Raw genomic sequence first — 72,089 nt, forward strand, 5'->3', positions numbered from 1 at the left:
TGTTCAATCTGGACTAGGTCCCGGGGTTTTTCTGCATTTGCGGTTTCCTCGTTAACAAAATTTCTGGTGTCTGTGTTTTTTGTATACCGCATTATATTTTGTTATATAATTGAAATATCACAGGTTGTGCGTTATATCGATCAATAGCGAAATCCAACCTTTGGTTGTTGATTGGATATTGATTGGTCCTTGGATATTGGTCTTTGGTACCATCCAAGTTTATCTCTCTTGTATTTAATCGAGACTCGCAGATTGCTTGAGTAGGGTTTAAATCAAGAGATAGAGATATTAACTCCTTGATATACTTTTTATTAAGATTGAGTCTGACTATCTAGTTCATTCTCTTAAAAGTATATTAGAGTTAGTCCATACAAATTGCTAATCGAAATATTGGGTGAGGTTGTTAGACCCCCGCATTTTCAATTGGTATCAGAGCAGGCAAACACCTTAAAACCTTATAAGTTTGTGTTTGTTCGATCCTCAAAAGTATATCCCTATGGAAAATCTTATTGGGAGACTTTCTCATGGCATCTGTAACGCACACCAGATCTCCTTCAAGATTGTTCAAAGATTATTCATTAGACCTGCGGTCCCTCATAATAATCACATTCCATCTAGTATGTCGGAAAATCTAGATGTGAGAAAACAATCTAAGGAAAAACTTAAAAAGAATTATCAAAGAAAACATAGTCAAAGTTCAAAGGTATGGACTCTCACAAGAATTACTCTTAATCTCTTTGAGGAATACTACCATAAAGGATCAATTGACAAGGATCTGTTTAGGGCGTTTGAAAATGTTTTGAAATTCTTAGAAAAGCTAAATTCCCTGGAAAATTTGAATTGCTCTGATAAAAGTCATGTGCCTATCAAATCTTTTGATTATGCACGAACTGTTCCCAGCACCAATTCATGTGAAGTCAATAAGAGTTCATATGTAATTCGCAAAGGAACCATTTATCAGAAAAGGTCAATTCCTGGTCATAAGAAAAGGAGCCCAAATTATTCTAAGTATTATCAGTATACTTCTGATTCTGGCTACAAATGTTAACCGAAAAACTCGCATGAGAAATTCTCTGCAGTTTCCAAACACCTGATTTGTGGTTTGGCTGCACCCCATTTGTACATAACTTGAGATAGGGCCAGTAACGGGTTGATTTTGATTTATTTCCTTTTTTTTATAAGAAGCTTTTCAGTAGGTAGTTTCCTTAATAATGTATATACCTTCAAAAACCTACTTACCTTTAGTGGGTCGCGGTTCGTGTACGGGTCCAAGCCCATGAATGGGTATAAAAGAAGTTTGAAGTACGCGTACTCTTCTTCCTCCCTAAACAGTCCGCGTACGTGAACTATTCTAGGGTTCATGTTTTCCTCCATTAAAGCTTGTTGATGAACAATTGTTAAGGGATTCTTCAATATAAAAAGTCAAGTAAGTAATTTCTTACCCACTTCCTTGTTTTCTTCTAGAATCATGAAGAGTGTTAAGGGTTCAAAAGGTTTTTCAAATAACCAAAAATTTTCATCCTCTTCCATGGATCTTCCTATTGAACAAAATTCTATTAGGATTAGATATGTGGATGAATCCTGTAGCAAAGTATTTGAAAAGATTTCTTTTACTGGGTTTATTTTAGAAAAGAAATTGGACGATGCAAGTGGGTATAAGGAGGATTTATCTTGTTTTGAAAAATTCAAGCTTGGAAACATTTTTGATGGCCTTGGTGAAGGTTTTGATACTGCTACTAGAATTTTCTATGCCAACATTTATGATGTTGTTCGTGAAGACATGGAATTTAAGACCGTGGTCAATAGAAGAAGGATTTTAGTTAATAGTGAATTGATTTCAAAAATTACCGAAATTTCTTTGGGTGATTTTCGCCTCCCTAGACCAAGCGATGAACGACATTCACAAGAAGCTATTTCAAAGGAGCTTTACGGAAAAAGTGTTGTTTGGAATAAAGGAAAATTTCCCACTAGTCAACTAAATTTCCCCTTGAAAGCTTTTGGAAAACTGGGGATTTCTAACCTTTGTCCTTCAACAATTGAAAATTCTCGTTGGAGCCGTGAGTGAGCGGAATTGGTCTGTTACCTTGAGAAGGAAATCATTGATCTCGACATTTGTGGATTCATTATTTGTCAAATGTTGGATATGACTTCTGTCGACAAGAAGTTAGGCTACCCTTGCTTGATTGAGCGTATTCTATTGGGAATTCCATCGGAACTCCCAAGATTGTCCGTCCATGTACTTTTGGTCGAATGAGGGAATATGATTGCAAAAGGCAAAGGTGTGACACAATTGATGACTCGAGTGATTCTTATTCGAAGCTTCTTCGCCAAATTTACAAAGGTGTTTGTAAGTTGAATACCCAAGTAAATTGTGTCCAAGAACAACTACTTGTGATTGCCACCAAGTATCCCGAGATTAAAGAAGACATGGACAAGGTTCGTTCCACCGTCATGGACTCCAAAGATGAAAATGATGAGTAATTTTTCTCTTGTGCTTCTTGGTGTTAAAGTTCTCTTGTCTTTCTAGAAAACTTCTTATTTTTTTTGTTTTATTTAAGAAGGATTACTAGAGTTTGGAATAGCCATTATTGTGAGTACACATAGCTATATCCATCATTTTTTCATCTTTAATTTTTAGGTTTATTTATTTAAATTATAAAAATTATTTGGAAGATGATTTTTGCAGTATTAATCTTTATGGTTTTATATATTGCAATATGTTATGGGATATGTGTGTTTGCGTCCGTGAACTATTAGTGTCCCATATGATGTCAAAAGTTATCTCTTTTATATGTCGATATGCGAGTATTGATACAAGATCGATGAACTTTTGACAAACAAAAGTTAAGCCTATTATGTCAATTATTGATGGAAGATAGGTTATAATCTTTTGTTTATAAGGATTATGTCTATTGTATGTCATTGTGCAAATAATTATGGAAATAGAATGAATCCTTGTATATGACGCAGTATTGATCATTCCCTGATCCATATTTTATGTGTATACAACAATGCTCCATAAGTTTTTCTTGTGTTGAGCATAAGACGATTGAGTTAATCATTCTTTTATGGTGAACTTAGTCGTAGCTCCGTAAGATCTCTTATGTCGAGCATTTCCAACTAGATTAATCATAGATTCGTTTGTGGTTATTTTGGTTGTGTATTCCTATTAAATTGATCATGGGTTGTTTAGTTGAGAATTGTGGATATAGAAAATCCTTTCTTTATGGTTTTTGGTGTCCAATAAAATCCTTATTTTCTTGTAAAAGTAAGGTCGCTCTTGTTGTTCTCTTGGGAATGACATCAAATGGGGGAGAGTGCTTTTGAACTTGCGCTTAATTTTCATATCTTTGTGGGGAGTGAGGCTGTGGAATTATTTAGGGGTTATCTTGTATCTTTATAAACTCCTTGATGAATGCATTTAGCCTCGGCTTTATGATTGCATCTAAACAAGTTGATATGTACTTTTCTTTGGTCTTGAAGCGTCTTCGTGGAAATTTCATTAGGATCCCGTTTTCTTACCTTTGCCAATTTTATTGACAAAAAGGGGGAGAATTAATGTGTAGTTCACACTACAAATACATATGATTTACGTGTTTTACGGGTCATTATGTAAGGGGGAGTGGTTTTCATGTTGAGACGAAAGTACTGATTAAGGGGGAGTGATACATATCACCATAGTATTGTTGTCGAAGTTGTGATATGAGAACTTTGATGTTGTGTAATAATACTATGACACTGTATAACAATGATCGAGAGCTTTTATTTTCTCATTGTTATGGCTACGGAACTTCAACAACTATGATGCTGAATTGAACATCTATGGAATCATGGGAGTACTTGGAAAAGACGAAGTTTTCAAGTAACGTTGAAGCACCAAGGAGATCAAGCATGTGGACGAGAAGCTACAAAGTTTTATTTATTTTGTAATCAATATGTATTGATAGTTTTTTCACTAAAATTGACAATGGGGGAGATTGTTAGATGGTTTGCTTGGTTTAACTCGCATGCGTTGCTATCTCAAGCATGTTTGTCAATATTAGTGATCAAAACTATATGTCTTGATTTCTAGTATACTTATGACTAAGTCTCGGTCTAGGATAGTTAGGAATAGTTGAGCTCCAGAATCCATGGCGATTATCTTGCAAAGACGAAGAACTACTCAAGCAACCAGTGGAACTTCATCCAACCAAAAGGTATGTAGAGACTTGAACTCATCTTGTCACTCAAAAGTCTATCTACTCTATCTCCTACTCTTGAGACAAAAGTCGTATAAGTATGATAGTTTTCATACATACACATTTGCTATTTCGAGCCGAGTTTACCCGCCTATCTTTTTCTCGAAATACGGTTGGTAAGATTTTGTTTTAACCATCTTCATCTTTACCCGTGACGAAAGTCATGATGACGTTTCAATCTTGAAAATAGCTTTGATGACGACAATCGATTCTTTATGTCTAACGACTGTTATAACATTATAGAAGAATGTTTCAATGATTGAAATGTAGAGTTGAGAATATGTAACCACCTATGGATGTAAGCATATAGTGTGTTCGAACATTAGTGTATAAATCCATATGCCAGAAACCAAGTGGGTGCATATGTGTGCATGCGGTATTGGTGAAGGAGACAGGTTGGGTACGCGTACCCGTATGCGTACTGGCGAAAATTCACGTCCGTGAAATTCTACTGAGTTTGAAGTTTACGAACTCAAAAACCAGTCACCTTAGGTAGACGTTTGGGTACGGTTACTCAAACCTAAATGAATACATTTCATTTGTGTGTGACAAGCTAAGTTTCGATCTAACGGTTGAAAGATATTAGCTTGGATAAATCAGGTTTTTCATCTAACACTGATTATTAAATGCTTTGTTACCAAGGTAACTTAGATTGCAAACCCTGATTTGAAAAATATATAAGGAGACATCTAGCAACTGTGCAAAACTAATCCCCACACCTCCCGTGTGATACTAGTTGGTTTGCTAGAGTCAATTCTCCTTTAATCGTAGGTTTCTTCTCGAGACCCTGTCGATTAACGAATAAAAGACTTCATTGGGATTGTGAAGCCAGACGAAACTACTTTTATTATAGTTGAGCGATCTGACCTTGCCATTTTCTATCGTACGATTTCAATTGAACAATTGATAAAAAGAAATCACAAGCATCTTAGTCTCATTGTTTGTGATTCCACAATATCTAGTTTCGCTACCATACGATTTATATTATTGTGAGGTGATTGATAATACTAAGCTGTTCTTCGGGAATATAAGTCCGGTTTATCAATTGGTTCTTGTTCACCTTGATTTTTATCAAAAGACAGAACAAAACTTTTATGTTTATCTGTGGGAGACAGATTTATCTAACCTTGTAGACTTTTCTGTGTGATACATATTTGTTTATTAAAGTCTTCGACTTTGGGTCGTATAAACTCTTGGTTGTGGGTGGGATCAGCTTAGGGAATCAAGTGCGTAGTATCCTGGTGGGATCAAAGACGTAAGGTGCGCAACTGTACCTTGAATCAGTGTGAGATTGATTAGGGTTCAACTACAGTACATACCGAAGTTAGTTTGTAGCATGTTAGTGTCTGTAGCGACTTAATACAGTGTGGTGTTCAATCTGGACTAGGTCCCGGGATTTTTATGCATTTTTGGTTTCCTCGTTAACAAAAATTCTGGAGTCTATGCTATTTCTATTCCGCATTATATTTTGTTATATAATTGAAATATCACAGGTTGTGTGTTGTATCGAGCAATAGTGAAATCCAACCTTTGGTTGTTGATTGATCCTTGGATATTGGTCTTTGGTACCATCCAAGTTTATCTCTCTTATATTTAATCGAGACTCGCAGATTGCTTGAGTAAGATTTAAATCAAGAGATAGAGATATTAACTCCTTGATATATTTTTTATTAAGATTAAGTCTGACTGTCTAGTTGATTCTCTTAAAAGTATGTTAGAGTTATTCCATACAGATTTCTAATCGAAATATTGGGTGAGGTTGTTAGACCCCCGCATTTTCAGATGTCTCTTTTGATTTGCCTATGCATGAGACTAAAGTTTTGAATGATGCTGATGATACTGAATTGGGGTTTGCTAATTTGTTCAATGACTGTGAGCATGATAGAGCACTATTTGTTTCTGACTTAGGAAAAACTAGACTGCATAGCGATATTTTTGAACCTAAAAATGAATGTAACTTAAATGCATCTGATTCCCTGCCTAGAACACAATATGTTGATTCCTCTGATTTCTCATGGATAACACAAAGGTTTTGGATGATGATGATTATGAACCGGGGATTGATGATTTGTTCTATGAAAATGAACATGATATACCTGTTTCTGGCTTTAGGAGTGTGTGTAATGGTACTAATGATTATATACATGAAAACAACTTAGACGTGTCTACTTCCCTGCCCATGTCACAAACTGGTAATTCTCTACCCAACATATATTTGGTTCGTAACAAAACTGTGAAACCAGCTTTCCTAAGAGTACCTAATCTGGGATTGGAACTGTGTGCCTCCCAAGTCCTCTTAGACTATTTTGCATCCAGGTATAATACCTTTAAGGAGCCAGAACTGAAATGTGTAACTCTGCCCGTCCCTAAAATAGTTCAATTTGAATCAGATCTTTTGCATGATGCACCCCTGAAATTGTTAGATTTTATGCCCAAAAGTATATGTGTTGAAAAATCTAGGTGTGGGGGTAGTTCATTTTGTCTGGCAGCCTCGCTTGCATTTATGTCCTATCATAATTGTGAGAGGCTACTAAGATCTTTACATTATGTCTTTTGGGTTGATCCTCAAATCTTTAGATTGTTGGTGTATGGTGAATTTTTCGTGTATATAATCCAGTAGGTTATATTATATTTTCTATCTCGAGTCAGTTGAGTCTTCTTTTATCTTGTATATATTGTGCTAATCCAATATGATCTCAGCTGAAAATGTTGGATTCTAGCCTTGAGTAATAAAGATCCAATCTTGCTTTCATACCGTAGTCTCTTCCCTTTTCTCTACTCGGCATGGTTCTCATGGTATGTTGTTGTAATTATGCTCTTATGTTGAAACATTGAGGACAATGTTAGATTTAGGTTGAGTTTCAGGGGAGTATTTTACATATAAAGTTTTTAGTCTTTTGCACTTAAATAAAAAAAAAATTGTAAATATTTGCATAAAACCTCCAACTTGTAGAGAATTTAGAGTCACTAGCATGCTTCTAACTATGTTTACATAGAGAGTATGACCAAAATAACTGACTTGGAAGTACTAGAGAACACAATCGGGTTTCTTGTTTGTCTGAGCGTTAAAGTTGGATTTAACCATGCTGGTGGGCAAATTAGGTGCATCAAAGATATTTGGTACTTGAATTGTGATCACCTTTAGTGGAGACTACCTATTTTTACATCAAGCGAGGCACCGACCTTCATTTTTTTGTGACTATCTAAAAAGTCCTTTTAGAGTGTGTGTCATTTGTACGTAAATTCCGGGTAGGAATGGTGAGCTACCCAACTTCGCACCACTCTCAGCACTATTTTTGATCTCTTGAGTGTTAATTCCGTCATCATGAGGATGACGTCTAAAGATGAAAACTCCTTCTTGTAGTTTGATTTGGAGTTGGAACCACTCTCTCCCTCTCTCTCGACAACATCAACAGGTCCATAGAAACACATCATGATCAACGAGCAGAGCAACACCAAATTCTATGAAGAAAGATTGAAATAGTCCGAGGTTTACATGCAACAATACAAGGAAGAGTAACAATTCATACCCAAAGTGAAGATACAATACATAGAGCAGAATTCGTTATACAAGATTGAAGACTTATCTTACAAGAGCAAAGAAAACAAGAAGATGAGAATTAGTGAAGTTCACGAAATCAAGGCAATACAAGTCGTGAAAAATCAAGTGATAAAGTCCTTCATCCATGGATTTAGTAGGTTCATTATTTATTTTGTTGTTTTATTTTTCAGTAATAAAAAAAATCAATTATTATAGTTTTATTTTCTTATTTTTGTTTAATAACACCATGGTAAAGAAGAAAATTTTAAGACGAAATTTCAAGCAACAAGGAAATTAAAGAGAAGAATCAGAAATTGTCAAGGTTCTAAGAAGTTCAAGAGTTCATCATCAACAGTTGAAGACCGGAGATTAAAGACGAAGACGTTTCTATGGATGTTGTGAGAGTGGTGTTGATTGCCGATCGGATGTGAAGGTAAGTGAGTACTCCCATCCTTGCTAATGATTGATTTCTTTTCTTAGAGATCATAAAAAAAAGATTCTTATTCCCACAATTTTGTGGAGTCTCCAGAAATTATTTCGGAAGGTTTTCCTTCCCACCATTCGTGTGCAGGATTTCTCTCTTCATTCCTGCCTGCGCACATGAGAGACTAAAAAAACGGTCTTTTTGAGTGCAATTATCATAAAACCCTATTGGTGAGGCAGAAGTCGAGGCTTGTGATCACTCTCAAACCCGTATTCTTTCATATGGTATGGTTATTTCTCTCTCAACTCTTAAGGATGCGAATGCGTTCTTTGGTATTTCTAACTTCTTATTACTAGCATGCAACAACTTTATGTCCTCATAGCTCCTTGGATGATTGGGACTCTGATACACTATGAAGTTGGAGAAGGTTTTGTGGGTACACCTCTGGTAAACCCTCACGGGACTACAACTCGTCCACTAGGGACACCTAGGGGTTTAAAGGCTTAGTGCATTCGCTAAATGCATTCGAGAGACCAACGACAGTGGTATAATTAGGATTTCTTAATTTTTGTTTCACTTGAGGACAAGCAAAATTCAGGTTTGGGGGTATTTAATGAGTGCCAAATATTGCATATTTCTACACCTTTTTATTGGCAATTAACTCATCTTTTGCGCTTTAAATAATATATTATCCTAAATTCTGTATTTTCATTGTTTTCAAGAATAAATACTTTTACTAATTAACTTTATGTTTAGGTACTAAATAAATCTTGGATGAATGAAGAAGCCAAAAGAGCAGAGAATTGGTGACAACGAAAGAGAGACAACAAAGCTCCCGTTAGGAGGCAGTGAAGAATATTGTTTGCACCTCATCCGCAAGTGAAGAATGTTGTTTGCAAGACCTGAAACTAGAAGTGGGTTTGAGATATTAGATTTGAAGAAGACATGGGCTTAGAAGAAGTAAAAACCAAGACCCAAATTTGTTTCCAACCCGAGCCGTCAGATTCAATTCAGCTGCAGAGCATCTAACGACATCTCTAATCGATGCATCAAAACTTGATATACCTGCATAACACCCTAGATTACTATCTCCTATCCTTGTACGAGAAGAAACCAAACACACCTTCACTTCGTTTTCTTCTTCCCTACAAGCCTTGCAAGACTCCCAGTTCACCTCCATCAATCAACTCCATCCCCGACCATTTCTGATTTCAGCCACTCTCTCAGCCTCCTTCAATCAATCTCCTAGTTTCTATATCTCTCCATCTTATCTTCTCCCTTATCAAAAACAGTAACCCTATGATTGAGAGAGATAAGACTAGGGTTTCTTCACAGCTGTAGAACATCAAGACAAGGAGCTGTAAAGTTGAATTGCAGAAGGGATTCGTCAGAAAACGCGTTTTGGATGAGTGGGTATTCTCCAATCATCAAATTAAAGAGGAATGAGTGAAATTGTGTATAAATAGGGAGGAGATTGTAGAGAGAAAATCATGCCCGGATTAGCCGGTGCACCAAGCTGTAGTTTATATTTGTTTTCGGTATTATTATCATGTTCTAATTCAATAACTGGGGTTTAGATGAAACCCTTAATCATATGTTGAGATAATTCATGTTTCTGTTATTATTCTTGCTGTGCTTAATTGATATAGGAAGGATTAGTCAGTTGGTTGATAAAATTAGCCTATGATTAGTTGTACTGTAAGAAGATAACTAATACTAGGGGTGAGTTAGTGATATTGGTTGATACATCCATTTGAGACCTCTCTGGAAGAAGATCTGTGCTTAATTGATATAGGAAGGATTAGTTAGCTGGTAGATCGAATTAGCCTGTGATTACTTGTACTGTAAGAAGACAGCTAATACTAGCGGTGAGTTAGTGACATTAGTTGATAAGTCATCCACTGGAGACCTCCCTGAAAAGCAACAAGAGTATAACTTGAATGAGTTTTGCCTTTACATAGGATTAGGAGGTGGATTCAACCACCCTAGTACCTCTCATATAATTGTTTACAATCTGTTCTTGCATCTTGATTTACATTTTGTTTCATTGCTTTAGTCCCTACCAACATCTTTGTCGTATCGACACCCAGCAAACAAACCCTTTTGTTACTATACATTTGAATTAGTTGAAGTAAGACCATAGTTTCGACTTACACCCTCCAAGTCCCTGAGGATCGACTCGTACTTACCCAGTTCGTAGTCTCGACACTGTATACTTGCAGTAGTACAATTGTAGGTACTGTTCCAGACCTATCACCAACCTAGAATTCTTAGATTCTTCCATGATTGCACAATACAACTAATTTGGTGTGAGTTTTATTCCATCCTCTTTATTCTCTTCCTAGTTATCAATTTGTACATATAATGCACAGTTAAGTTAAAGTATAAACAATTACAACTTTCAAAGACAAAACAAAATTTTAGCTTCAATAAAAATATATCTGTCTTTTACGCTTCTCTTTATAATCGGGCCATAACATAACTTGAAAGAAATACACGATAACATATCCCTCCAATCAATCTTTTGAACACCAAGTTTCTAGAATATATAGCACACAAGACTTTGGAGTTACATGGATATTTAACAATCTTAAAAACTCTTAGGTATTCAGTTAGGATACGTAAAAAATCATTAAATATCCATGGTATTCAAATTGGGTTTATTTAGATTCCTTAAATATCCTAGGTATTCAATTCATTTAAGATTTATTAAGATATTTGAGGTGAAAGATATATAAGGATTCTCATGGATAAATGTAGTCAAAATATGTGCTTTATTATCTCATATAACCCAGACCAAAAGAGTTTTATGGATTCCTATGGACAACATTTTTTTTATAGGTTTTTTCTTTTTAATCACAGAATGCTATATGTTTATCCACCACTACCAACCAACACCACCACCACCAACAATAACAACCACCACTGGCCACCAATACCGACCACCACCAACCACCATCGCCACCACATACACCACCCCCACCACCACCTCGACTTATGGATAGTTTTTTTTTATAAAGGAAAACATAATGACCATGATTTTTTCAACTATATTACAATTTGGTAATCCACTCTATTTTTTTATAAATCTAAATTAATCCTAATTTAATCCATCATGATCTTTATAGATCCTGGTCCAATATACCCGTATTAGTATACGCTTTGATAAAAATTAATTTTTAAATCCTCCCAAAATTTTATTACATATTAAGATGATATTCGTTAATGAATCATTATACACTGTATAAAAAGGCTTTCTCTGTTTGGAGACAATTCATCCTTCTTGCCGGTATACATGCTCATCGATAGTAGTTATTGACTCCTTAGTAATGGCAAGAAGTAAAAAAACGTTGCAGAAATAATTGCAAAAATTCTTCACAAATCGTGGAAAAACCACATAGAAACTGTGAACTCATAGTAGTTATTGACTCCTTAGTAATGGCAAGAAGTAAAAAAACGTTGCGGAAAACCCAAGATTTGAACCGAAATAATTACAAAAATTCTTCACAAACCACGAGAAAAACCACATAAAAACTGTGCACTGACATCTCTTCTTATTTTGGACCCCAAAAACGACCCCTGTTAATCCCAAGGGGCGGGGTCCAATAGTATAGTTCAGTGCTATCCCATCAACTCTAGTAAGGAGGAAGTCAGGGATTCGATCCCCATCGTAGAGGTTTGTATCTAATTAATGTGTAGAGGGGCTTGGCGGGATTGGGTCTGGCAGTGGGTCTAGTTCAACCGTCTGGATTTGGTAGGGACCTGAGTCCAGCTTTAGCCTATTCAAAAAATAAAAAGCCCAAGAGACAGGGCCCACCCCTCATGTGAGAGAGAAACGGATTCTATGTGGTTTTTGATGCGATCCGGAAGAATTAAATACCTTGGTTGCAGAACTTTATTACCACTCTGTGTAATTAGGTTCACCAGTAATCCCCGCAAGAACAAACACCATCTACAAAATGATGGAATCTGTTAGCATCTCTAACTACAATCATTCTATTTGTAATTTTTGATATGAATTTTGTCGCACTTTGACAATCTAAACAGACCCTGAGATTCTTAATAATCCTAATTTCTGTCCCCGGTTCAGAACTAATAAGTCCAAATGCAATAGCTAACTTCTCACTATGAACCTTCACTATATTTCCTTTCTCTTCCTCTTCAACATCATGTAATGCCATATCTGTCTCTATCTGAAATCCAAGTTCCCTCATTTTTAGGGCTGAACATGGTTTCGGTTTTCCGCTGGAACCGGACCGAACCAGACCAATTAGGAAGAAACCAAACCGAACCATTTACTAATGGATTAGTTATGGTGTAGAAAGTGGAAAACCGATAGTGTTGGTTTTGATTTGGTTTGACCTCTAAAACCGAACCAAAAACCATTGGAAAACCGATTAATTTTTAAACTTAGTTTCTACCTTGATTAACAAGTATTAGATTCTACCCATTGATTTAGAGGATAAATAGAAACCCTAAATATAATATTTCAGTATGATATTCTCCCTTTTTCTCTTTCTCCTTCTCTCAGTCTCCTCCCTTCTCCACCCCTAACTACAGCAGTCACTGCTGCTACTCGACTTTCTTCTTCCCTTCTTCATTCTTTTTTGTTTATCACTAACTAAATTAAGATATATTATATATCTTCTTTTGATCTCTAGATTTAAAGTAAGCTTTAACTATTCTTGATATTTTTTTACTTATTTTTTTTGTCTGTAAATTTGTCTAAACCAATACTATCGGCAGCTACGATTTTTTTATCTGTAAATTTGTGTATCTTTTTTTTGTTTGAGTCGTTTGACATAATTATTGGTTAACCAAAAACCACTGGGACAAACCGAAACCGGCTGGAACCATTTAGAAACCGAACCAATGGTTAATGGATTGGTTTGGTTTAGATTTTTAGAAACCGAACCAAAACCGACCATGAACAGCCCTACTCATTTTGGAGGTTAACTCCTATAATTTTGCATATATATGTTGCAAATGCGTATGAGATCTGTGTTGGAAAAAACGGGTTTTTATTTTGTAAAACCAAATGTGCATGTATTATGATTTGATCCCTAGACCTATTTCCCACTAATTGTTTTTCATGTGAATAGATAAAACAATAGTCCCACATAGACTAAAATCTAAAGAGTTTTAGACTTACATACCATAGAATTGGCCAAAGGGAATGGACCTTTGGGTCAACACACTTTTGTGTGAGGGAGAATACCTAGACTAGGGAAAGGTTTCCTTTCCCGTACGCGCGGTGCTTCGCATCGAAGCACGCACGCCGCCGTCCGTGTGGGTGTGGTAAGATCCTATCTTTTTGATGAAAATTTTCGTACGTTTTTTCCACACATGAAGAAGAATTTTTTACGTTTTGTCTGTACATGTTTGTCGCACGCGCGCAGAATCTTTCTCCTTGTTTTATATATCTGGCACGCATGCTTCTCTGGGACAGACTTTACTTTACACAGTTTTCTTAGTAACTGTTTTTCTGTCCTTTGCCATATGCATGGAAATCCTATCTTTTTCCATTATTTCTAACGTCCAAAATATTCTTGAACACTATATAAGAGAGGAGTCTTCAGCTCATTTGATACAACAGAGAAACATCTCTTCTTCTACTCTCCCTCTGCTTTCTGTAAACAATTTTACTTTTCTTTGTTTTAAGTTTTGCTAAACACTGCCAAGTTCTTAGAGTATTCTCTTTGTATACTACATAGAGGAATACTATCAGTAGTTGTATCCTGGAGGTGACTCGCCAACTGCTATAGCATCTCAGAGGAGTAGCAGACGATATTGCCTTTAGGTCAGCGTATCTCATACGTGCCTCTACTAGTTCCTGCTACAAATATTTGTGCATCTCCATGAACATTAGTCAACCGTTGGTTTTGAGCTAAGTATTTTCTTCTCAATTATTACGATTGTTGTTACATTTTCTCCAACAATCTAAAGGCAATATCGTTCATTACTATATTTTTTGCTGTAACAATATGGGAAAGAGTACTGTAGACGAACCCTCAAATTTTAGTGGAAAATACTTTCAACGATGGCAGTCCAAAATGTTATTCTTCTTAAAATACCAAAGGTTAGATGAAGTTTCCTTAGAAAGACCCTCAAGAAGGCTTCATGACCGTGGTTATGAAGATAGACTGGATAGGTGGACTAGGAAGAAATACATGTGCAAAAACCATATACTTAACTGTCTGGATGACTCCTTGTACGACTTTTATAATGCAAAAGAAAATTTTACTGCTTTTGATTTATGGGAAGCCCTGGAAGAAAAATATCTTGCTGAGGCTGCTGGAAGCAAGAAGTTCTTGGTGGCTAGGTTCCTTGAATTTAAGATGACTGATGAAAAGCCTGTAGTAGAACAATTCATCGAACTCCAGCTAATCATCAACGAAATTCTTGCTGAAGGCATGCATATTGATGAAGCTCTACAAGTATCTGCAGTGATTGAAAATCTTCCACCCTCATGGAACGAGTACAAGAGGAGGCTGCGACACAAGAATCGTGAAATCACCATGGTAGAACTGGGGAAAAAGATCCAGGTTGAGGAACTTCTGTGCTGCAAGGACAAGAGCCTGATGCTGAGCAAAGACATGTCAAACACAGCTCATGTCCTAGACGATAATGCTACGTCAAAGAAAGGGCATGGAGGAAAATCTGAATCCAGCAAAAATGGTAACAAACTTAACAAACGTCGTAACTCCAAAGGTAACCATCTTAAACCAAAGGGTGGTGTCTCCAAAAACACCATCAAAGGTGACTGCTATAACTGTGGAAAAACTGGTCATATGGCCAAAGACTGTAGGGCGCCTAAAAAGACCAAAAATGATCCTAAACAGAAAAATAAGGCAAACATAGTAGATGATTCTGGATTCTTTACTGGCATGGTGTCTGAAGTCCACCTTGCCTAAAATGTGACCAACGTGAGAGACTGGTGGTTAGATTCTGGAGCCACCAGGCTAGAGCTGGCAAACAAGCCCAAAACCCGCGGGTTCACCCGGCCCGGCCCGTAAAAACCCTAACCCGGCTCGGCTGGTTTCTAAACAAGCCGGGTTAGGGTTGGTAAATTGCAGGCCCGTGCACAAACGGGTTAACCCGGCCCGTCCCGCCAAAACCGCGGGTTCAGACCGTCAACCCGCCCTGGGTAACTTGTGAAGACACGTGGCGTCGCCCCTCCCATGAGTCCTATATACGTGTCTGTCTCCCCAACTTCTATACTATATACGTGTTCTAACTTCTCTACGCGTGGTATAAGAAAAAGAAAAACCTAGATAATTCCCTTTCGTTCGTTTCTCTAATTCTCTGAGAAGTGAACTCTGAAGAACTGTGAATCTCTAATTCTCAGAGTCTGAAGAACTCTGTCACTTCTCAATGTTCTCATCTTCTTCTTCTTAGCAACCTAAATCAATCGTGAAAGGCCAGGAGCAACGATTTCCAGTTCTTTCAAGAATGGCTGGGGACATCTTGTCAATTCCTATTTCAACCGTCGCTTCAGAATCTGCATTTAGTATTGGAGGAAGGGTAATTGATCGATTTCGGAGTTCCTTATTACCTGAAAATGCTGAGGCGGTGATAACAACTCGTGATTGGGACCTTGGAGTTGGTAAGTGCCTATATTGCATTTAGTTGAATATCTAAATTTCATATTTAACTTCGATGGTTTTTATCCATGTAGGAAAAGAAGATTTGGATGAGGAAAATGGGCTTATTGGAGAAGATGTATTAAAATTTGAACTTGGTGTATTGGAGGATGAGGCATTGGAGGATGGCGAAGTAAGTTCTTATGCGTCTAATTAGTATGCGTAGTTGCATACTTCTTCAATATAAAGCGGGGTAAATATGCAAATTCTGACTTGTTTCTTTTATTTTTTTTGATTTATTTTTGCTTGGAATTACAGATTCATAATAATGATTAGTTGGAGCAACTCAAAGATAGACATGGAAAATGAGAATGTTTTTTGGACAAATTGTTTTTTGGACAGACAGTTATCACAGTGTCTCCAAATTTTGTATAGAAAAGAGATTGGAGATGGTTTTTTGGACAGTTATCAGTTTTTGGTTTAACCACTATATATATTTTGTGCAGGATCTATGGTATGGTAAAATGGTATTACTAGTTACTACGGTATCGATTCTCAAAAGGTATTTTTCTTTGTTGAACTGTGTAATTGTAACTGTGACTGACTGACTGTGTAACTGGTATAATGGTATTAGTATTACTATTAAACAGTTGTTACTTGTTAAGATTTTCAATTTTATCATTTTGTTTCACTAGATTTTTAAATTTTGATAGTGTCACTAGTGAATCTGTTGTTGATTGAAAATTTGAAATGAATCTAAATATGAAATGAGTTATGTGAATGTTATGTTAGGTTGCAGCAGTCTTGCCCAGAAAACAGTGAATACTCTGTCGGACAATTCAGATCTGACGTACGGGCGGGCTAAACCGTGAGCCCGCAAGTTCAGCCCGTTACGGGTACGGGTTGAAGAAATGCTAACCCGCGAAGAATTTCCACCCGCGGGTTTCGACCCGTATTAACCCGAACCCGTAGAACCCGTAACGGGCCAGCCCCGGCCCGCCCGGTTGCCAGCTCTACACCAGGCATGTCTGCAAGTTCAGAAATGCTTTCTCCTCCTATGACAAAGTAGGAGACGATGAGAAATTGTTTATGGGTAACTCTTCCACCGCGAAAGTGGTGGGAAAAGGCAAGGTTGAATTGAAGCTCACTTCAGGAAAAACTCTCGCATTGAATGACGTGTATCACGTCCCGGACATATGCAAGATTCTTATCTCAGAAACCATCTTACTTGGTAAAGGTTTTAAATTTGTAGTTGAGTCTAACAAAGTTGTAATCTCTAAGGGTGGTGACTTCGTTGGAAAAGGTTATGTCACTGAAAACATGATTAAGCTTAGTGTACTTTCTTTGAACTTGAATGTTAATGCATCTTCTTCTGCTTATGTTTGTGACTCCTCACATGTATGGCATGATAGACTAGGACATGTTAATTTCAAATCCATTGAAAGACTTGCTAATTTAGGCTGCATTCCTAAAATAAACATTGACAGAGGTCATAAATGTGAAATTTGTGTTGAATCTAAATATGCAAGAAAACCCTTTAACAAAAAGGTTGAACGTAGTACAACTCCCATAGAACTAATCCACTCGAATTTAGGAGATTTGAAATCAACACCAACTAGAGGTTGTAAAAAATGGTACATCACTTTTATCAATGATTACTCACGATACTGTCAGGTTTATCTTCTTAGAAGTAAATATGAAGCCTTAGACGCTTTCAAATTATATAAACTTGAAGTAGAAAACCAAAGAGGTGTTACAATTAAAACTCTTAGGTCAGACCAAGGCGGTGAGTATGTGATACCTATAGGAGAATTTTGCAAACTTAATGGCATCATTCATGAAACTACTGCACCTTCTTCACCTGAGTCGAATGGAGTAGCTGAAAGGAAAAACCGAACACTCATAGATATGGTGAACGTTATGTTAGCTAGTTCAGGGCTACCTACGAACTTGTGGGGGGAAGCAATTCTGTAGCTCCCCAGTTTCCTAATCTGAGATTAAAACATTAATTTCAAGCTTAAGGTGCTAAGAACAGTATTAAGGGTCCGAAACACTGAAGTTGTAAACAAAAGGGAATGACAAGGACAACACAAGAGAAAACAGTTCTGGATCCAAGATAGCTATATTCAGTACATTACTAGCTATTTTCTTACAAAGAGTTGGAGATAGATAATTATACACTATTCACTAGTTAGTACTTTACATACAAACAAAAGTACATCCATCTAGGAGACTATATACACAGAACTGCTTCCAAAAGAGTTATCGGCAGCTACCACCCTATACACAAACCAAACACTTTACTCGACCCAAACGTCAATCTCTCCTTCGCCCAAGTCCACACCACTTACATCACAGTCACCTGCCACTAAAAGGATATGGAAAGAGTGAGACCGACAAGCTCAGTGGATACTTACACTTCTCAAATGAAATCATTAAATTTGAATTCCAAACAATGCAAACTTACCAAACGTTGAAGTTACATAAAAACAACTGAGAATAGACAATATGTACTTCAAAACAATTTCAGAAGACAAGCGTACACAAAACAATCATGTATATGGACACACTCCTCCTTACAAACAATTTATAGTATGGATGCCAATTCCACACCTACATAGCTATATTGATGCCGGGTAGTTCCACACCTAATAAGCATAAAAGCTGAAAGTAAATAGTTATAAATACGAAGGAGTGTATCCTATATACTGCAAATGGAAATATTAATTTCCCACACATTCACAAAGACAAACAAGTACATATCATACCATTTCCAAGTGATGGAAATGGCTAAAGAAATCCACAGAATTTTCAGAAAAACGTAATCTAACAAATGCATGAGTTTTTTTAAATGCATAGACATGGTTTTGTAAGAGTCATCAATGGTTACAAAAGAGAAATGTAGATTCCCACCTCTAATCGCAACTCAAACCTTAACTTATGTAGTTCGCCTATCGAATCCAAAGACACTGTTAACCTTCAAATAGAAGTTAAGTTAGAAACAAAGAGATTTAACTGAAACTGATCATACAGAACGTTGGACTGACCTAATCCTTACTTACAGCCTATATATAACGAATAGAAGCACTTAACATGAATCTGGAAACCTTGAAGTAATCCTTGAATCATCAGTAAAAGCGTAAAGCTAATTCAAGATGCATATATATCAAATTCGTTGAAAACAGAACTGTCGTGAGTGTAGAACAGCATTTACTGAAAGTGACTTATCTCCCAACATACAAATCAGAGTGGAACACTTAATATCATGCTTTCCTCATTGATCAGAGACCTAAATTTCTTAATAAGAAACCTTTAACCCATACCCATCTATAATGTCCTAAAACCAGGCCAAAATTTCACCCAACGACACATGATAAATCTGAAATGAAGTTGATTGATTCAATACAACAAATTTATTTATGAGACCTAAAATTAACTGTGATTGCAAGCTCACAACATGCTTAACTCCATGTAGAAAACGTCACCCAGATATGTATGTTGATCAAGGAATTAACTCTAATCCAGTTCAGAAATCAAAGTCACCTAATAACAAACTAAAATAGTTTTAAACAACCTAGGAACTATCTGATCAACATGCTTAACTAGAATTTCATAGACCCAAGCTTTCAAGATGACTTATAGATTCAGGGGAAAACATAAATCCAATCTCAAACAAGTTCTAATCCCTATCACAGCTCAGTAATTACATGAATATGAATTCACTTGAAAACGAAACCCTAAGTAGATTATTCACAAAATAGCAAGGATAGATAGCAGTAGAGGTACTTGAATTAGGGAATACAAACTCAATTGATCGAAGAATCGTTGAATAAGAGTTCAATTTCATTAGAAACCCTAGTTCCTACAAATTCAATCAGCCGAAACAAAAATACCTAAGGTAAAATTCATACCTTCAATCTCAAAACATGAAGAGCAAAAATCCCCCTTTTGATTTCTCTTAATTCACTACTGGGATTGACTAACCCAAGGGTTCACGAACTTCACCATCTTTTTCTCGAATCAAAAACCAGAATCTCAAAGTAGGATCTCACTATATTCCTCTGAGGTTGATTTCGAAAAGTTTAGATTATGGTTCACGATTTTCACCTGAATTCTTCTCGGGTTTTTCAGTAGCACAGGCGTTGAAGAAAAACAGATTGCTTGGACGTAGATATGTACGAGAGTTTCACTCTTATCCTATTATTTATTTGTTTCCAAAAAAAAAAACCAACGAGAAGTGACCCGCCGTGTCAAAGTAGGAGTTCACCACGTCTAAACCATTTTCTTCCTAAACTAACCTGATCAGAGAAGAAGCCCACTAAGAAAACAACAATACTCAACACTAGGCCCTACTTGGAAAAATCCAATTACTAGATCCTGACATGTTAGTCATAACAAAAGCATACAATTCCAACTTCTAAGCATTTCACAGAAAAGAAATTCACATTTCTATAGCAATACATATACTATTTATTTTTATGGTTGACTATCAATAAAAGCAAGGTAATTAATAACTAATGTTTAAAATTATACCATGATTAGTCGATAATCAAGATACAAACTATTGGGTTTCTACATTCACCCCACCTAACAAAACTTTTCGTCCTCGAAAAGGATACTAGCTTACCTAATAAGACATCAAAACCACACTTTTCTAGCACTATCAAATCTGCAGTTAATTCTTGGTCATTAACCATCATCACACAATTCTTGCAAATTCGAAAAGAAAAGTTTTTTCTCCCTAATGGTTTAGCTAACGCTAACGTGTTGTTGTTACATGCCATGTCTAATTCCAGTTCAGTTGCTATGTTTAGATTAATAAAGGATTGCGTAGAACCAGTGTCAATCAACACATGAACTAGATGATTGAATAATAATATTTTACCTTCCACCACTTGATCAGTCGCCGAGCTATCCCCTTTTACTACTGTATAAAGCACTGGACTCTCTTTTGATGTCTCCTGATGAGAAGTTACTATTGGTTCCATAGCATATACCGCTCCTTGTTGAGCTAATCCTGCTGATGGTTTCTTTGTGAAATCCTTCCTAAAATGACCCCATTCACCACAGTTATGACATTTGAACGAACTCGAACCAGCACTTGTTGGTGCAACCGGACGTACTTGCTGGAAACGCACCAATCTCCCTTGAGGTCTAACTGCAGGTGGACGTGTTGTACGTGGTACTGATGTTGACCCCATTGACCATGGTCTTACTGATGGTCTGAAATACGGCTGATTAGGAGCTGATAACATTGGCCGTTTTGCTGGATCATGTCTTGCTGAAAATAGTTGCGGCCTTTCTCTAATTCGCGTTGCAAGTTGATCTTCCATTTTCTTTTCATAGTCAAGAGACCGATTTAAAGCATCCTCGTAAGTCCTGATTCGTAAACATGAAAGTTGTGTTCGCATCTCGGGATCCAATCCCCTGATAAATTTCTTCTCTTTAGCCTCACCAGTGGCTATCAACTCTGCTCCATAACGCGACAATCTTGTGAATTTATCATTATAAGCACTAACGGACATACCACCCTTCGTTAAGGACATGAACTCATAAAATTTCTTATCTCTTGCCGCATCAGGTACATACTTGTCTATGAACAAATCTTTAAACCTATTCCAGTTCATTGTTCCACCTTCCACTTTCATTACTGCATTCCACCAATCCCGTGATGGTCCTCAAAATTTGAAAGTAATCATATTAACCCAAGTACCTCTATCATTGGATACATGTTCCAAAACATGTTCTGCATTTTGCAACCATTCTTCCGCCTCCTTGGGATCTGGATGACTGCCACTGAATACCTCTGGAGAGAGTTTCAAATACTGTTAAAGTAATTGTCCAAATTGATTCTGGTTTCGTGCCGGCATGATCAAATCTCCTTGGTTTGAAGTCTGGCTTGTACTCCCTGAGTTATGTCTTGAAGGCAAAATTCCAAGCCTTTCTTCCAGTAATATTTGGTGTTGCCTCAGATCTGCCATTGACTTCATTAACAGCTCCACATTACTACTCTCAATCGGCTGACCTGATCCACCTTCCAAACTGTGATTTCAGAATTTTCTCCCATACTCTGCCACCGCACAAGAATATAAGTCTTACTATCTAATTTTACAAGACATATATAAGCACACTACTCACATACAACACACATACCACAGTAAAGAACACTACTATACTTGGTATGATTTTTATTCTAGAAGTCTTTTAGATTATAACTTTTACTAAGTGCCCATATAAGATCTACTAATGGGCTCTGATACCAACTTTGTAGCGCCCCAATTTCCTAATATGAGTTTAAAACACTAATTTCAAGCTTAAGGTGCTAAGAACAGTAATAAGGGTCCGAAACACTGAAGTTGTAAACAAAAGGGAAGGACAAGGACAGCACAAAAGAAAACAGTTTTGGATCCAAGATAGCTATATTCAGTACATTACTATCTATTTTCTTACAAAGAGTTGGAGATAGATAATTATACACTATTCACTACTTAGTACTTTACATAAAAAACAAAAGTACATCCATCTAGGAGACTATCTACACAGAATTGCTTCCAAAAATGTTATCGGCATCTACCACCCTATACACAAACCAAACACTTTACTCGACCCAAACGTCAATCACTCCTTCGCCCAAGTCCACACCACTTACATCACAGTCACCTGCCACTAAAAGGAGATGGAAAGAGTGAGCCCAACAAGCTCAGTGGATACTTACACTTCTCAAATGAAATCATTAAAGTTGAATTTCAAACAATGCAAACTTACCAAACGTTGAAGTTACATAAAAACCACTGAGAATAGACAATATGTACTTCAAAACAATTTCAGAAAACAAGCGCACACAAAACAATCATGTATATGGACACACTCCTCCTTACAAATAATTTATAGTATTGATGCAAATTCCACACCTACATAGCTATATTGATGCCGGGTAGTTCCACACCTAATAAGCATAAAAGCTGAAAGTAAATAGTTATAAATACGAAGGAGTGTATCCTATATACCGCAAATGAAAATATTAATTTCCCACACATTCACAAAGACAAACAAGTACATATCAGACCATTTCCAAGTGATGTAAATGGCTAAAGAAATCCACAGAATTTTCAGAAAAACGTAATCCAACAAATGCATGAGTTTGTTTAAATGCATATACATGGTTTTGTAAGAGTCATCAATGGTTACAAAAGAGAAATGCAGATTCCCACCTCTAATCGCAACTCAAACCTTAACTTATGTAGTTCGCCTATCGAATCCAAAGACACCGTTAACCTTCAAATAGAAGTTAAGTTAGAAACAGAAAGATTTAATCGAAACTGATCATACACAACGTTGGACTGACCTAATCCTTACTTACAACCTATTTATAACGAATAGAAGCACTTAACATCAATCTGGAAACCTTGAAGTAATCCTTGAATCATCAGTAAAAGCGTAAAGCTAATTCAAGATGCATATATATCAAATTCGTTGAAAACAGAATTGTCGTGAGTGTAGAGCAGCATTTACTGAAAGTGACTTATCTCCCAACATACAAATCGGAATGGAACACTTAATATCATGCTTTCCTCATTGATCAGAGACCTAAATTTTTTAAGAAAAAACCTTTAACCCATACCCATCTATAATGTCCTAAAACCAGGCCAAAATGTCACCCAACGACACATGATAAATCTGAAATGAAGTTGATTGATTCAATACAACAAATTTATTTATGAGACCTAAAATTAACTGTGATTGCAAGATCACAACAGGCTTAACTCCACGTAGAAAACGTCACCCAGAGATGTATGTTGATCAAGGAATTAACTCTAATCCAGTTCAGAAATCAAATTCACCCAATAACAAACTAAATAATTTTAAACAACCTAGGAACTATTCGATCAACATGCTTAACTAGAATTTCATAGACCCAAGCTTTCAGGATGACTTATAGGTTCAAGGGAAAACATAATTCCAATCTCAAACAAGTTCTAATCCCTATCACAGCTCAGTAATTACATGAATATGAATTCACTTGAAAACGAAACCCTAAGTAGATTATTCACAAAATAGCAAGGATAGATAGCAGTAGAGGTACTTGAATTACCGAATACAAACTCAATTCATCGAAGAATCATTGAATAAGAGTTCAATTTCATTAGCAACCCTAGGTCCTACAAATTCAATCAGCCGAAACAAAAATACCTAAGGTAGAATTCATACCTTCAATCTCAAAACATGAACAACAAAAATCCCCTTTTTGATTTCTCTTGATTCACTACTGGGATTGACTAACCCAAGGGTTCACGAACTTCGCCATATTTTTCTCGAATCAAAAACCAGAATCTTAAAGTAGGATCTCACTATATTCCTCTGAGGTTGATTTCGAAAAGTTTAGATTATGGTTCACGATTTTCACCTGAATTCTTCTCAGGTTTTTCAGTAGCCCAGGCGTTGAAGAAAAACAGAATGCTTGGTCGTAGATATGTACGAGAGTTTTGACTCTTATCCTATTATTTCTTTGTTTCCAAAAAAAACAACCCCCAACGAGAAATGGCCCGCCGTGTCAAAGTAGGAGTTCACGTCTAAACCATTTTCTTTCTAAACTAACCTGATCATAGAAGAATCCCACTAAGAAAACAACAATACTCAACACTAGGCCCTACTTGGAAAAATCCAATTACTAGATCCTGACATGTTAGTCATAATAAAAGCATACAATTCCAACTTCTAAGCATTTCACAGAAAAGAAATTCACATTTCTATAGCAATACAGATTCTATTTATTCTTATGGTTGACTATCAATAAAAGCAAGGTAATTAATAACTAATGTTTAAAATTATACTATGATTAGTCGATAATCAAGATACAAACTATTGGGCTTCTACAAATTATCTCTGCTTGCTATATCTTGAACCGAGTTCCATTCAAGAAATCTGACAAAACTTCATATGAGTTATGGAGAGGTAGAAAACCTTTCTATGCATTCTTTAAAGTGTGGGGGTGTTTGGCCAAGGCGGCAATTCCTCGCTCCAAGAAAACCAAAATAGGACCTAAAACTGTGGATTGTGTTTTCCTAGGGTATCCTGAGCACACTAGTGCTTATAGGTTCATGGTCATTGGTCAGAACACCATAATGGAATCTAGAGATGCAGTGTTTTCTGAACACATTTTTCCTTTAGGGTTCGGACCTCGCAAAAGGGTCCACGATGACCTCTCAGATGTTCCTTCAACTAGTCAGCCCCCGTCTCTAGATGATGAGACCAAACCTAGAAGAAGTAAGAGGGTTAGAACCGAGAAAAGTTTCGGTCCAGATTTTGTGACTCTTACTGTAGAGTATGAAACCCAAACCTATAAGGAAGCTATGACTTCTCCGGAAGCTCCCTTCTGGGAAGAAGCTTCGATTAATGAGTGGGATCCCATTCAACAAAACGAAACTTGGGAGCTTGTAGACTTACCTCCTGGTAGTAAAACCATAGGTTGCAAGTGGGTCTTCAAAAAGAAGCTTAGAACAGATGGAACTATAGAAAAACACAAAGCTAGGTTGGTAGCTAAGGGTTATAGACAACAAGAAGGATTAGATTTCTTTGATACCTATTCACCGGTCACAAGAATCACTTCTATTAGGATGCTGATTGCTATTGCTATTGCTTCTATTTATGATTTGCATATACATCAGATGGATGTTAAAACTGCATTTTTATATGGTGAATTGAATGAAGAAATTTATATGGACCAACCTGAAGGTTTTGTTGTGAAAGGGTTTGAAGACAAAGTATGCAAATTGAACAAATCTCTATATGCTTTAAAACAAGCACCTAAACAGTGGCATGAAAAATTTGATCATGTAATGATATCTAATGGCTTCAAGGTTAATGAATCTGATAAATGTGTTTACATTAAATCTGTGGATGATTCTCATGTTATTGTGTGCCTGTATGTTGATGATATGCTCATATTAGGCAGTAACCTTGATATTATTAATACCACTAAAAGCATGCTTAACGAAAATTTTGACATGAAAGACTTAGGCCCCGTAGATGTAATCTTAGGAATGAAAATCAGAAAGACGTCTGATGGATATAGTCTTAGTCAATCTCATTATGCTGAAACTGTACTTAAGAGATTTAATCATGAAAATGCTAAACATGTATCTACTCCTTATGATCCCAATTGTAACTTGAAAAATAATAAGGGTGAGGGAATTTCTCAACTTGAGTATTCTCGAATTATTGGCAGTCTTATATATTTGATGAACTGCACAAGACCTGACATTGCCTACACTGTGAGTAGATTGAGCAGGTACACTTGCAACCCTGGGCAGGATCACTGGAATGCTCTCTACATAGTTCTACGGTACCTGAGAGGAACTTCAAACTATTGCTTAAGTTTTGGGAAGTATCCTGCTGTGCTAGAAGGGTATTGTGATGCTAACTGGATATCAGACTCAGATGAGTGCAAATCCACTAGTGGGTACATCTTCCCACTTGGAGGTGCGTTTGTGTCATGGAAGTCTTCCAAACATACATGCATAACTCGATCCACCATGGAGTCTGAGTTTATATCCTTGGAGAAAGCTGGAGAGGAAGCTGAATGGATACGAGGTTTCCTGGGAGGAATTCCACTCTGGCCCAAGCCTGTGTCTTCGATCACAATCCACCGTGACAGTCAAGCTGCTATTGGTTGCGCAAAGAATAGCGTATATAACGGAAAGTATATACATCTATAAAGAAGACAAAAGACAGTGAAACAACTACTCTCTACTGGTATCATCTCTATAGACTTTGTGAGGTCTAAAGAGAATATTGCAGATCCTTTGACGAAAGGATTATCTAGAGAGGTAGTTAGATCTACATCGAGGGGGATGGGACTTAAGCTCATAGAATAAATTTCCATGAAGGATACTCAACCTTGTGAATGGAGCTCCAAGATCAAGGTTCAATGAGACAACTAATTTTTGGTGATGTCGGGACAACACTATCTTAGTCCCTCCCTATGGTGTAACTGTGTGATAGTGCTACCTGCATGATTTAGGATGATCCGTTGAGATCTTAATGAGTACCATGGATTTGCTTAAAGCGGGGTGTAGCAGGACACTCTTAATGGACTCACCTATGTGGATGTTGGAAGTGGGGCCGCTTCCTATGAGAATTTGAGTTGATTCTCTAGAGATATTCATTAAGTCCGAGATTTAGCCCACGGCCAAAACGGGCACAACGGCAAGAGCTTGGCAGCTTTTCTTTGAGACATCAGGCGTGGTTGTTATTTCTGAATTGCATTTACTGTTGGCGGTTTAAGACATTGTGTTCACCGTTTCAACAAGCAGTTCCGGTAACCTCTCACTAAGTTAAGGTTCAATCTCTGGGACACCTTAGCCTATTTTTGATGTATTCTGTTTTCTCGTATTTTTGTCGACATGTTTTATCATTCATGTGGGGGATTGTTGGAAAAAACGGGTTTTTGTTTTGTAAAACCAAATGTGCATGGACTATGATTTGATCCCTAGACCTATTGCCCACTAATTGTTTTTCATGTGAATAGATAAAACAATAGTCCCACATAGACTAAAATCTAAAGAGTTTTAGACAAATACCATAGAATTGGCTAAAGGGTATGGCCCTTTGGGTCAACACACTTTTGTGTGAGGGAGAATACCTAGACTAGGGAAAGGTTGCCTTTCCCGTACGCGCGGTGCTTCGCACCGAAGCATGCACGTCGCCGTCCGTACGGTCGGTCGGGTTCGGGTTCGGGTGTGGGTTCAATAAGATCCTATCTTTTTGCTGAAAATTTTCGTACGTGTATTCCACACATGAAGAAGAATTTTTTACGTTTTGTCTGTACATGTTTGTCGCACGCGCGCAGAATCTTTCTCCTTGTTTTATATATCTGGCACGCGTGGTTCTTTGTTGACTGACACACAGTTTTCGCATGCTTCTCTGGGACAGACTTTACTTTACACAGTCTTCTCTGGGACAGATAAAAGCTTTTACTTTACACAGTCTCCTAGCTTGTCAGCTTTGCAGCCTTTTCTTTACACAGTTTTCTTAGTGACTGTTTTTCTGTCCTTTGTCATATGCATGAGAATCTTTTTCCATTATTTCTAACGTCCAAAATATTCTTGAACACTATATAAGAGATGAGTCTTCAGCTCATTTGATACAACAGAGAAACATCTCTTCTTCTACTCTCCCTCTGCTTTCTGTAAACAATTTTACTGTTCTCTGTTTTAAGTTTTGCTAAACACTGCCAAGTTCTTAGAATATTCTCTTTGTATGCTACATAGAGGAATACTATCAATAGTTGTATCCTGGAGGTGACTCGCCAACTGCTATAGCATCTCAGAGGAGTAGCAGGCGATATTGCCTTTAGGTCAGCGTATCTCATACGTGCCTCTACTAGTTCCTGCTACAATTATCCGTGCATCTCCATAAACATCAGTCAAGCGCAGGTTTTGAGCTAAGTATTTTCTTCTCAATTATTACGATTGTTGTTACATTTTCTCCAACAATCTGTCCCCTGACGTAAAAACATGTACCGTCCCACCAACCTCAATTAATGTGCAACCTGGTATCTTTTTTAATTTTTTTCTTCTTGCAATCTCTCGTACTTTTGCAGCTTCTTGGTACCTTTGATCAGTGGAGTATATATTGGAGAGAAGAACAAGATGCCCTATATTTGCCGGATCCAATTTAAACAGTCTATCAGAAGCAACTTTAGCCAGTTTTTATTATTATTATGACTCATACAAGCACCTAATAATGCACCCCAAACACCCGGACCTGGTTCAACAGGCATTTGCTTTATCAATTCTAGGGCCTGTTCTAGCTTCCCAGCTCTTCCATGGAGATCTACCAGACAAGCATAATGCTCTTGTCCTGGCTCAATACTGTGATCTGTTTTCATGATTATGAATATTCTATCTCCTTCACTTATCAAACCAGAATGGCAGCACGAATACAGAAGTGAATGGAATGTCACTCCAGTAGGAGAAATACCAGTATTTAGCATCTCTGCAAAAAGGTTCAATGCTTTATCCCCTTTTCCATGGAGGCCATAACCAGAAATCATGGTATTCCAAGAAACCACATTCTTTTCCTTCATGTTTTCAAATAAGCTACTCCCTTCGTCCCACTAATAAGTGACCTAGTTATTTTTAGATTTTGTCCCACCATTAAGTGACCTATATCACTAGACAAGGAAAAATTCCTAAAATTATCCTTTTAATTGATTATAAGAAATATAAGAAATATGCATAATTTGATAGTCATGTTTATATTCGTTATGTAGGTGTTTTAAAATACTTTTTAATGGTACGAAGTTTGCGAACATCCATGGTGTAGTCTGAGAGATAAATCATTACAAAATTTCACTATTTATTATCCATAAAGGTATAATTATAAAAAATGATTAAAAATACTTTTCCCCTTGATTGTTTTAAAAATTGTGCAAACTTGAACTAAGTCACTTAATAGTGGGATGGAGGGAGTATTAGCCTCACCGATACTTCCACATTTAACATACATATCAATTAGAGCGGTCGAAACATATGCATTGGACTGAAACTCCTCTTTGATTACTAACTCATGGATCCATTTTCTAAGAGTAATAGCTCCAAGTTGAGCACAATCAGAGAGAATACTGGTCAGTGTTACTGGATTTGGCCGAATTTCCAATATCTTCATATGTTTGAAAAGGTTGATGGCAGAATCTGTGAAACCATTTTGAGTGTACCCAGATATCATTGAGTTCCAAATTGCCAAGCTTTTATTTGGAGCTTCGTCGAAAAGTTTCCTCGCAGATCCAATCTCATTTAGTCTACTATATACAGTGATTAAAGCAGTAGAAACTAAAGAATTTAAATCGACTCCAAACTTGATAGACAAACCATGAACGGATTTACATAAACAAAGATGCCCGAATGGAGAGAATACTGGACGCACGCCCACAATGGTACTAGAATCAGCTTTAAATCCAGAACCAATGAAATCCTTGAATAACTTCACTGAAAACCCAGCCTCACCATTACAAGAGTACCCAGAAATGATAGCATTTCAAGAAACCAAATCTGGTTCGTTAATCTGTTCAAACACGAACTTACAAGTTAAAATGTCCCCACATCTAGAATACAACGAAACTGAACCAGTTAGAACGTAAACATGGGTGAAAAATCCCATCTTTATCGCAAGACAATGTACATACTTCCCTGTTCTCATGTCTTGCAATTTAGCTGCCGCGGGAAGTACAACAGCTAAAGTAGTAGACTCGAAACGGGTACCACTCAAAAGCATACCCTCAAAAACCTTAATTGATTCACTAAAACAACAATTCCTAACTAACCCAGATATCAAAGTGTTCCAAGAAACCGTATCTGGGTTAGTAATTTTATCGAATGCTTTTCGTGCTTTCTGAACTTCATTAAATTTGAGATAAAAGTCAGTAACAGAAGAACCCACAAAAGGATCTGATTGAAACCCATCAATTATAGAGTGGCAGTGAATCCAGTAACCAATTTCAGGAGATTCCAAATAAGTCGAAGACGATATTAGAAGCGCGTAAGTAAAATTATCTGGTTTCAGAGAGGTTTTCTTGCGAAGGTGAGAGTAGAGAGAGAAAGAAGAAGAGTGATGATTGTTGTGAGAGAAACTGCGAATAATTACATTAAAGAGGAAGATGTCAGGTTTGGAGAATGAAGAGAAGAGATTGTAAGCCTGATTGATTAAACCAACATCTGAGAGTTTTTTAGTTAGTTTTGTTATTATTATAAGGTCGTTACTGAAACCATTGCGAATGATTTGAGTGTGGGTTTGACTAAGATGTTCAGTAGTTGTAGATTTCAAAATCAAATTTAAGAAAAAATCACGTCTGTTTGATGATTGAGTTACCGATCCGGGGATTCTTCTGCAAATCATCAGTATTTAGAGAAAGAGGAATTTGGCGGTAAAATCCCCAAAGAGGAGTATTCACATTCAGTTTATTGCGAGGTAGAAGAAATGAGACTGCAATAGTGCATATTCACTGGTTTAGCCTTGGAGACGCTCTAAATTCAACATTTGAAAACATCATTCCAGGTGACCCGGACTCTCTCCCAGTTTAAGTTACAACAACACACTTTTTGTAAGAAATATGATCCATCCTCTTCAACCATATATCTAATCCTGACCGGGGTCTACCACAGACAGATTGCAAATTTTGTTCAGAATCTTGGTTCTTATTGTCATGGAGGAAATATTAAACCCCAGCACCCTATGAATTCTTTTTTGGAATCTCATATGAAATTCTAAAATTCTAGCTGGAAGCCAACTTTTAATTTGGAGATGCTATACATGTAAGAGACGGAATTAGCCAAGTACTAGTGCGTAACTCGTGTTACACACCGGGCTGATGACTTAGGTGTGGCGGGGCTTCGTCCCGCGCCCGTGGTCAAATGCATTAAATTTGTTTTGAATAATCTTTGATTAGATTTTTAAAAGCGATAGGGAACTATGAAAAAATATTATAAGTATTTTTGAACAATCATTGGTAAGCAATTTAAGTATTGATTTTATGGAAAAATATTAAAATAATTAAAAAGAAATTGACTCCATAAATTTGGATTAAAAACAATAAATTCCATATGCTTACTAGGTATCACCGGGGCCTTACGGCCCCGGCTCAACCTCTAAATAATATTATGAGTCGTGTAGTCTTCAGTATTAAACACATGGTTTTTCACTTGTTATGCTTCATGAAAATACTATAAAATGTCATTAATATATTTGTATTATCCAGGTATGTATTCCAGTTGATATATAGTCTGTTTTCTTATTAGCATCACCACTAATGATTTCCTAAAAAGATCCTATGTGCCTTTTATATTTGTTGATTACAGGATAATTGAATGGTGATCATTGATTATCACCCATAAAAATTAAGCAGCCAAAATTTATTGCCTCTTTATATAACAAATTGTAATTTCAAAACATGCGAACGTGGTTTGTGTATATATATAGTTGTTTAACCCAATATGAATTATGTACTCAAAATGGATAAATGGACATTCCCACCGTTTGCTTTAATATATTATTTGGAAGAAATAAAATTATAAGAATTTCAAAGAATAAAAATTTTCAAAAAAACTTTCTACCAAATTTATTCTAAAGAGAAAAACTATCTAATGTGAGTAAGAAGAATTTAAATTACCAAAACAATAATAATGTCGTAAATGTAATGATATATGTATCTAAGCAGTTGTTAATTCCTTTTGAATCGATACAACCAAAACCTTGGTGAACCACATGATAATGTGAGTAATATAAACTCGAGTTATAACATACCTAGCCAAGAATTTCAAGATTCTCTCTTTGGGTAGTCCACTGTTCTTGCACGCATTCTTTCCCGAGTCCAGATTTTGCGTAAGCTAGTTTCGTACAACCATCCTAGGTGTTGTACGAATTTCTATCATGTGAAATTGTTTTGATATTTTAACTTCTTTAGATTTACATGGGTGATGTCATGCATTTATAAATTTCATATTCAGATCCAGCCTGTAGGTAAAGATCTATGAAAAATCATTGTTAACATACCGTTTCGATAACCCGAACTTCTAAAAATGCAACATATCCACCTCGATTTCCTTGAGTGCTAAATTGTTATTGTCTTTCTCATATTCAATGAATGCTTCATTCTTCAGATAAGCGTCAAGCATGTTACAGTGATGTGCCATGTTATAATAAGATATAAACGTTGTAATGACACTTATAGATAATAAGCAACTTTTGAATACATTTCATATTAATATCATTCTAAATCTAAATACTATTTGGACTGATCGATTAAATTATAAAGCGTTCAAAATCTGTTGGATTTGCACCGGCTACAATTGTTAGTAATAAACGGAGGTATCATATACATTGGGACTGACAAAGTATACATCCTTGAAACTGCAGAACTCTGTTTCCTTGCTTTTCGTTTTTTATGTCCCATACAAAATACTGCGGAAACTCATAATAAGCAGATGCTTTGGCAGTGGGATTTTTGCGATAATTCTCAACAAATGCCATTAATGTTGACTTGTAATTTTCTGCTGCAGCTTTGTCTTACTTGCATCATACACGATTTTTTATTAGCCTGGAATATAAATAGCCAATCGAACTACATTAGGTTCTTCCAGGTGCAATAAGTGATTGTACAAACACCACGCAGCCTCAGGTCCAAATATACCTTGCATCAATGTATTGTTGCACCTCATCACATTCATCGACGATTAGTGTTGCACAATCGCAACTTTTTATAGGTATATATTTGTGTATGTATTTAACATCACTTATACCCTCACAGATCTCAACATTAATGTAGCAGTTGACCACCATAGAAAAATATGAATTGTACGACACAAAATTTGTGTTATTGCCTTTGTATCCCCTGTGAACAATCACTTCCTTCCCATTGTCGTGACGACAATATATTTGATATCCAATTTCATCCATGGTTGTACTATCGGTATGTCTGAGTTCTTTCGATATACTCTGCTGCATTTTGTGTTCTTCATGCACATGGAGTACACACCATATGGACCACGAACCATTCATTTCCCTAATTGTCTCAAATAAAACTGAATTGTTCTTTTTAATCTGGAAATTCGGCACACAAAAATTTATCAACTTGTTCAACTGTCATAATTTTTTCAATACCATTCAAGAATATAAAAGTATGTATATGAGGTAAACCACGTTTATGATATTCAATCGTGAACATATGAGAAACTATTTTCCGAAGACATTCTTTTTCTTTATTTCTTTCATCCCTCTTCAACTCGAAGACATGGATATGAGATCTGGACAATCGAAAGCATATTGATGGGTAGAATCTCATCTTAAATTTTTGGACAATGCGGATTTGCATTTATTCTTAGAAATATATTTGGATGATGATTAAGCCATGTAGGACGTTTTCTGTTTTCGGGGCGTTCTCAAAACGCTTTTATAGGTACTTCCTACAGACTGCGAAAATATCCAGTTTGAACCCAATGGTCGTTCACCCTTGATAAATCTCATACATATACCCAGGACCACCGATAAAATTCGAGGGTAACACTTATGGCTTAACTCCATTATCGGTATTTAGCCCAGATTCGGCTAAGTCCTCTATATTTTTGTATAAGTTTTCTCGCAATTTATTTTGTTTTTTCTTAGGATGATAACCATACTTTCTCGCAATTTATTTGATTCTTTCTTAATATCATAAACATACAACTGTTGATAGATTGGGTTTTTTCCCTTGTCGGTCTTTTTTCTTGTTCGGGTAGTAATATTCTAGTGTTAAACGTACACTCATATTTTTCTTAAAAAAGAGTTCAACTTAGCTTTACGGCCCCGACTCAATCTCTAATTTTATTATTAAGTGTACATACTTTATTTCTTTGTAAATATATCAAAAAAGAGTCCAACTTAATTAATGTATCCAAATGCCTTAAAAAGATTACAACCTAGTCAATTATACAATAGATAACCTATATCATTCAAGGGTGGCCATACTTCTATGACATCATTACTAATAAAATCAGTCTATATTTAGGCATACAGTTACAACAAATAAATATCTCGAAAAAAATACCAATAATTTTATTTAATTTCATATTTGTCTTTCAGACGACGAATATGACATGGATTTATGAATATAAAGACATATATAAATGATGTATATATTTTGTTCTTATTGCAAAAGAAACACATTAAAATGATGTGGATTTACAATAATATACACAACCGACTTTTACTTTTAATACATACATTGAGTCGAAAATTATCTGTGAAAAAATATTTCTTCTTTGTGATGGTAAAAAGGCGTTTCCATATTTATTGCATAAGAACAGTAAACATGTGATATCATCTTTTCTTTGTGATGGCCAGAAACATACCAGGCCTGGCCGGGCCGACCTGTTTAATACCTCTACTTGATGGATACAACAGTTAAAAGTAGCATAAACCCCATTATCACGACTCCTCAGCATCCATGGTCCCATTACCGTAATGTCACAAACTTTTTGCACTTCAAGCTTCTTATCTAAAAAATCATAAATGTGATTAAATAACCCAAAAAAATAAATGTCAATTCATTAGGTTGTTGTACAACAAAGAAAGTGGTAAAAAATAATCAACTCAGAATACTGTCACGGTTAATGATGTCTGAATACTTCAGGTATGACGCAAAGGTAATCAACTTATTAAACAGGCCGGCCTGGCCATTTTAATAAGCAGTCTGATACTGGCCAGGCCGTAGGCTAGGCTAGGCCGACCAGAAACAGGCCTGGCCTGGCCGTACCTCTACTTGATGGATACAACAGTTAAAAGTAGCACCAACCCAATTATCATGCCTCCTCAACATCCATGGTCCCATTACCATAATGTCACAAACATTCCGCACTTCAAGCTTCATATCTAACAAATCATAAATGTGATTAAATAACCCCAAAAAATAAATGACATTGCATTAGGTTGTTGTACAACAAAGAAAGTGGTAAAAAATAATCAACTCAGGATACTGTCATGGTTAATGATGTGTGAATACTTCAGGTACGACGCAAAGGTAATCAACTTATTAAACAAGCTGGCCTAGCCATTTTAATAAGCAGGCTGATTCTGGCCAGGCCGTAGGCTAGGCTAGGCCGACCAGAAACAGGTCTGGCTTGGCCGTACCTCTACTTGATGGCTACAACAGTTAAAAGTAGCACAAACCCCATTATCATGCCTCCTCAACATCCATGGTCCCATTACCATAATGTCACAAACATTCCGCACTTCAAGCTTCATATCTAAGAAACCATAAATGTGATTAAATAACCCAAAGAAATAAATGACATTGCATTAGGTTGTTATGCAACAAAGAAAGTGGTAAAAAATAATCAACTCGGAATACTGTCACAGTTAATGATGTCTGAATACTTCAGGTATGACGCAAAGATAATCAACTTATTAAACAGGCCGGCCTGGCCATTTTAATAAGAATGCTGATTATGGCCAGGCCGTAGGCTAGGCTAGGCCGACCAGAAACATGCCTGACCTGGCCGTACCTCTACTTGATGGATACAACAGTTAAAAGTAGCACAAACCCTATTATCACGCCTCCTCAACATCCATGGTCTTTTTTATTAGTAAGAAAGAAATTTAATTAAATAACTTTAACGTAAGATTACATTTAGTTCTTCTCTAATTAGAGTTTTTAACCAAGAAGGGAAATTTTCACTCTAGTGTTGATCAATTCTGGAAGTCCTAGCTCTCTTTGCTAAGCTATTTGCTACCTCATTTGATTCCATGTGTACAAAAGTACATTTCCAATCTCTAAAAACTACTAATAAACTTCTGCAATCTTGAATAATATTATTATTAGTCCATCTGACTTTGCCTACACTTCCAATTATTGCATCCACTACATTTAGACAGTCGCCCTCCAAATGCAGTTTTTCCACAGCTGAAGCTTTTGATTGTTGCCATTGCTGCTAAATCCTCAACTTCCTCCTCATCTTGTGCTAGGCCTGGGATTGATTGAGCTCATTCTTATCTAACAAATTCATAAATGTGATTAAATAATGGGATTTATTGGTTGTTGCACAACAGAGAAAATGGTAAAAAATAATCAACTTAAAATACTGTCACGGTTAATGATGTCTGAATATACTGGTATGTAAAGCATATAAGGGAAACTTCAGGTACGACGCAAAGGCAATCAACTTTCATGATATTCTCCTAACAATATTGGTATTTGTTTGATAGAAAACAATGTATTGTTATATAAAGTTTTCTTTCTACATGCACACCTATGTTCATTAAGCCATTGGTATCGGTTAGAATTTGTCCTTTTCCGTGATAAGACGACCTATAGAGACTAGATACGTGTTGTCAATTATCAAACCCATTTTAGTAGATTGCAGAAATATTTCATTAAGCCTATTTTAAGAATTTTGTTCTTTTTTTTTATACTAAAACCCATTTTAAGATTTACACGATCTTACTAAAAAAAAAAGAAAGACTGTATACATGCAGATCTGTAAGATTACTAAGACTGAATTTCATATTATATTAATCTTCGCCGTCAATTGTGAACGTTTTGCTAACAGATATCCAAGTCACTTCTACCGCCAGTATAGGAAAATCAATCAACCAATATACACATAAATTCCAACATCCCGTCCGCAAACTAATGTAAACACCTTTTTCCTTCTACTGTAATCACATTTAAACTGATCTAAGACGAAAGGCTGTTACATATACAATACAATTTTGTACATAAATTAGTAGATTTGTTAATCTTTTGATGTGAGTCTGCCATCCTCAAAAGACTTGTATCATTTGTATCCCTCTTACAGTTTAGGGCAGTACATGTCCTTAGACTTTGAAGTTGCCTCACTATTACGCGGATGCTATGATTCTTGCATTAGTAATCTTGTGCAATAGACACGGACTACACGGTCAATACACCAACACCCAATTGTCAGTAAGAAAAATGTAGTCAGAAAGAAAAAAAAGTGTACGCCTTGCACAGGAACCACATGCTCAACTGTACCTTTTCCAGGCTTTAAAAAAATAAAATGCTAAACTAAACTGATCAAAATTAATCATCTTCTAATCGTGTGACCAAACCTCAAAAGCCAAATCAAAATCTTATAATGAGCTAACCTATTTCTCAAGAAATGTGTTATTAGGAAAAACAAATTGAATTTTATTTGTTGAGGTACTTTGCCAATCTCTTTTATGGTTGAAATTGTAGTCAATATATGCAAACACATTTTCGGTTACTAAGAACGAAGATGCATATGAGATGACTTGATTTATCGTCGACGATCCCTGGACCTCAAACGTGTTAACAAAGAATGATTAGCCAGCTCTGTTTGTTCACTACAGTCACAAACTTATCATCGACGTTCCTTGGAGCTCAACCTTACAGCAATCAGATAAGGTCGAGAAAAAAGATGCATTTCCTAATCTATTTTCAGCACAATAATATCTTCCAAATATGCAACACGCTTAGCATTTACAGCTTAACCTCTTGTTAAAATGCAAATAGCTAAGACGAGGAGGAAAAAAACCTAGAGCTTGCTAAACCCAAAAAAACCCTAGCATATGCTTGCTTTGCCATATTTGTTGTTCATAAATCACTCAAGAAAATACGAAAATTCGAATATAAATGCATATTCTAACAATTCGAAGATAGTCCAATCATGCAGTCAAAATCGCTGAATAGTAAACAAATGTATGGACCACGAAACTCACCATTTTGGGCACGATTGATGCGGTTCCGACAATGGATAACATCAACAGTCCCCGTGAAAGAACCAATCCTCTAGTGATTGATGTGGTTCCTTGAAATGATCATTGACTTGCTTCACCTGGATTCACATTAATGTCAACTCATAAAAGGTTAATATCTTAAAAGTTAATATGTCAAGTCATAAAAGGTTAATATTTTAAACCTGGCAAGTAATAAGCACAACACCCAGTCACCCAGTGTAAGACTAAAAGTATAGATAGATATTAGTTCATTGGTATCACTTGATACGAATAGAAAGAATATGTCTAATCAATTATCTGCATGTATTAATCAATTTATACGTAACAACAAACTGAAGCTATCAAACTCAAGTTTAGGTTAGCAGCAAAGACCAAACTGTAGGATAACAATCCCATCAGATGATAGTCAAAAATTCAATTTGGCTGCAAAATTACAACCTTTATAGGATACCTCCTTCAATTGAATGCCCAAACTTTTACAATTAAGAATATCACGATTGGGAAGCGAGACTAACTGAGACCTAGACACCAAAGTATAATCTTTTGTATAGAAACCTAAAAACAAAATTCGATTAATAGAATTTACTTAAAATTTTAACCTTAGAATGACTGAACCATATGATATTTTTTTCTGTCGCAATTAAATGAAAATCAGACTTTGAATTGAGAGGTGTCCTTAATGACAGCAAAGCGACATAAACTCACGTATCAAGAGCAAATGGGGACAAAAAACACGAACCTTGAAATCCAAGACAAAACATAAATTAGATCACAGGAAGCAAAACGAAGTTGTAATACCATCTCGAAGCTCAAAGAAGCGCATTTAGGGGCCCTTCTTGATAGGAATAAGAGTTTCGCCAATAACCGATACCACTCTTTCGTAATTGTTGAAGTTTACTTGGGTTCTGAATGTGAATGTTACATACGTACTTCTCCGTCAATAAAATCACAAAAACAAATCAAAACTTAAAATAAGGAAAATAAATCATGTATTACAGAAAAACCAAAATCTATAAGGGTTAGTGTGTTTATCTGGGTTACTGGTATTGAAACCAAAAAACGAAAGTTTTTAATTGACTATTTACTATTTAGTACTTTTGGCTCTAGAAATTGACTTAATTTGCATCTTGGGTTGTTATTTCCCTCTTTGCCAATTCGCTAGTCCTGTCCTGGCTAAAGAAACACTACCATGGTAACACCTGAGACAGACTTCAATTTTCCTATAGCATCCACAAAAAAATTCCAACTGCTATTTCCATCTTTGCCAATTCGCTAGTCCTGTCCTGGCTATCAAACGCAACCATGGTAACATATCAGACAGACGTCAATTTTCCTATAGCATCTACACACAAAAATTCTGTCAGGCACACATATCTTACATTACATAAATGACTGGAAGGTAATGCAATCCTTAGTTAAATAGAATGTGGTGTCGTCCACTTTTCTCGATGTATTTTCGAAGTCTATGGAGTCGAACTTGTGTTATGGAAATCCTGGGCTATCGTTGTCAAACACTTTACTTTATTGAATTTGTTGAACCAAATAACATGTTTGAGGTCAACAATTTTATAGTTCCCTTTGTATCCAATAGAGTAAATCTTTCAATGGATTATATGTCTCCTCCGACCAACTGGCTCTCGAATATTCCTATGAGATCCTTTGGTATCTTTGCATTGATCTGAGGTTTTTATGACATGTGAGACACCTAATTCCAGCACAGTAATAACATATCGACTATAATATAACAAATCCCAAGTTATGGAGGACGTTTTTCTTACCTTTACATCCATCAAGTGCATATCCATGGTTTACGGCTGTCAGACTTCCACTGCCAGGTCTTTAGAAACTTAAATCCTTGCCTTGATCATCTTTTGCCGAGCATGTCGAGGATCAAGTAATTAAAGAGGCTATAGTCCATCTTAGTCGGTGTTTTTCCTATGCATTAGAAAACAAAGATGAGAGTAAGAACGTTATAAGCCGACGCACGTTGAACCAACAATGTCTACACATGCAAGTGCTTATACATAGAATGGAATGATCACAAACCTTGGAGAGTAATACAGACAGTCATCTGAGACATATTTAGCAGCATAACTGTTGTCTGGCCTGTTTACCATGGAATCAAAACATAGCTCAATGACCAAAACTTATAGGTAAATATAAAGTAAAGAGAAACATATCTCAGGACTGTATTAAAACTCACATTAGCTTTCCTGCAAATTCCTTCTTAATTGCATGAGCTTTGTTGGTTACACATATAAACATTATACCTAGCATAATTTATGTGCTAGAATGAATTATAGAAGTATAGTCCATGGAAAAGAAGCTAGGAGACATAATAGAACAACATCTATCATATTTAGAAGAAATTAGAACCTAGCGCATCTTGCAAAACAAATTTAGAACTTCACCGACCGATTGTAATCGGCCAGGGTGCACAATGTATTACGTAAGAACACTACTAAGCATCACAAAATCAACCTCCATAGAATGAAAAATAAACTCCAAGTTCAACAAGTTTGCTTTTCTTCCCAGAAAATCATGGGTTATGTCAAGACATTCTAAAACCCCAAATGACATCATATAAGATTCTATACAATCACTATGTTTCCATAACATATGAATAAAACCTCCGTATGCCCTGGAAATTATGCTAATGGATTATCTTTTGTTGCCCATGTTCGGGTACTAAACTATATGCTATTAATGATAAGTTTAATATAATAAACTAATCTCAAGAAGAAAACTGACCTTGAATTGGAAAGCAGCCTCTCCTTTGGAGATGGTTTCAGCACACCCGTCCCTTCAATCTTCAACTGTGCAACATAACATGCTTAGAATTCGTAGCTAGATCTATTATTACACCACAGTAATCGACATCCTAAAATTTGAATATATTCTTATTAGAACCGTTAATGGTCGAAGAAAAACCCCAGAATTTGCAAAACCCAGAAAATCCTAACTTTGCCAAAATCTATGACCCTAAATTGCAACAATTTTACAAATCTTATCAGTAACTATACAACGGAGTATCTCAATAGTTCAAAATAAAAACGAATCAAGAATTGTTTCGTCTCTTCTCTCGACTGTCGTCGTTCTCTCTGGTAAGTTGATTATCAATTAGTAGTTTAATACTATTATTCATTTTTTTTCTTCTAATTAATGTTTAAAATCTGCATGACACCGTTGATATGGGTATTGATTTTTTGAGATTATCAGTAAACACTAGTAATTTTATTCAATTGCGAGGTAGGTCAATTTTTAGCGCATTAGCTACTTTTATGTAGTTGTTTTCATTTGCAAATTTTACAGTATTATAATTTTCATAAAATTGGTTAAAAAGACCAAAATCAACAATTCCTAGATGAAAAAGACTTGTACATTTTGATACTGTTTAAATGGACAAAAATTAAAAAAATACTGTTCAAATGGACAAAAATATAAAAATAGCCAGGATGTAACTAGTTTCATCCTACCCATTTTCAAATATTTTTTTTTATTTTTAATTTATATCAGGATGCATCCAGTTTCATCCTTGTTATTTTTTAAATTTAAGCCGCGATGAATCCAGTTTCATCCTTGCTATTTATTTTAGTCCATTTCACCCATACTAATTTTAACTCGTCCATTTGAACCATGATTTAAAATTTTTTGGACAAATGACCCATTTTCCGTATAATTTTGCATCGAGGAAGCGAGGAAGGTCAATTTTTAGTGGATCAGCTACTTTTATGTAGTTGCGTACATTTGCAAATTTTACGGTATTATAATTTTTTTTAAACGATAGGTGAAAAAAAAAGTTTAGGCCCCCATATTTAGTTATTGCCCAGGGCCCTAAATAGTTTGGTACGGCCCTGAAGAAAAGACATTTCTTTTCGTACAATCTCCACGTAAGCTCCAAATAAGAGTCTCTCCAACGGAATGTGTGTTAAGGAAAAAGTCCTAATCCACGTAGGATCCACAACAATATTTATAAAAAATCATCTCCAACCCATTGATGTGAAGATGATGTGGCAAAAAAAAAGTTAGACATCCTCTGGGTGAACCTCTAGTTTTAGACATTCACTTAAAGGATGTCTTCCCATCCTAGTCACACTTTTGTTAATAAAAGTCAATGAAAAATAAAAATGGAAAGGATTCTAACCAATTATATCCCTACAAATAAGTAAACAAATAATTGAGCACTTTATGGATTGGAGATAAAAATTTATTTTTCCTAATATTTAGGATTTTAGAATCAAAGGATGTCTTAGAAGTGATGCCACCTATGAAATATTCACATTCACCGTTGGAAAAGCTCTAAGGTAAGCTCCAAATAACACTGGAAGCAATCTATTTTTAGATATACTAAATAATTAACGTTTTTACACTCAAGTAATCCGACCGTGGAAAAAAAGTACTCAAAACTTAATATCAATGGCATCTTCTTAATATTCAGATATGAATAAAAGCAATTGAATTTTCCGATGACTAAAATAAAATAAATTTCCATCTGCTACATATCGGGTCCGATGTGAATTGTTATACTCGCTGACCTCTATTTGAACATAAACCAACACGCCATACTCGGGAACATAAACCATATGCCTTATGAATTTATAATCAACAAAATGTGACAAATGCGAAGGAGCAGGTACCCTGCTAAAGAATACGAAAAGCAAGTCGTACATAAAAATTGTATCAAACACGTTTCTTAGGATAAAGAAATAGAAAAGTAGACATGTGCAATACATTAGATGAAGTAATCACAAAAAATAGATTGTTGGTCATCCACTTGTCTGTGCAATGGTCCATCAAGAAGTACATTTGAGTCTTCTTCTATCCTTACTAATTTAATTTAAAGCGCCATATATAACATAATATCATGTCACGTACTCCAGTAAACACACCAACATATCATTTTTAGAAATCATCTGCATGGGAAACAAAAAATTAGAATCCATTAGCATCACTTCTCTATTTAGGCTACCAAAGCAAAGCATTTCCGGTAGTTTTTCAGCAGCTGAATTGATTAGTTTTGATTTATTTGGTTTAGCAATGAATTGTGCGATGCTCTTACCTTGATGACCTTGTTTGCAGCATCATCGACACCACCCAAGACGACATCGGACTCCAAAGCATTTAATATTCATGGAGTATTGCTTAATCTTGTTTTACTACAGTAAATGACGTGGGCCTCTATCATTTTCGATAAGGTCGGAGGGGAAGCCCAGCCTCATGAAAGCGCGCGGATGCTGCAAGAGAGCCATGATGGGGGATCCACACCTGATAGATAGCAGTTCTGGATCCAAAGAATCCAACCTTTGCGATTCCTGTACCGTGGCCGTAATCGGATGCACCAACAACAAATGTCCCAAAATGGACACAATGTAGGTTCCATGACCAATCATGTATTGGTAAGTTCTGCTGCTTATCATCAGCATTGTCATTTTTATATCATTTTTAAGAGTAATATCTTGCTCTTGTCAATTTCTGTAAAAATAAGTGAAATCATATCCCTTTGCATGCATACTCTCTTCCACCGTGATGGCATTGGTCCCATGCCTTTGTCATTCATAGGACATAAGTTTTAGTAGCTTTAAATTTGACCAGTAATAAAGACTTTTGTTTGAAATTCTTTGTTCTACTATTTTCCCTGGGCTGAACCTTGAACCACACATATCCACATGTTTGCCACATGTTTATTCTGCACTGGTTTCGTGACGCGTTGTTTTGCGATTGCTTGATGTCATCACAGTCGTAATTCTATTCATTCATTCTCTTATCTTAGGCGAAGCAACTCCTCTTCCAAATGAAAAATGTAATATAGTTGCTCTTTTAACTCCCCCCCATGGAGAAAGTGACCTCGTTCTTTCGCAGTTAGCAACTGAAGTTGACAAAAAGTGTTCGAATTAATCACTTCATTTGCATATTCCCTTCGCCACAACTTTCAGTATTAAGGAACAACTCGAATTCACTGACATGTCTTATATACACCAATGCACTGGTTGAATTGTTGATGAACTGTTGATCTATGTCCCGCATTGCCTAAATTCTCTATAGAGTATAATTTCCTATAAAAAAAATGTATCAATTAAAATGTTTTCTGAAATAGTCACTGAAAATGTATACATTTTGTTCCTAGAAAGGCATCGGGTAGTTCAATTATATGGTTGGTTCGGTCCATTATAATTTAAGCTAGATATCCACCGGCAAAGCAAGCACGCTATGGTTAGGACACTGTCGTTATCCAGGGATATAGGGTGCTAACGCTGGGCTGTCGTTTTTCCTTCCCACATAAATGATCATATTGGCAAATATCTCCAGGCACTGTAACACTTGACAACCACCCAACTCTCTTGCAGTGGCGTAAAGCTAGTGCCACTTTGAAATCACAGTATTCAAATATACTTAACAATACAAGAGTTTTCCATAAACTCAAAATCATAACTCAATTTTATATTTTTATCCACAAAGGTAACTAAATGTGTATGCCGATTGGCTGGAAAAAGAAACCTCCCTGGTAACTCTTCATGTTTCTTCGGATTATGATGCAAACTTTTCTTGTAGGTCTGGAGCCGCAGTACATGTGTATGCCGATTGGCTGGAAAAAGAAACCTTCCTGGTAACTCTTCATGTTTCTTCACATTTTCTAAGCGAACCAGAGCCAATCCGCGGTCTTGTAACAGATCCGCTATAGAGCGAATACATTTATTTTTAGTGATTCATATCGTCAAGTGTACCCATTCCAAATTTCATTCCGATCAAACTAAATTCAACAGAAAGGGTAGTTGCCTAGTCCCTTGACATGACATTTAAAGTAAAATATATTATTGCTATTATGCATAACCTCATTGCCAACTATATAATGCTTAAGCGTCAATACTCGTGTAACAACGAAACTGCCAAGCTAAAGAAAGGAAAAATAGAAAATGAAAAAAATGAACTAACATAGAAATCTACTAATTCTGCGACTGCTAAGAATAATACTGCTAGCTTCTCTTGTATTTGAATACATAATATATTTCTGAGAAAACGTCCAGCAGGTAGTGCTTGGTACTTCATCCCAACCGGAGAAAATGACAACAACGAAAAAATAATATAGCAAGTGCATAAAAGAACTGAAATTCATCTTCCAAACCTTCCAAGCTAAATTAAAGTAGATATCCAGCTGCAGGGCAGGAAGAGGGGAAAAAACATAAAATATTCTCTATCGAAAATACTCAAAATACCGTTACGCCTCTCCCTGCGGAACTACGATCAAGACCTGACACCTAATTAGAATATCATCTGTGGGAGTCGAACCCACTCTACCTGGTTGTGAACCATGTTATGTACCATTTGAGTGAAGAAAACATAACATTACATGGTTTTGAACCAAAATTCCCGCACCAAGAGGAAGGAGTTCATCAAATCCAAAAAATTATGTGCAAAAATAGATTGTACTTGTCAGGGTTACCCGGTGTAAAAAACAGTAGTTGTCGACTGGAAAATCAATATCTAACATAATTTCATGATTTTGAAAAAATGCTACACCAAAAAAAAAAAATAAAAAAAAATTCAACCTTGGTTGGTAATACTTGGCAGTTACAAATCCGCACCATTCTTAATTTAAGGAGTTCATGCAATTTAAGCATCCAACCTGCTTGATTCCCAAAACTCAAAAGACAGTTAGAGTCTATCATTATTATTTCCCCATACTGCAGAAGAAAAAAAAAGGGGATGAAAGATTTTTAGGCATTAATATAGCATTTAGTTGACTAAAAATAGAGTTAAACGCTCCTGGTTTTAGCTCATCCAAACTAAGTAAGGAAATGGACAATTAAGGATCTTCGTGCATAACAGAGTAGAGCACCGTAGCCGAAATATACAAAATTGTTGTAATCAAATGTTCAGTTTTCAAACTGGAGGCGGAAAGCATCCAGGAAAACGAGTAGCAGATAACTACTCTCCATCTCCTACTAATACCACTTTCACACGCTACCTTGCACTGCCTCATATTACTGTGTTTTATAAAGATTTATGCATGTTCTGCTCGTATTACAGTAGAGCACCATAGCAGAAATATGTAAAATTGTTGTCATCAAATGTTCTGCTCTATCTGCATTGCCAACTAATGATCAGTTTTTAAGTAATTAAAAATCCACTCGAGAAATTATTTTTTAGGAGTACCTATAAAAACTAAATCATCAAAAAACAAAGAAAACTTCAAACAAATATTTAGCCGAAAATCATTTAAAAGTAAACAAATACACATCAACTTTATCAAATCCCATAATGTATATATAAGAACAACGTAGGAATTTCTAATTTGAGCCCAAGAGAAAGGAAACTGACTAATGGTGCATACTTTTCTTTTCTTAATAGGATATCAATAGGGGTTTCAGTCTGCATTGAGAATGAGGTAAGAAAACACAGGAATTTCTAATTCTAATTTGAGCCTAAGAGAAAGAAAACTGACCAATGGTGCATGCTCTTTTTTTCCTAATAGGATATCGATAGGGGTTTCGGTCTGCATTGAGAATGAGGTAAACCACAAAATGAAGCATGTTAAGAGATCAAGAAGTGAATCCAGTGTACTATGATAGACAATGAACCACTCTGGACTGAGGCAAAAGAAGCATATTTGGTATTTTGATAGCCAAGTTTTCACTTTTAGCCAAATTTTCTTGCTATTCCTGAAACATCAAAAGAAATACATGTTTCAACTCATCAACCAGCAGTCAAATGAGGTATTGGGTTTCCTGGTTATTGAAAAATGGAAAAAGAAAAAAAAAGCAACAGAAGTGTTCAAACCTTTGTCATTCCGGAAAGAAAATTACGATCAGTTAACATATCCATCTCACTGAATCCCATCCAACATTTGTACCTTTGTACCTGTTGCTGGTAATAAGTGGCCACCAAATTTTCTGGAGCTAAAAACACATCAAAACGCACCAGAAATAAGTTAAGGTTACAAGATTATAACAGATGTTACCAAGCTAGAGAACTAAATCAGTCAAATACAAAAAAAAATCCTGCGCAGAACAGAGCTACATAATCAAAATACTGTTACTATATTGGACTACATATCTTGGCTACCAATCTACACCATTTTTTTATTTTCCTTCCTACCAATTCAATGCAAAATGGAGTTGCCAACCCAACCAAATGCCACCATGAGAAGGCAACACCGCTTCTTCCTCCAATTAAATGTAAATTTATTGATACCGGTGGAACCATTTCATCGGGTGCGACATAGTTCAATCATCCATATCAACTCTACGTGAATTTTTGTTGGTATTTGTTACTCTGCAGGTCAGTCTAAAGGATGTAAATAACGGAATGGTTACCATTGAATCTGGTGTGAATCGAACAACAACCTTTTGACTTGATGTCAGACACACTGCCATTGTGCAACATACACATTCATTAATTGACCAAACTAAACCATGAAACTTTTTTGTAAAAAGAAATAAAACATTTCAAAATCAAAAAATTAAAGGAAGAACCATAATCCTATCACAGTGAGGTCTTCATATTTGGTTTTGGCTTCGTTAGCTGTTAGGGCATACAAACAAAATGCCATCCTTACATTTACAATGGTAAAATGCTGAAAGCGTTGACATTTTTAATTGTTGAGAAACTTGTATGCGTCAAGAACTTATATACATAGGGCAACCTACGTATTACTAAGAAGCTTACCATTATGTACATATCAAATAGTTTATATGCCCTAACATTATGTACCTAATCACCCTGATCACCATTACTAAGAAGCTTAACATTTACAATGGTAAAGCTTAACAGCTTAACAATATGTACCTATATAATCACCCTAATCAACCATTTCCAACATCAAAAAATTAAACAATATGAAACCTAATCAACCATTTCCAACATCAAAAAATTAAACAATATGAAAATAGTTTATCAAACACATACAATCAGAATAATAAATTCACCTCTTATTTTACTTCGCAAACTCTTCATTATAACACATAATGTCAAACTTTCCATATCAAAATCCTAAATCTAACATTTGAAAAAGACTAAATTTAGATCTTAAACTCTAAAAAAAAAAGGAAGAAGACACAAACAAAAAAAAAATTGTAAGTTAGGCTTTGTTTTATGTTCACCTCTCCAGTAAGGATTGAATCTTCAACTAATCTTCTTGTCTACTACGACTACTGAGAAAAGAAAAGCAAAAAAAATTTAATGAATTAAATCAAAAATTAGTGTAATAGCTCACAACTGCATACCTGGATCAATCAGCCTATTCTAGTTCGCCTTGTGTCATCCTAATTGAGTAAAAACTAATAAAATCAGAAAAAGAATAGATAACACATACAATCAGAATAATACTAACTAAAAAAGAATCACCTTCCTTTTACTTCGCAAACTCTTCTTCGATATAAAAATCCCTGTGAAACCAAATATCAAAAAGAAATAGATCTATGATCAAAATATTAGGGTTCGTTTGATTCAGAAAAGGGGTAGGAGATTTGCCAATAAAGAACTGGCTTTGGCTATTTATCCTTTTCAGCAGAAATCGTAGCTGCAAAAACAAAACAAAACGAACAATAATTAAAATAAAATCAACAACCCAATTTCTGAGAACACGAAAAAAGAAGAAAGCAGGATTTCTTCTCTCACCAAAGAAGAAAGAACATGGAGATACTACGTCTTTTTCCAAATAAGTAAGAAAGCTAACAATATGATTACCAGAGAACAGAGAAACTAATCACGATATTGAATGCACAGGTCTGATAGTCTTGTATCCTTTATATAGATCCCTGGAACTTTCATCAAGAAAACTCCTCGAATAGATTTGGTCTCGAAATTTTTCTGATCCATTCTCTTAACTTAGCATAAGTTGCCGATGAATCCACCGCTATATTTGGCGTAAAATATTGTATAGCCGCTCCCAGATTTGTCTCCGAAGATATAACAAACTTTCCCCAATCTTCATATTATCGGCCATCTTAGTTACAGACAATCCAAAGGTCCACATTTAATTAAAATCATGTAAACACGGTGTAAGAATCTGCTAAGCTATCACTCGATTTGGAGCGTCAGATCGAGCAAATTCTATTAAAAATTAACGGCCACGAAATGTAGGGGGTATAAGTTACTTTTCAGCCAATCAGGAGTTAGGATTTTGTTCACCGGCAGTGAGAAAGGAGGTTACCGCAACTCTCGACGTGGAGTGAGAGATGGTGTGGGGTTTTTAGGTTGTTGATTCATTATTTTTTATTATTATTATTCCCTCCGTCCCACTATTAAGTGACCCATCTTATACATGCCCATTTAATCGCCTAAAATTTTCATGGGACATGACCGAGAATGATTGTGGTTCAGTGAATCAACTTCACCCACAATCATTCAGCCTTGCATACTTGCATCAAAGTACGCATCTGCCTTCGCTCTAAAGGCTTTGCAAAACGGAAGTCTTTTCTTCTTTCTCTCTAACTCTTCATGCCCCCATAAGCATAGGAGGTTCTGCCATGCACTTAAGCAATTCTCACACAAATCAACAACACAATGAACACAAAGATATACTGCAACAAACCCATTTTATTGCACTAAAGGAAGATTACAAAACTCGTCCATCACATGGACTAAAACAGGCCATTAACCCTCTTGGTGAATGCCTAACTCTCTCAATTATGAGATTAACTCTCTCCCATGTAGGCCTGCTGATTTTCCCACTCCTTAGGACTATTTATACAGCAAACTCACTAGCCAAAACCGTGCACAACACCTGCACACCCATGGAACAACCATGTGTCCCATCTGGTAGTTTCCATAACCGCCTACATTGCTTTTTAACTACTAACTTTTGAGTTGTCTAGCCAATTGACGCCACACCTGTTCTTGGTGGTTATGATCACTCCCACATGGTTATAAACTCACTTTATAACCGTTTTCCTTTGTCTCGCGTCATTGGCATGCTTGTGAAGCTTGTAACCAACTTGTAACCGTCACTTGAGCCGTATTGCACAACTGTTGTGCTTTACCGAATTCTTCCTTGTTCCAATGCTCAGCCATCTTGGCCCTGCATGCTTACTGCTCTAAGCTAAAGCACGGAAAATACTTTTGCTTCAATCACTAAGGCCAAATCCTTAAGCTCATTCTAGTTTCTCATGCGTCATATGCTTCGCTTCGCCAATTTTCTTGACAATAGTAATGCCACTCTTGCATTACTAGCTTTTTTGCGTTGTTCAAGCTTTGGCCAGCCTTGAACTAATGCCATAGACCAACTCCTGGCTTATTCTTCATTCTTGCATCATCCTTGAGTTTGGGAAAACTCAATTCCACAGATATGCATCGATGCCAACATCGCATGTTGCATCTGTCAACTTTGGCCATGTCTTGTCAATCCCTCAATGAAGCCTCATTGTGTCGGCCAATAAGCTTCATTACTTATCCAAATGTATTTACAGTGTATCGCCACCTTTGCGCTTCACTGGCCCTGCGGGGTTATGCCATCCTTAGCACTGACAGTCTACGCATTGTTGCTCCATTATGGCTGCACACTGACTTGGCCTGCAACTCTATAACGCGCAATCATTATGCATCACTATTGGGACCGTCATAGACCTCGCCCACCTAATCCGTATACTCATTATACTTGTTTTCTGGCTTTGTACGCTTCTGAGCCCTTCTTAGAAATCAGCAAACTTTGCTTGGCCTTTTTCCTTGCCAAAACTTTTATGCCTAGTACCAAGTGCCGTCACTTAGCTTACTGCCTTACCATTGATCCTACTGACTTGCATTGTTGTTGTCACGTTGACCTACGCTCCAACTTCAACTACAATCACATATCAACACCCAAATGCAAACTGGAAAGTCTCCTTGCCAATTCCCTAAATTAGGCTTGAACTTCGTTTGAATCATTTGTGCTTAAGTGTACACAAGTAATGATTCTCCCCAACTGATCACCAATGATCATTGCCATAGCCTTTTGACTTCATTTCCCGACTTTAGTTGCACCATGCAACATGACTTATACAAGACTTGGCCTCATTCTTCAATCATATGCGCTTATGCCAAATCATGCCATGCCTTAAGGTATGCACTGTATGATTTCATACCACTCTTGGTATGTGCCACAACCTATAACATTTGTTGTACTTTGCAAACATCATCACTTTCACTAGATTTGGCCTCCAAATCATATTGCAAACTTCACCTTCTTGGACTTGCATCATTTGTATGCCAAAGAACCAGCACCTCGTTTTTCTTTGCTTGCATTGTTGCTACACCTTGATTGAAATGCATGACTTTGGTATAGTCATGAATTAGGATACCCGTAACATTACACCGCCTCACTGGACAGGGCTCCTCTTCACGTGCCTTTGAAACCAACACTTTAAGATCACTTGCTCTTTCAAACTGTTACGCTTTAATGTTGCGGAAAAACAACATCATGTTCTTCCTAACTATGAGTTACTCTTAACTCATATACTTGATAGACTTACATCTTCATTCTTGCTGCGTTACTCCATGCTATTGCTGCCAAATGCCTCCACACTTCCACATAACTCTCAACAGCAAACTCGACTACGCCACCAACTCCTCTCACTTTCAGCGTCTTCTAATGCATATTTTGCCTTAATATGCTATGTAGCATCTTCCACGTGAACTAGCTTTACTTTGAACGAAAGAGGCAAAATCTTTCACTTCAAATACTCTCATTCACTACTACCTTACATAGAGAGACTTCATTCCAACACCAAGGTCCACTCGACCCAAACTGAAAGTATACTCAAACTTGAGCAAATACTCGCGCCAACTAATTGCAACTTGTAAGACCTAAAAATCCTAGCAATACTGACTTCAAATTTGCTTCTAAGCAACAAAGGAAGCGAGACAACACCTACTGTCCCCAATGTAGCAATTCACTTCGCCACATGCACTCTTCTAACTATCAACGTTCTTATGCAACTCCCATAACGAAGCACAATATAATTGACAATTAGTTGAATATTCCTTCAAACTGATGCCATCATGTTGCTTTAGCTTTCATGAAGATTTCTTCAATAATGGCCACATGCCATCTTTAATCTTTATGCATCACCACTACTTTGTCCTTCTTTCTCCATGCATCTACAATTCGCCTAACTTGCATCTCTAACCGCATCATGCATCTTGGCCATACCCAAATCCTATTTGGTGCATGCTACTGTTGCATATTTGCTATGCCAGTCAACACCCGAATTTTAATGCAAACTTGTGCACCTTTACACAATTGGAACGGGCTTAACTTGGTGATTTTGAGCATCGCCATAGAGCTCAGCAAAGTCATATCACATAATGACTTCCACGGATAAACACTTTGGACAGTTACAAACAAAGCCATAATCCTTGCAAATGAGGTGCCACTGCCTACGTTCCATGAAGCAAGAATGCCGCATTCTTCTTCAAACTTGGAACTCATTTTTATTGTCCATGCACATCGGGTTACTCTTGTCATTCCCCTTCTCCAAAATCAACTTCAGTAGCAACAATTGTTGATTTGCAGTCGACAAGAACATCCGCTCGTGGTTATGATCAAATGCAGGTCTTTGGACACCCTTGTCCAAGCATACTGATCCCACTCATAAACCAGGTGCAAGCACACTCCTTGTGCTCATCTAGCATCAACGAAGAACTCTTTGCAAACACAAGACCGTGGTGTATCGGTTTTCCCCTAACATGCGCTTATTTCTTCAGGCTTTCAATAAGCTTTATGCTAGATAAGAATTGACCATCCAATTCTTCTTTTATGGCATCACATTGCCACAAACATGCTGGTTCGCAACCAGACTTTGCATTACCACCAAGGTACATGCATTCGAGAGAGATAACTATAATCTTCCATCAACTGGCTACGATGAAAACACCTTCAATCTATCACATAGACATGTCCTTCATCTTCTTTGCCACTGCAAAGGACAACACCATCTTTGAGTTCATGAATTTTCGCAAAATTCCCATTACCACACATGTAATGTACTCGCTACTGATAACACTACGAAAACATGCATTCCAAATGCTTAATCTTCGCATACATGTGAGAAACATGGACTTCAACACCTGACTTGCACCATAGAAGTCAGCATACTCCTTAGTTTTGTCATGCCATCACTTGAAAACCCGGTTTTCAATGACTCTTGCACGTTCGTCTAATACATTGGGCTGGAATTTTGACACCTTTAGTTATAAAATGGGTCACTTAATAGTAGGACGGAGATAGTATTATTATTTTTATTTTATTTTTGACTCTAGCGCCTGTTCGACTCTGTTTGAACGAGGAGCGCATGCCTTAGTCGCTTGTCCCGTGGTTAATGTTAGATTTAACTCTTCCAAATTTCGCTTGTCCCGTGGTTAATGTTAGATTTAACTCTTCCAAATTTCTCTATCCATAATTGGTCGAGTTTTTGATTAGCTACATGTCAATTTTTTCTGGACAATACCTCTGATTGTTTCCACTATTCTTGTACAGACTATTTTACAAACACTTGCTGGTCAGACATGACAGTATCTCCAGAAACAATGCTCTAAGTGTTGCCAACACCGTGAGCAATATCCAGCGAGCGACATCTGTGTTCCTACAATAAAGTCATGCACCACCAGAGTCATATGTTGATTGATCTCTACTTCACCACGGATGCCATAATTGTCACTAACATAACAAAGCTCATAACGAAAAATTAGGGATAAGAATAAGCATTATAAATATCCCTGAAATCTCTTTTGTGTTAGGAAGTCTAACTCGGATCCGAAGACAGCAAAATGTCCCTGCCACCAATTTAGTTTTCATTTGTAAAAATCTGCTAGTGGCTTTCCACTAGTAAGGGCCAAATCTAGGCTTGTTAAGTAGTCTGGTTAATGTTAGTGTAGTGTAAGAAAGTGCTGTTGGATGATGCCAGTCCTTCAACTAGACAATAGCAATGCAACCTTGTTCTGAGGGTTTTTCTATATATAAAGAAATAGACATCAGACATCCAGTAAAAATAATACTATTTAATTTTCTATCATGTTGTTTAGTTACATGAGATAAATATGATTCTTAGCTTTCCATTTATGCCTGCTCACACGCACACTGAGGGTGCTGGAGGGCTTGTTAAACATCTTGTACATCAGATACAAAACAAACATTGTGTGATATTTGCTTCTGTTTTGCATTTTTTTTCATCTTTCTTTACTTTTCTTTTCATTTCATTTCGTGTAATACAGGGAAAAAAAAAACACGGGAAAAAGATACAGCTTCGTGACCAATTGCCAAAGAACAGAAAAGGGAACTATAAGAAAGCTAAAGAAGAAAAAATTCCCAAAAAAGTGAACCAATATACACTCAGCGGAGCCAATTAGGATGCTGTTTCCTACACCAACGATCAAGGCAGTTAGGAGGAAGAGTTAGATAAGCTTCTATGTTGACAGTGGTCACACAAGTCTTCCCAGAAGGGAGGTTCTGTGTTCACCTTCAGCTGAAGACCGTTTTAGCTGCATGAGGTGCGTTCTAAGGCTATTCTCCTCTACCTGTTTTATGAAATAAAAACTATATCAGCTCAAAATTTAACAAACGATTCACCGCACAAACTCTAACAGGACATGATTTAACATAAAAAATTTACTCTTCAATAGCTTTCACCGGCATAAGCGTAACCGAAACATTGTCAAAAAAGCAAATGGTGTGTATGTGGGTGCAGCATTCAGGTTTCCAATATCCAGAAATTCTTGGAGACATATTTCTAAGAAAACTGAATTCCTCAGAATTGGATAGAAAATTCAAGGTGGTCTTTCCTATTACCTCCATTGCAACCGTTGAAGCCAAAAGATCAACACATTCATCAAGCATAGCTCTCTCCTGTGCGGCTACGTCAGCAAGTGCAGAAACTAAGCCGTTCATACCCTCCACCTGTGGAATAAGAAGAAAGTTAGTGTAATGCAGTTGATCCCCAAGCCAAAGGTTTAAAGAAAAACGAGACATCATGGTTAAGTTCTCTGTATCCAGCACGGCACAACAAATTCCTTAAGCTGAAAACTTATAAAGTGCCTCTCTGGATGAAGGAAAACATTATAATCCCTCTGTTTATGGAAAAGAGATGCTATCATTTTTCCAATTTGGCCTATATTTAGGCTAAAATGAATAAGTGATAGTATCTCTTTATCATAAACAGAGGGAGTATGATTTATATTCTTTTCATAGTTGAGCTCTTCTAGTAACATTATATTAGGTGTTTATCAGAAATCCAAATTTAAAATCAAACTTGAAACAAACACATATAAAATCCGATCATAATTTTATAGGTCAAATTGGAAAAATGATATAGTTGAGCTCTTCTCTCCATAATTTATTTAAAGTAAGATTAGTATTTTCCTTTTTATGAAATAATCATAATTTTAAGAAAGAATATATTATTTAGGATATATCTCAGCGGAGAAGTTTACAATAATAGTTTGTTCTTGATTATGAAGATAATGAGCAAGTTCCTAACAAAAGTGACTAAAACATGATACAGCAATACGAGAATCAATACCATTAAAACTATCACAACAGTTGTCACCCAACGAATTAAGCATCAGGAACCTGATATGTGATACCCAGCATACAAGTCCAGATAGCAATAGTCAGGCTCGAAACAAATACACAACAGACAACAAGTAGCTAAAACAGACACGAGAATACAACACAAAAATAACAACAATGTAGATTACCGATCCTAAAATCCACAAAAATGGGATGTAAAAAAGCTTCACATACAAGAGTTTAAAGTTGGGACCAAAATGAAACAAAATGAATATATATCTCACCCTGGATTGTAAAGAACATACAGATGAACCCATTGCCTGCATCACATCAAGAGCTGAACAAACAGCATCTTTCAATGAATTGCTGTCTACCTGAAAAAAAAGAAGAAGCAAACCTTACAAAGGTTACAAGTAATTCATAAATGTTAGAATTAAAAAATGAAAAAAGGTATGTATACCCTTGCCCCTCCAGTAACAGGAAGTCGGAGAGTGCAAGCCTCTAAAGCTTCAACCGCCCCAGCTAAGGAATTAGAATGTTCTCTTTCCAGTAAAGCCCAATCATCAAGGTAAACCATCTGAATAAATAATTACTAAGACGTCAATACTTAGTATATCACATCAGTAACATTAACAAGAATATCTTTAAGGCCATCTTAAAAACCACATTTCAAGCATAACAAATGCCAAAATTAGGTTTGCTATTACAAAGTTATTTACTTCAATTAGATATGGTACAACTAACAGGTTCGAAGTATTCGGTTGCTATCCCAAAAGCAGTCCTAAAAGATGGACGGGAGAGATTTCTAGAGAACTCTCACTAGTTGAACAACAACATCCAATTTTAAAGAGGAGCAGGGTTTTGGTTTTCGAACGGTTTAATGCTTTAACATACTCTTTTGCAAACTCAGTAAAAAGGAATCCTCCAATGACATTTTTCATGCATTTCCTTGCAAATTGAACACTTACTTGGTCGTTCAAAACTGAGTTCAGCTTCAGCTCTTCCGTCAATTCTCGGAGATTGATCCTTTTCATTGTGACAGAATTCCAGAGTTCACAAGTCGCGATCCACACATTGTATAGAGTTCTCTGTTTCAATTCAAGGTATTAAGAAATTCATATAGCGAAAAATATAGTACACAGAAAATATCAGCAATTTAAAAATAGTTGGCCACCAAAAGTAGCAGAAAAGCACAATATATAACACATGAATTTTATACCAGTATTCTAAAATTGGCTTCAAGATGCATGTAAAATCTTATTAAGACCATACTTCCACAAGATTCAAATCCAACTGTAATATATGTGACATTTCCCTTCAAAAGTTGTCAATGGATAAAATATTTCTTTGCTAGCAAGAACCAGATAATATGTCTCCCAGTATTATGTGATCGAATCTTCTGGTGTACACTTATGTTAAATTTATATTCACATAGACATCCATGGACAAAATTCCATTAGAAAACAAAATTACCATAAACATATCGAACAAGAGAACAAAGATATTGTGAAGCTAATTGCTAGAATCCTGTTGACCAACTAGCAACTTAAAACAAAGTAAACTAATGAAGAAAACTATCAAGAGAACTAAGCCAGACCTCCAAAACCTCACCCATGGTCCCAAACTAAAACTGAGAACTATAAAAAATAAGGTTCTATTCTAGGCATAGTAATTAATATACTGATGATGCTTGTTTCACTAGAAAGAAAAGAAAGCATGACACATAGCAGCAGTGACCATCAGATTACAAAATGTAACCAAATCAAGAAATTGAAGATGCCATATTTAACTTGCTCGCATCAGTAAGATCTTAAAAGGAAAAAACTTAATAGGAAATTGATTTTAAAAGTGCAATACAAATTAACAACTCTACCTCTGCTGCTATTTGCTGAATGGACGAAGCAGCATCTGCTCGAGCATTAATAAATCTCCATTGCATAAATCTATTGTACAGTAGACGAAGCTGATGAGCATCTTCTATATGGTTGGAACCCTTCTTCCCTTTTTTAACATCAGCGATAAAGCTGAGAACAGAAATCGAAGTACTGGATCGACACGCTACAGAGCCTACTGAAGGAAACGGAGTGTTTGGTCTTCCCCGGGATGGACTTATCATACCTCTTGAGGGAGAAGATGATAATAATGGCGCTCTACTAGGGGATGCGGGACGAGATGATCCAGGAATGGGCAAGGACTGGGATCGACTTGATCGCAATGTGGAAGAAGATCTTTCAGATGAACTCAAAGGAATGCTAACATTTGATGAACCAATTTTGAAAGGGGAGGATGATCTCAACGAAGCACCATTACTTGAACCTGGCCTACAAACTGTTTCCTTCCCAAGATCATCCAATAGTAGTTGACTAGCAGCCTCGCTTTGAGCTTTTTGTAATCCTATTCTAGCAGGTGATTTTCTTGATGGAGAAAGACCTCGTGCTGGAAGGGGAGACGAACTAGTTCTGCTAGGCTTATCAGTAAAATCAATACTCCGGTTTAGAGCACTACCAGACACCTTGCCACCAGTTCTACTAGGCCATCTTTGATCCATAATTCGAGAATGTGAATTATCCAAAGGTCTAGAGTTTTCTGATTGGTCGGACGCATTTCTACCTCTAAGAGGAGTTCTTTTTCTTTCTGGTGTTGTTTTCCTTTGAGATAGAGGTGTTTCAGATTGCCTGTGTCCCAAATTTGCCGAAGGCTTCAACGTGTGCTCGTGAGTAACTGGTTTTTCTTTCTTACTAATTGGAAGAGAAAATGTATCAGACTGGAATGAGACACAAAGACTCCTCATGGTGGAAGGCCACAATCCTTCTGTCCGGACACTACCCACTCCTTTCCTTGAAGGGGTTTGCACATCGTTAAGGGAATCACGGTTTGGTGTTGACGGTCTTGGTGGTGAAGGTGGTGTCGATGGACGCCTACGTTCAGCCGATACTGATCGTTTGGCAAATAAAGGGGTAGAGGAAACTGATCTTGTAACACCAGGAGAAGAACTTCTTCTCGGAACAATATGTGTAGGTAAAGATGGAGAAGAAGTGATTGTAGATTTATACCTTGATGGAACTTCCCTCGTAGGTCTTGTTTTTCTAGAGAAGGCATTGTTTTTCTCAGAAGGAACCAAAGGTGGTCTGGGGATTTCTTCTGCTATTGCTCCCCCTTTCCTTGGTAGTAGTACCTGTTGTTCTGCTTCGCAAACATCCATCCAAATCACACCACATTGAGAAATTCTTCATATATTTCTTCTATATGCATTACAGCCTTTCATTCATTAGAATTGATTCCAATCTGCCACAAAAGCATAACACCCAAAAGTGAGGAATTCCAGTTAAGAAAAAAAAGGAAAGTACTAGTTCACAACCAGAAAAGAAAGAAACCCATTTCTGTTATATAGGGGGTATCTAGATTACTAATTAACAATCAGATAAAGAAAAAGAAACCCTTTTTCATTACAGCTATCAAGATCTCATTACACACACACAGATTTAGAAAAAAAAGGAAAAAGATCACCTTTAAGAATGGGTTCTGTGCATTAATAATCATAAGAAGAAATCCAATCAGAAGAGACTTTAGTGTCAAATTGTAGCCTAATGAATTAAATGAAAGAAACAGCGAAGAAGAATAACATTTAAGGTGCACTTTAGATTTCAATAATGAAAATAAGAAACAGCTACAACGTGCATTAAACGACCATCTTTTGTTACTAACACAGACAAACTAGAGAGAGAAATTGAAAGAAAAGGTTTGTGCATAGAGGTGGTGGGTGTAGGATAAGAGATGACCAGGGTGCGTAGGATTATAAAGATGATTCTTCTTCTTCTTCTTTTGGTCCCTCTCACGAGAGTGCCATGGTCGGCCGGGCTGGAAAATTGCACGCACCTCTGTCTGCCCTAACTTTCTCTCTGTAACAAGGGTATAATTGGAATTTGCAGCAACAAAAACACACCAAAAAAAAAAAAAATCTTTGAATCTGGAAACGAGATAACGATGATGATTCTCATAAGAAAAAAAAAAACTAATTTTGGTGGGAAATTGAATAAAATTTTAATATATTGGACATGTTAAATCCACTGACGAAGGATTTTGTTTGTTAGTTTATAGTGATTAAATTATAAGATTAAAGATTCTAATAAGAACTTTCTAGGGTTTTGAGAAACAATGAAACATGAAGGCCTTCCACGTGCAAACGAGAAGAAGAAGAAGAATCATCGTCCATCCCTATGAAAAAAATTAGAGTAAGAAAAAAAAAGAAGTAATCTCTGTTACATTGTTCTTTCAAGAACACTATAATTAATCTATTTCTATTTTGACTATTCAGATTTTTTAAACATTTTTTTTTCTTTTTGTAAGATCATCAACTCATCATAGATGAGAACAAGATACATTTATAGATTACACAGAAATACCGGTGAATTTTAAATACATAGATTAATGAGTTTCTGCTAAAGATAATCGATGAATCTAAATACAGATTTCATAGTAAATTAGAATCAGAAAAACGAGTCGGTTACTGAATTCAGAAACAATCAAACAAAATTTTCAATTGAAGTTTAAGTTACCTCAATGCAACTTGATCACAATCAATAAGATTCTTCTTAGCCGGAGAATTAATTCCCACTTGTTTGTAACAATTCACGAATTCCTATACTCTAAAAATAAATTAAGAAAACCTAAAATACTTTCCGTATAGACCTCCTAACTTAATGTTTCCCAGCAAAGAACCGTTCAATTTAATAATTTACGTGTGAAAAATGATTATCAGAACACCAAGATCATTTTACCGAAATTTCCAACTGAACGAATTTGAGAGAGAAGAAATAAAAAAAAAATAAGAAGAAAAAAACAGTTGGAAGGAAGGGGAAGTTGGAAGGAGTCGGTAAACGACGTTGTTTTCGCGCCCACCTAAGACCGAGACCTTACCTTTATGTCCCGCTTTCTGTTGTTCGTACGCACATGATCTAGCGGCTGATATTTATATGAGAAAAATCATTAAGATTAGAATCTAACCGTCTGATCTACTAGGTAAGGCGATTTTCCGCGGTGGGACTGGGAAGTCGTAGGTAAAGCAGAAGAGAGAAGAGGATACAGGGAGGGACAGATGGATGATCGTGACTAACAAGATAGTAGAAGTATTAATTAAGGGATTGATTATACGCTAAGACAGACATTGATAATGTCATTTAAACATGACTTGATTTACTTGGTCACCCTTAAAAATCACGAGTTAATATAACAAATTAAATATCAAGTTGAACCTTTTCCCTTTAACAGTAATAGTAGCCATGGTGCACATTTGATTTTACTTATAGAGTTGGTGAAGGTGAAGTGAAGTGCGTGCTGTTTTTACTTTTATCATAAAAACTTCCATCGTAATTCTTTGGAAAAGCTTTACACAAAGTTTAAACATTCAACCAAGGAACTTCCGGTCTGGATCCATGTCTCAAAATGGCTCCCACTTCTTCAACTGGAATTGTTTCTAAAGACGCTTACTTCTAATGTTCTACATTCTTTAAAATCAAAGGATTTGAAGAAAAAACCTTGCAAGCTAAATTAGTGGTGTTCTTTGGGGAGCAATTCAAGTATCAACTTGTATCCAGTTAGTGGATCCAAATGTGAGTGAATTTGTTTTTTCATTGTCAACTTCCCTACAAAACGATCCTCAATTGACAATACCAATTCTATTTTTTTGTAAATATTCTAAGTGTCAAATCTGTGAACCATGGTTTAAAGATTCGTTTGTATAAAAATAAATGCAAGTTGAGATGTCTAGCTCAAGATAAAGATTCGTTTATATAGTTTAGACCCAAAGGAAACTTACCGGGAACACAGTGGACGTACGTTTCGAGTAACTTTGGACATCATAGATTTATTTAGACTAGCAACCCCGCTACTTGAACAACTATATAACAGCTGATAGACCGACATTTCTGAGATGGCAATGATGTGGCGGAGAGAGGGATCAGTTACCACTAACACGTCACAATCTTTAATTAGAAACCTACTTCGCTTTTTTTTTTTTTTGGTTTTCTTCACAGGAAAATGGGGATTTTTTGGATTCTCAAATAATTTTCGAAAACCAGTATATTATTAGAATCAAGAACAAACGAACAATTAGGTTGACAAACTAAAAAACAGTATTTAATTTGATTCAAATTGGCTATCCCACTTTTTTCCGTCTGTAATACTTCCCTTAATCGATCAAAATACTTCTCTTAATCGATAAGAAAGTAGTCATCTTGATTTTGATTGGGGCATTTATTTTTATTAGAGGCTTAACTAAAGTAGTATATTCGTACTGATTTTGATTTTTTATATATAATATATCTTGATGAAGATGAATAAGTAACTGCGATTAGCCATTAATGGCGGACAACCATAAACAGTTATGGGAGCGGAAGATTCTGGCAGCAGAGAGAAACGAATCGAAAGATGAAGAAGACTTACTTGTCCATGAATCATAATGCTAAATTTGGTTTATCTCAATAACCTAGGTTATCTAGTCTATAGATCTGTAACTGTAGACAGAAAGAGAAAAAACTACAGCATACTCGTTTATTTATTTGCTTATTTTTATTGTTTTTAATTTTAGAGTGACATGGCAATGTGATAAACAACCTCTTTCCGCCACATAACCCGCCACGTCAAAAACGCTGTTACGCCGTTATTATTGAGCTGGCTATATAGCAATTTCGTTTAGACTAGATGACTGCTTCAGCAGTGATGAGACGACCAAAGTAGGGAGGCTAGTTTTTGTGATGCAATTTGTAGCAGCTTTTGCAACAATATCTGTAACAGTGATTTTATAACATTTAAAAGCGTTATATTCGTCTTACACTTATATTGTAACAATTTTGTAATATTTCTGTAACAGTTTTAGATCTGATGGCTGAGTTTCGTTGGCAATGAACGATCAAGATTAAAATTAAAATTTTAGGTGACGATTTTTTGACCATTTTCATGCCATATTGGCCGTCAACCGGGTCGACTTCCATTCGTTTTCATCGCTCCTAACCGTAGTTGGGGACGATAACTCTCCGATTGTTGACTCAATTTCGAGAAAAAATAACAATTGAATCGATTAAAAATGAAAAAAAAAACGTCGCAAGCAATGCATTTTTAGGCCCCATAGTGACAGTATAGAAGGGACTCCCTTCGGTCGTCCCGATGAACACGACTTGTTTTGTTCAAAGGCACTCTATTTATTCTTTTACCACAAATGGCTCCAAAAGGAAGATATACATCTGGTCGGTCACACCAATGAAATTGTTTTTCAGTTTCTCTGGATTTTTTCCCCTTGTTGATTGATATTCTATTAGTTATTGGATAGGATTAGGCCTGTCAATGGATATCCGTTATCCGTTAGCCGTATCCGATTACCCGGTTTCCGTTAGGTTTAATTCCGTTATATCCGTTAGTCGTTAGCCGTAACCGATAACTTAACAGATATTTTGGTGTTAACGTAACGACACCGGTTTAGGCGTTTCCGTTAGCCTTATTTCCGTTACCCGCTAACATATATACCCATTCATCCATTTAGCCTTTAGCTCATACATGTTTTCATTCACATCGAAGAGAAACTAAGAAAACACCTTACCTATCCGGTCCTCGTTCATGTCTACTTCTCCTCATCTCTTATGAATCTTATTCTTCTGCTCATTAGTTCGTCCGAGACTCTTAGTTACCAACATCATCTCTTCATCTCTTTTCTAGGGTTTTTCTTAAATTATATTTTGAGTTCAATTTTGATTTTAAAATTTAATTTAGGGTTTCAGAAGCGATTTGTAAAATTAGAATTTGATGGAGAGTTTAGTTTGATTTAGTGAAGAGTTTGGTTTGATTTTGTTTACGGGAATACATATTTTGAATTATTGAAATTGATTTTGAATAAAGAAAGAAGAACAAGCTGTCACTGTTGTTGTTCATATGGGTTTGATTGATGAATATATGACGAGGTTGAGTATAAATTAGGGATGGGTTTGTATCCAATTTTATTTTACAACAAGAAATTGAGCCAAGAAAAGGCAATAAATTGGATGGATGAGTTTGTGTTGGAATCAAATATGGATCAATTTCAAAGAGAGGATGGTTCTACTGTTGTGGTTAATTAATAGCAAGGATGATTCAAATGGGTCTGGTGATGTGAGATGAATGATTATGTGGTATTGTTGGTGTTGATTGCAGATGTAGTTCTGTGAAATGGAAGTGTTGATGATCTGAGATGGCACTGGTACTCAGTGAAGATGGTGGTGTAGCTGTTAGGTTTTTTATCAGAAAATTATCCGTTACCCGATAAGTCCAACGTAACGGTAATGGTTTTGAATTTCATAATTCCGTCGGCACTTAACGGATATCGGTTAACCGTTAATTTTAATGGCAACGGTAGCGGCAGAGCCATTATTTGTTACGTTAAGTGTCGTTGACAGTCCTAGATAGGATGCATGATTTGTATAGACTCGTTTTAAGTTGCTTAGGAATATGTCACAAGTGGTGGCATTTGACCCGTCTTAAAAAAACTTGAGAGAAACCACAAACTCCTTTTTTTTTTTGATCGGAAAAGGAGTTTATTGATTAAAAAAATAGAGGGTATAAAAGATTTATACACCCTAATCCAATTACAAAGAAAAGTAAAAGCAAAAAAGGAAAAAAAGAGCAAAAACCCACAAACAGGCTTAAGCCAAAAAAGAAGAAAACATAAGCCTAAGGAAAGAACAAAGCGAAAACCTTACTGCATCTCAAAGAACAAAGCCAAAACCTTACTGCATCTCAAAGAAAGTTGAATGTCAGTCCTTCATGACATCTGCAAAAGATAAATGGTCAAATTATTTGATTGTCTGATACCAAGAATATAAGCAGTAGATTGCCTTATTTGTGACTGCAACTTTATTAGAGACCTTATCAGTATACACTCTTGCATTCCTTTCTTGGCAAATGGACCACAAAATAGCTGCAGGGATTAAATTCCATACTGATGTTATAGCTGGTGAAGATTGATTCAGATGCCAAGATTGCAGAACAATAGGGAGATGATCAGGCATTGAAAAAAAAAAACAATTAAGCTTTTCCAGAAACTTACTCCAAACCAAAAATTCCTTTTCTAGAGCATTAGAAATTGAGGTTTTTGAACAGGAAAAAATGGAGGGCTTGGGAGACAACAAACTATACAAATTTATCTCATTTTATAAGTGTTGTATCTTTTAAGTTAGGAGAGGCGTTGGGTAATATTTGTATGGAAAGACCAAAAAAGGAAGGAAAACAAGGGAAAAAAGTATATCCTGTTGTAGGGCCTACGGTCCATGGGTGTGCGGCCCAACTAGAAGCCTAAGGGTTTCTCTTTACATGTTTACAAAGAATACTAATCCTATGTAATGGGGTTCCTCTCTCTGGTTAATAGAAAGCTATCCTCTTTTATTTTGCTTTTCTCCTAAATTATCACTCCAAAACGTTATCTGGCACGAGTTCTACCGTGAAGCTAAAGTTAGAATCATTGATATTTTTTATTTTATTTTTACTTTGAACCCGTCATCATCACAAGGATCTTATTACCAACAAATACAATTGCGGATCTCCATATATTTGTTTGCTGCTCTATTATCTGATCTAGGAAATCAATACATTTCTTGAACAACAAAAGCACGAACTTGCCGTTGGCTATAATTTTGTTATCATCAAATCGATGTCAAGATACTCCGCCTCTGTTTGTTCTCTCATAAAAGATTGGTAGTACATCCGCGGAAATCTCCACTTTTACTTCTATTGATTTATTTTTCACGACGCTCAAAGGTACGATACTCTAAACCTAATCTCCTGTTTATGATTGATTGATCCCACATGTATGACTGCTAGAGATCTTAAATTGGGTATATATTATTTTATCCTTTAGTGATTGCTTGATTATTGGTTGATTACTCGTTCATATACTTTAGTGTACTGTAGCCTCTGTTTGAGAAAGAAAAAAAAAGAAAAAAAAGAAAAAACTCTTTGTTTAATCATGATGTACACTACTCAATGGGAATTACATGTCAAACCATGCTGTGTTTATTAATATGCCGTTTGATTTGATGCTTGACCTGTCATCAATTTTTTAAGCCGTTTGACTGTCTGTCTTTATTATTTGGTTATTTATTTCCTTTTATCATTAAATCAATAACCAATTGTAACGTATGATTTCTTGTAAGTATGCTTTGGTTACCATGTTTTAATATGTTTAATGGCCCATTATATATGTGAAAATTGTTGATTCCTTTTATTTCTTATGCTATCGCATGTAAAAATGTTTTCGTTCGCAAATGTATTATGATGTTATATATTGATTGTATCATCTATTTTTGTACCATGCTGTCTATGTCGTCTTGATTGATTTTGAAAAGAAATAATATAATAATATGTCGTAATTATTATCTTTCTTTGCCTCGTACTGTTACACGTTTTCTACATATTTTATTTTATTTTTAATATTTTTATCTCTACATTTTTACCTTTTGTATTCACTGCTCCGGTCCATTCGGTCCAACCTGTTCTGGTCCGACCCATACCGATCCAATCCAACTCGGTCTATCATGTTCCGGCCCGACCAATACCAGCCTGACCCAATCCGGTGCTATCCTGTTCCGGCCCGTTTCAGCTGTGTTCCTGTTCTCTGTTCCTGGATGGATGTGCGCGACCAAGGACGTTGAGGTTCTGTATATATATAACGGGAACCGAAGCCCGAGGTATTTAACTAAAACATGGTTTTTTTCCATGACTTGCTAGGCCTATCTATCTGTTTTTAAAATATGCCTAGTTTTGTTTATTTTTGTCTTAAAATAAGTCAACATCTAGCATATAAACGGTCGATTTAAATTATTTTTATTGATCTCAATCATTAAGAATTTTTGTCGTAATGCTATTTGTTCTCTTGAATACGATATTGGTTATAGTTGAATGGTGTTTTTTGTTCAATTGGTTGTACCAACTCAATTCCATGTATTCATTTGGGGCTTAGAAGTACTTGAGCACCATTATTGGATACTTGATATTTTCCCCAAAAATTTGAATGTTCCGTAGAACGTATCCACTTGCTCGACTATTAATCTTTCAGTAGTTTCAAAACATACGTTCAAGTAAAATCACATGTATTCCAATTTTTGTGGAAGAACTCACAAAAGATGATATGAGTCATAAAATTTTCATTTCTCTACTTTATCCATAATACTAACGAACCGGTATATGTTGAAGTATGACAACAAGAGAATTATCTTTAGTAATATATTCAACCTAAAGTAAGTGGTTGACATGTGTAGTGAGATTCTCCTGGCCTATTGAGATAAAGAAGTTTCTCAAATTAAGCTAAATGTAGCAAAATTGAAAATGGAAAGAACCCCGAAGTGATAAGGGTTAGACGTAATGACTCATATAAAGCATGTGAAAAGGGACATATGTATTATGAGACAAATATGTACGTTTGTCTTTGGTAGTAATAACACCAATACAAAAGTATCAACCGAGTATGGGATCAGCTAAAATGTAATTCTAGCTCCCATCATAATAAAAAAGTTGGAAATGCACCTGGTCATAGGTGTTGGTATATACAATGTAACGTGTACGTGTATCATTGTAACAACCAATTTTCACATCAACTTTAATGGCAACAAGAACTTTGCCTGGCCAATTGACTATCTTATTGAGCGCAACACTGCTCATTTTTTTCAAGATAGAACAAAGACGTCGCAAAATCTCTAGATGTACCAAGAGATAATCACACCTTGTTAAATTCCCAAGTAATCCGTGCAAATGGATATCATGTGGAATATCAAAATGATGAGAATGTAATTGCATTTTTATAGTCTCTAATATATTTGGAAGGAAATATATTTTAGAGAAACTAATGAGTCAATCTAGTGCAACGTAATTCACTATAATATTTGGATTATTGAATCCATATTGACTCCGACGATGAAATGTTGGAAACTGACTCATACAGGCTTTGGGTATAACCATAGAGAAACTTTGGTTGTGACATGATGATTGTTTTGAAAGAACTCATACAAATATCACTTTATTTGAGTGAACGAAAATGGGAAAAAGATTGACAGAATGCAAAGTGACGACATATATCTCAATAAGTGTTTTATAAATTACTAGATGCACAACCCCCCTTCCCATTATGCTTTTAGGTAAGAAAGCATATCACTCATTTTTACAAAGTCTTCAGTAAAACAGGATCGAGACCATCCTAAGATGCAAATGGTAAAATTTCATATTACAAAGAAAACAAGGTGAAATTTAGAAAAATATTCATGTAGAATGCGGACCATCGAAGTGGCTGATGGATCTGGTGAATATTTTGACATTTTGGACTAGTTATAGTTCCCAAGAACTTTGCGTTTGAAAACTCCTAGCACATATTACACAATGCAAAGTGCAAAGGCTAACCACCCTTGTTAATGCTACAGAATTTACATCAAAAGGACTTGATGAATATTGCATGTTTAATAGGATCAATATAAAGCATCTTATACTCAATGGTCTCATAGAGGCTACCATCAAAGGTTACAGATGGTGTCTAAGGAGTAGGTTATGCGTACCAACCTACCTTTTATTGCTTTGGGGATATGCAATATTACGCGCATCTTTACTTAATTCGTTTTAGAACCCAATATTAGTCAACCTTTTCTGCGTACCAGTTGGTAACTGAATTTAAGCCTGACATTTTTGTGTTCTTACGCATTTTTGGTTGCCCTAAATATGTGCCATTATGAGTCCACATCGTACTATGATGGGTCACGAAAATGATTAAGTAATTTTGTTGGATATTTACTCTCAACAATTATCCGCATTTTAAAACCTTTGGCAGGAGATCTCTTACTGCTAGATTTGCAGGTTAATCACTTTAATGAGACAATCTTCCCGTCGTTAGGGGGAGATAAGAAAAATTATTTTCTAAGAGAACGATATGAATTGTCGTGGTGTGTTCCCACTGTGTCTCATATTGATTATTGTACTCCACAAATGTAAATGTGAAGTGACAAAGAATAATCAATTTTTAGAATGTACACTAATGTCGCTAAAGTGACAAGATCACACATACCAGCTGCAAATATTCCTGCAAGGTTAGAAATCCTCAGTATGGGGTACACCATAGACTAAGGTGTTGCAACTACACTTGGTGGAAGTGTAGTTAAGGCCGTGGCTCCATAAAGGAAGATGTAGAGACCACCAGGTTCGATCAATGCTCACCTAGAAAGGAAGTAGATGAGTAAGGCACAAACAAATTTGTATCATTAATGAAATCATCTCATTTGATTGTCTCTGACTATGTCCATGAATCAATAATGGAGGACGCTCCAAAGTTTTAATGATTCTAGAGAACAATGAAATCCTGTACGGATTATGAGAACGCACAAGAGTCAATGGAAGGATCATGCATGCACAATGATGATATAATCCATAAATAGTTTCTCCAGAAGTAGAGCACAATGAGATCGAACCATGCTTTATTTTGATTAATTTCAAATAATTTGGCCTATACAATCCAGGTAGAACTTAGTTCTTTGGCAAATATACGGGTATTTGGTGTGGTAGTGCTAACCAACCAAGTGTAAAACCTATTGGATATACATAATTAATTTGTCATAAAGCATAATGAGAAGAAAGTAGTCTTGAAGTACAAAGACTCTCCGTGTGGCGCGAGGTTTCTCACAAAGCCCTGGAATTGTTCTCTTGTAATGAACGTTATAGAGTTCCGCTACTTTGTTAGCTTGGTAATTTCAAAAGGACTTGAAATGCAGCATATGTATGTGGTTGTTACGTATCTCTGAAAGAAGCAAGAGAAAAAAAAAGATATTTACAAAAGTACTTGATAGACTTTTGTTGCCCAAATCAAACGACTCTAAACCACAGAGTGCGTTTACAGTTAGATAGAACGTTCACTTATAGATTCAAGCAATCAGGCGGATGTGGTATACCCGTCTAAGTGGCTATTTGATTTGGAGGGGATAAACATGTAAGTTATTTTTCCTTGCGTATTCATAAGAAAGTTCCTGATTTGGAATTGTAGCTATTTATGTTGATGGTACGGACATGATGTGTACTCTTGATGTAATAAGAGACCTTAAAAGCTATTTAAAATCCGAATTTGAGATGAAAAATCTAGGGAAAGCTCGATCTAATACTGAGTTTGTGGTATATTATTCCCCCAGTTTGCATATGTCTAAAGTTTTCAGGCAATTTATCAAAGACATGCATCCTGATAGCACTCCCATGATTAGTCGAGGTTCAAATATAAGTAAGCAACCATTTCGTCCAAAGGAATATGACGAAGATGTGTTGGGAGATGAAATTCCCATATTTAAGTACAATAGACGCATTGTTGTACTTAGTATAATAATACACTCGAACAAATACATCCTCAGGTAACTTGTTAGCTAGATGTAGCTCAGCGCCAACGCAAAGTCATTGGAATGGTATAGTGAATGTAATCATGTACTTAAAAGTAACCATTGACATAAATTTTTTTTATCCCTACAAAGACGTTAAAAGGAATGCTAATGAAAGTGCAATCCAAAAGTTGTTGATTATGAAGGAACAATAATCTCTTCTCCAAAGAAAGTAATCAGAGGGAGATATGGTAGATTATTTTCTAAGTCATTACCAATATTCAGTTTCGAAAAAAACATGACTAAAGGAACTGTCTGGAACAACTCTGAAAGTAATCAGGGGGAGATGTCGACATCAGGGGGAGGATCCAAGGATATGATGTCGACATGTTTTTACTTCGAAATTGAAGTTGTGTTGTACTCTTTTTCCCTTCGATTGAAAATAGTTTTCCCCAAAAGGTTTTGTTACTCGACAAGGTTTTTTTTAGCGAGACAACACTAAAAACATCAAGTATATTGAACGTTGAAGACATAAAGATCGAGTTGATATTACTGAAAATATCTGAATCAAAGAAATGAAACGCGATAATCCGTTAAGCAACGAAACTTCCAGAATCAACAACAGAGTCTAAAAACATTCAAGTCACCAAAGTAATGTGTGATAAACTCCCTTTGACTGTATTAGACTAATGAAAATTGTCTGACATCAGGGGGAGCACCTAATGGCGTGTTGAACTCTTTTCCTTCACCGAAATTACTTTTTCCCACAGGGTTTTGTTTCTCGGCAAGGTTTTTAATGAGACAACAACAAACACCGGGAATTAACTTCCCAACTAAGGCTATTGTATTTTCCACAAGGATTTATGCCTTAGAAGTTGTGAAGCAACTAATCAGCTTTAACGAAGCAAAGTGATCACTTGCAACAGATCACCTTTACTTGCATCTGTCATGTTGTACTCTTTCCCCTTCGTCAAGTTTTTGTCCCAATGGATTTCCTTGTCAAGGTTTTAATGAGGCAACATATTCGAGTCCAACTATATTCTAAGTTTGCTTAATATTATACTCTTTTTCTTTAGTTCAGATTTTGTCCCTCTGGGTTTTCCTGACAAAGTTTTTAACGAGGAAATTAACTTAGAATCATCGATCTTTGAAAACCGTATTGCATGTGATGAACTACATGTAATGTACGTGAAAACATGTGAAGTACTACATCTGAAGAGTTTTACCAAGGTTTTATCCCACTGTTTTTTTTTTCCTTGTCAAAGTCTTAATGAGACGATTGATTTCGGCACAAGTTATCAAGAAGAAGATGACATTTGAAGACCTACATCCGAAGTACTATACGTGAAACACTACATACGAAGTTCTATTGGACCACACAAGGGGGAGTGTTGTAGGGCCTACGGCCCATGGGTGTGCGGCCCAACTAGAAGCCTAAGGGTTTCTCTTTATATGTTTATAAAGAATACTAATCCTATGTAAAGGGGTTCCTCTCTCTGGTTAATGGAAATCTATTCTGTTTTCTTTTTCTTTTCTCCTAAATTATCACTCCAAAATATCCAATTTTTATGTTGTGAGGTTGACTTGATATCTTCATTGGACTGTACGAGACTGAAATGGATATCTTGGGCTTACCAACGAAAGTGTAAGTTCACGTTATCGCTCATTTATATTATTTATACTAAAAATAACCTTTATAACGAGTTTGGAAACCAGAAACAAAAGTGCTTTTGTTTCTCTAGAAGCAAAACTATTTTGCTTCACAAAAGGTTGACTTATTTGTTTTTAAAAGTCGTTCTGAAATGATATTGGCAAACAACTTCTGAGTGTATATCCAAACACCCTATTAGCACAAAACACAATTAATTTGGTTATGATAATGTGAAACTAGGGTTAGAGAACGAATTAAAGATAAATAAAAGAGACAAGAATTTAACGTGGTTAGGCAAGTTATTCCTATATCCACAGACGAATCCCCTTGGCGAGGGATGTTCTATTGATAAGAATTACAATGGATTTTCTGGATTAGAAAGCATAGAATTGTCTAATTTCTAAGGGTTTATATTCATTAGTATGTAACCCGTGCTACGCACCGGGGCCGATGTGATCAGCTAAGTTAGAGTGCCGGGTCTTCGCCCCGCGCCCGTGGTCCAATGATTTGATGATTTAAGTTTGGTATTATAAGCATAAAATTCATGTATTAATTTTATGGATACCTACTAAAATAA

General features: G+C 36.1%; 1 protein-coding gene, 3 long non-coding RNA genes and 1 pseudogene across 15 annotated transcripts; all 5 read right to left on the bottom strand.

The window, feature by feature from the left end:
- Nucleotides 1-12,123: 12,123 nt before the first annotated feature.
- LOC113343937 lies at nt 12,124-30,806 on the bottom strand (annotated as a pseudogene).
- On the bottom strand, nt 17,877-19,964 carry LOC113343938. Of its 2 annotated transcripts, XR_003357477.1 has the most exons (3): nt 19,698-19,964; nt 18,700-18,763; nt 17,877-18,154 (listed from the first exon to the last, which is right to left on the bottom strand). It is a non-coding gene; the product is annotated as an uncharacterized LOC113343938 (long non-coding RNA). The 2 variants fall into 2 exon arrangements; XR_003357478.1 differs by lacking the exon at nt 18,700-18,763.
- Nucleotides 22,355-24,041, bottom strand: LOC113343939. Its single transcript, XR_003357480.1, has 3 exons — nt 23,995-24,041; nt 22,998-23,061; nt 22,355-22,452 (listed from the first exon to the last, which is right to left on the bottom strand). It is a non-coding gene; the product is annotated as an uncharacterized LOC113343939 (long non-coding RNA).
- A 14,140-nt stretch (nt 30,807-44,946) lies between the features above and the next one.
- Nucleotides 44,947-48,942, bottom strand: LOC113344045. Of its 10 annotated transcripts, none has more exons than XR_003357575.1 (6): nt 48,718-48,942; nt 48,376-48,550; nt 48,255-48,293; nt 48,132-48,179; nt 46,810-47,398; nt 44,947-46,691 (listed from the first exon to the last, which is right to left on the bottom strand). It is a non-coding gene; the product is annotated as an uncharacterized LOC113344045 (long non-coding RNA). The 10 variants fall into 10 exon arrangements; XR_003357570.1 differs by having other exon boundaries at nt 48,132-48,182; XR_003357572.1 differs by having other exon boundaries at nt 46,810-47,304; nt 47,376-47,398; nt 48,132-48,293.
- Nucleotides 48,943-53,988: 5,046 nt separating this feature from the next.
- Nucleotides 53,989-60,384, bottom strand: LOC113344013 (AUGMIN subunit 8-like). 2 transcript variants are annotated; one of them, XM_026588085.1, is made up of 7 exons: nt 60,067-60,384; nt 57,384-58,795; nt 56,479-56,598; nt 55,971-56,087; nt 55,795-55,884; nt 54,791-54,898; nt 53,989-54,519 (listed from the first exon to the last, which is right to left on the bottom strand). In XM_026588085.1, the coding sequence occupies exons 2-7, from the start codon at nt 58,710-58,712 to the stop codon at nt 54,424-54,426; spliced, it is 1,860 nt and encodes a 619-aa protein (XP_026443870.1). In that variant the 5' UTR covers nt 58,713-58,795; nt 60,067-60,384; the 3' UTR covers nt 53,989-54,423. The 2 variants fall into 2 exon arrangements, with proteins under 2 accessions (XP_026443870.1, XP_026443871.1); XM_026588086.1 differs by lacking the exon at nt 60,067-60,384 and adding an exon at nt 59,018-59,446.
- Nucleotides 60,385-72,089: the final 11,705 nt, after the last annotated feature.

This window comes from Papaver somniferum, unplaced genomic scaffold, assembly GCF_003573695.1.
Source record: "Papaver somniferum cultivar HN1 unplaced genomic scaffold, ASM357369v1 unplaced-scaffold_70, whole genome shotgun sequence".
Taxonomy (NCBI): Eukaryota; Viridiplantae; Streptophyta; class Magnoliopsida; order Ranunculales; family Papaveraceae; genus Papaver; species Papaver somniferum.

Bases quoted from the DNA above. Each gene is read 5' to 3' on its own strand.
- LOC113344013 (XM_026588085.1), bottom strand. From the start codon at position 58,712: ATGGATGTTTGCGAAGCAGAACAACAGGTACTACTACCAAGGAAAGGG. The intron at 55,885-55,970 runs GTATACATACCT...CTTTTTTTTCAG, and splicing joins CTGTTACTGGAGGGGCAAGG to GTAGACAGCAATTCATTGAA. The intron at 54,899-55,794 runs GTGAGATATATA...CTTATTCCACAG, and splicing joins TATGTTCTTTACAATCCAGG to GTGGAGGGTATGAACGGCTT.